This window comes from Bidens hawaiensis, unplaced genomic scaffold (assembly GCF_021521415.1).
Source record: "Bidens hawaiensis isolate Kalapana, Puna unplaced genomic scaffold, B.hawaiensis_p1.1 tig00054418_1, whole genome shotgun sequence".
NCBI classification, from domain to species: domain Eukaryota; kingdom Viridiplantae; phylum Streptophyta; class Magnoliopsida; order Asterales; family Asteraceae; genus Bidens; species Bidens hawaiensis.
Window position 1 is genome coordinate 1 of NW_027499818.1, and position 66,254 is coordinate 66,254.

General features: G+C 34.7%; 1 protein-coding gene and 1 pseudogene across 2 annotated transcripts; both read right to left on the reverse strand.

Moving 5' to 3' along the window:
- Window positions 1-2,553: 2,553 nt before the first annotated feature.
- LOC143600605 (alpha-copaene synthase-like) lies at window positions 2,554-8,235 on the reverse strand (annotated as a pseudogene). Its single transcript, XR_013147503.1, has 7 exons — window positions 8,098-8,235; window positions 4,666-4,939; window positions 4,212-4,587; window positions 3,898-4,116; window positions 3,311-3,449; window positions 2,958-3,206; window positions 2,554-2,869 (listed from the first exon to the last, which is right to left on the reverse strand). The product of XR_013147503.1 is annotated as an alpha-copaene synthase-like (transcript).
- An 18,743-nt stretch (window positions 8,236-26,978) lies between these two features.
- LOC143600604 (alpha-copaene synthase-like) lies at window positions 26,979-30,236 on the reverse strand. The gene is made up of 7 exons (XM_077078243.1): window positions 30,059-30,236; window positions 29,598-29,871; window positions 29,142-29,517; window positions 28,837-29,055; window positions 27,748-27,886; window positions 27,394-27,642; window positions 26,979-27,272 (listed from the first exon to the last, which is right to left on the reverse strand). Exons 1-7 carry the CDS (start codon window positions 30,203-30,205, stop codon window positions 26,979-26,981), a joined length of 1,698 nt encoding a protein of 565 aa, XP_076934358.1. The 5' UTR covers window positions 30,206-30,236.
- Window positions 30,237-66,254: the final 36,018 nt, after the last annotated feature.

A 66,254-nucleotide genomic window follows, 5' to 3' on the forward strand; every position in this document is an offset into this window, starting at 1 on the left:
TAGTCAAACTGTAAGGCTAGGCTCTAAATACCAACATAAATAAGTATGTGTTTTTCCACATCTCTTGACTGAATTAAAAAATTGAGATTATTGAATTGATAAAAAGCTGCAACATAATGAACCAGAAAAGATCCTACACTAAGCTGATAAAGATAGAAAATAAGGTGAGCACAAAACATCGTAACAGAAACCAAATGCTATTAATTAACTTTATATCAAAAATGTTTTACATCATTTTAAAGAACATGTATTAATAGCATAATTTCTACCAATGATGGTCTGGCCTTCGTACAGTCGACAATAATAATATAATTATTTGTCAAATTATGTAAACATATGAATGATAAAAAGATACAAATCACAATAATTATAATAGAATTATGTAAAGTAGTTACAAAATAGACAATTCACAATGACAAAAACACTTATTAACTTAACTATCATGGCCCTAGCTATAAAACTATTAAACATCTATACTAAAAATAAAAAACGTGTGACGTATACAATTAATAACATGAAAGCTAATTGCATCAACACAAACAGTGCACGAACACAAAACCATGAATGCTTCAATTGTTTTAGGCATAAATCTGATATTAGATGGTAAAAGCTTATACACACAATCATAATAAACTAACTTTTAATTGTCAACAGTCAACTTTGCATAAAAATCAATATTGGTTTTCAACTTAACGCAATATATGAATTATCAAAACTCACAAGGTCAGCCCATGCCTGGATTTGAAGCAACCTTCATTCCTTAGTCAGACTTTGCTGTTGAACTCTTCAAACAACACAATTGTGAATTCTAAAGAGTCTAAATAAGTAAAGAGAGAGCTAATTAAGTTTAAAAACAAAATAGATAGGAATTGTAATTACAGTGTGATAATGGTGGAAATAAGAAATAAAAATTCAACTCCTATGCCTATGGATTTGTGAAAACACATCAGATTTAGTCTTGAATACATATCGATTTAGGGTTTAAAAAAGCCCCAATAAAACAGATTTAGGGTTTTATATATTTCATACAAATAAACCCTAGACATTAGAGAGGTGATTACCTGATGAGAAAGAAGTGTTGGGTAACAGAGTGTTGGAAGTCAGGCCAGGTTGAAGAAGATTATCATCATGGTGAACTCTTAACGTATCAGGGTTTAGAATGAAAACAGTTGTGAATAAACGGGTTATTTGATATCCGGGTTAGGAGGATCCGGACGGAAAGACCCATAAGGCTAAATCAATGAGAGGTCTCTGTTTAGAAATCAAGCAATCTGGTGGCTTTAAAAAATGGGGGGAGTAACGTAAGAGTGACACCTAGTAGGCAATTATATAGAGTTTAGAATGAAAACAGTTGTGAATAAACGGGTTATTTGATATCCGGGTTAGGAGGATCTGAACGGAAAGACCCATGACCCGCGAATTTTATAAGGCTAAAGCAATGAGAGCTCTCCATTTAGAAATCAAGCAATCTGGTGGCTTTAGAAAATGAGGGGAGTAACGTAAGAGTGACACCTAGGATTTTATGGTAGACAATTATATAGATAGTTAGATTTGTTCATTTTTTAAAATCCTTCGCTTCCAAATTTTCATATATATTAATTACAAAATGAATAATACTTATTGCATTCACAACCACATTATAATATATTATAATATATTATATGGAATGAAAATTAAACCCTATATATGGGAGCTTGCTCTACTTTCCCATATAATTTGGGTTATTGGGTATGGGGAATTCAATATAGGAGTGGAAATGAACAAACTATATTTTTCTTACAATTTGATTATGGCAAAATGTAAGGGGATTCCATTGTGAATGTTATACTATCTATGGTGGGCGAGGAAAGGGCCGACAAGTGAGAGATTTGGGGCGCGAACACCGCCCCCTAGGCTAATTGTGGGGCGAAATGTGTGTGTGTGGGGGGGCGACATATTCTTGTCTGGCGAATTGTTGTGAAGAATATTATTAATTTAATATGTTGTGTGTGTGTTATATATATACATATATATATATATATATATATTATTATATTACTATTTGTAGCCCCTATACCATTACACCCCAAAAACAAAAACCTTTCCTTTGCTGACTGGGCGTCACATGACGCAAAACGTCCCATTTTGTAGCCCCTCCACTACACATAGTCTTATATGTCTTGGTTTCTAACTTTTGGTTGATAACATGCGTTAATTATTTCAGTTGTGGATTTGATATCTCCTCACTTTATTTTCCAGAAATATAGTCTTTTAATTCAAGCTTTATATATTATATGTATATATGCACACACAGTCACATAGACACACATATCCAGGGGTGCATTCGATACATTTTCAAGTAAAAATTACTAGAACCGTAACAACATTTATATGTAGCGTTGATCAAAGACAAAACATTTATTTTACAAATCCCTTTTATTCGTACGTTTTATTTTACACATAGTGAAATCATCATTAATAGAGGAAAGGGAAATACGTGACATTCATCATACGGATCGATATCCATAGTGGGTATCACTAGTCATTCTTACACAAAACAAGCCACACATATATGAGTAACCCCAACACACTCTTGTTACATTGGGACTGAAACACAAAACAATATTGTAATATATTCCTTAAGTGTCTTTTCTGGAAAAGTGAACCCGTCATTGTACCTGTACGCCACGTCTGTCATTCTTGCAAAATTAACAATTGGAGCAAGTAGATCCATTGGCACTTCTGTTGGCTTTAAACACCCCTCGTGTATGTCTTTCCATGCATTTTCAACCATATTTTTAACTGCATTGACGGCTACATTTTCTAACACCATAAAAGTCTTCATATATGCATCTACACTTGTGGCTGATGGACCTCTTTCACGCTCAAACTTCATATGAATGTCAAATGTTATTAAAGTGTGTAACAATATATGCTATTTTGTAGTCATGACCAAAGTAAGGTTACCGATTAGGTACCTGAACACTCACGACATCATCTTCGATCCTTCCAATTAACTCTGTAGCTATTAGCATCTTTGGATCACTTATGTACCAAGCTAAAGCCTCTTGCGTGACAATCTCGCCCATACCAATCAACGCAGACTTACATAGATAATCATGTGTAGAAGTAAATAACCCAATCTTCATACACTCTTCAAATGATGGCACCTCTCCGGTACGTCTCCATTCAGCCTCTTGAAGGTAGCCGCTTGCCAAATCTTGAAACTAGACTCGCAACATAAATAAAGGAAGAAAAATACAAATTTTTTTACATCGTTTGCAAGTAGGAATTGACGGTGAAGCATAATATATGAACAGGAGAACCATACAGCTTTTATTGAAGCCTTAATGATATTTGGTGTCCACTGATGAGGTTCTTGTTTGCTAAATCCAGCATACTCGTTGAGAAACATTTCATAGACTGGTTTCATATATTCTGGAAGTTGCGACACGGCACTGAAGTCCCACCTAAATAGATCGAAATAACAAGTAATATCACGATGGACATTTATACGTCAATTATTCAATCGTCCTCAATCCTTAGTAATACAAGCTATTTATGAAATTTTACTAGGCATTGTTGTTTTTTTATTAGTTCCGACGTCTTTTTCCTTTATTTTTAAATTATTTTTTTTCATGCTTTACAAGTGCATTGCGGTTGCGTTTACTTTCCTTTTTCTTTAATTTTATTTTATCTTCAAAATGGTGTGACTGATTTGGCCGGTTTGGGACCTTTTGTTAGTGAATGGCTGCTAATTCTAAAACAAATGCGACTATGGCCGCAATTCATAGTCAAATTTGCAACCTTTTGATGGCAGTCACTGATTTTGGAACCAATGTAACCGTGGCTGCTAAATTCACGGGTATATTTTTCAGTCGTAAATGCCCTACCTTACAGCTAATTAAGAACAAATACCTATTGATAGCACGAGTAAAAACCCGAGCCTCCCCAATAGTAGAATACGCGTCATATGTGTCATCTAACACCAACACAAACAATATGGTTTTTGTTGTTATTATTTGAGCTTGAGAGTAATGAGGCTCGACGTATATTGCCAATACCCATGCATAGAGCTCAGGCACTCTATCTCTTACATAGAGTATTTTTGCTTGTAAGTCCATGTCTTTCCATCACCTAAATCAAAAGTATATATTCGTTATTGATCTTTTGCTATGCATGTCACTGTTATCTACGCAGTTATAAATTATTTTCCATTAACAATAACTTACTTTGAAATAATTCGAAGCTCTTCCTTTTGTAGGAGTCGCAAGTAGTTGAAATGCACCTTTGCAAGCGTTAGTAGCGGGTCATATCTCGAAATTTCTTCTTTGAATTCAGACAGATACCACCTTGCTTCTACCATTTGATGCCCTCGATTATAAGGCCTCTCCAACACATGTTTCACTTGTCGTGCAAGTGTACCTTGGAGTGTTTTTTCTATGGTTTTCAGTTTAGTTTCTATGAAAATATTGGCTTCATCTAGTATAGATTCTCCTCCAATTCTTAACTGAGCACTCTCATAGAAACCCATCTTACCCCTCACATCTGTAGTAATGTCTTCTTTGAATTCGCCCAAACTACAGTCCTTGAACTTGTTGAACACGTCTACATATATAATCGCCATAAATTTAACAATACAATAAAAATAAATCCGTCTTTAAGCAACTTTTTTGAGTGACTTACCACAGGATAACCTGTAACCAAAGCTTCTAAAGACTTGAAAGTGAATAGATATTGTATAAAGATCTGCTTCTTGGCAACTTTGCAAATTAAGCTGCTGGTTGAAAAGTTGATCAAGTTGGCCATCAATATCATTCGAGAAAAGATATGTCAAACCAAGACGATACACAGAGTAAATCAAACTCAATTTCTCGTTTGAATCAATAGCGAGGTTTAGTATCAATCTTCTGAGTTGTTCTTTTGGGTGCTCCATAGCTCTACCATATGCTTCCAATTGCTAGAAAATGAAACAAAATACATATTTTTTGTTGGTCAATCCTGATCTCATTAAAGATCACGTTAGATTATAAAAGTTTAGTCTAAACATTTTTAAAAAACTTTGTTAGACCATGAGTAGTCATAAAGTCTTACCTCCAGGCATTATGCGACATGTGGCCTTCATAATGCCTAAACTAGAGCTTATTTAATAGTGTGTAGTCAACTAGTCATAAAGCCCCTATAATGCTTCAACTTTATTATTTTATTATTTTTTTTGCCTTCAACGCACTTTATATACAAAACGCACCAATAAAAAAGAAGCGATAATGCCGGGGGGGGGGGGGGGGGGGGGCGGTGTACCCCCGGCGTTATAGGCTATAATGCCTCCCATAACTTGCCACTACGGGTGGTCTTAGTGTGATAGGAGTCATCCCATATCACTTTTTACCATTTTTTTGTATTCTCTCTCATTCAAGTCAGCATCGTCACGTCAAAAAATCCCATAACCTTCTTAATCTTTCCCACAACCCAAGGAATCATCCCACAACCATCTCATTCCATCTTGTAACCATTTTTTGTCATTTAATTCAATTAACTAAATTATTTTTAATGTGACGCGTTGCGTCGTCCCCTCGGTCAACCTATAATTAGGATCAACAACCATCATTTGTAATCATCAGTTCAAAAGCAAATTTAATAATAATACAAGAATCATTCAAATCAATTGTTGTTTATACGTACGATTTACTTTCTGTTAATCGATCATTTGGGCCATCCTTCGTAATTTAAAGGACACGTACCAACACAACCATGAAGGGCCTAGTATATAGGGAGAAGGATTAACCGACCCTACCGTTTAATTTATATGTAATTAATACTAGACGGGTGCCAAGCGATGCAACGGGAACACAAACCGTTGATAAGGGTTCGGTTTCAATCTTTAATGGTTTTGTTTCGGTTTACGTGATAAAAAACCGCTACTAATTGTTTATTTAAAACCATCAAAACTAGATCGCAAATACCGCTACGTAAATATTAATTTTTTTAACTAAAAAAAACTAAGGCGATATCATATTCAAATCAAAGAGAAGAAAATTCTCATTCTTATGGTGTCGGTTATATAAAAAAGTATTAGTGTATGAAAAAGTTAAAACCATTTAAAAGTCATGGGTAGAAGTTGAGTTAAATGTGATTGGTTAAGTTAAAATAAGAAATATAATATTTGTATGAAGTATAAGAAATAATGTAGACCATTAATGTTGAGTTTGAAGAGTTGATATTAGTTTAAAAAATATTAAGTATAAAATAAGGGAAAGACAAAAAAGGAATAACACATAATCATTGATTTTCTCTATGCAATACACATGTTAATTAATCTACCGTTTTAAAACGTCCATAACTTTTTTATACATCATTTAAAAAAAATCATCTTAATCAGCGTGTTTTTATCTTTAATATGAGTACCATATTGTTATAAAAAATTAAAAAAAATTAATTGGCTTTTTTATATACATTGTGCTATATGTTATAAGCATTGCACTTTTTCTTTATTGTGTTTTATCCAACTATATTTTAGTATAGTTTTTTTCTATTGTGTTTTTTAAATTGTGTTATACAATTGTGTTTTTCATTATGTTTTTGTCATTGTATTTTTTATAGTACGTTTCATTGTGTTTTTATCTGTGGCTTTTTTCCGATAACCTTCTCCGGTGACTTTTCGGTGATTTTTTCAGCGATTTTGCGGACGAAATTTCTCAGAGATTATTTACCGGTGACTTTCCAACAACTTTTCCGGTGAAATTTCCAGTGACTTTTCCGGCGAGGTGGTGACGGTGGGTGACGATGGTGGTGGCAGTGGGCGATAGAGTGGTGGTGGTTATAGGAGATGAGTGAAGATGTAAGTGGATTTTTATGATTAAAGTAAGTGGGTTTTCAATATTAAAGAAGTAAACTATACGCTTCTTCCTAGTCTTTCTAGGAAAATCAAATTTTTATTTGAATCTAACCCTAAATGTGAAATTAAAAAGAATATATAGTTGTAACTATTACGTGAATTTACAAAAGTCAGTTAAACTTGAGGGGCTTGAGGGAGCAATATTATAACTATTTTTAAAGAATTGAAGTTTACTTTTTTACCCCTCTTCAATATGCTATATGCTATGTAAGTTATATCATTTGTTAATTAAATTGTAAATTACTTGAAAATTTAAGTGTCTTAATTTACCAATTAGTTATGTATTATATATAATATAAATATATTACACCTTTTTATTCAACTTTTTAACCTCGGACTTTGAACGTCAACCCTTCGAGTTTATTCAACTTTTTTCAAATAGCATATAACCTATTCCTAAAAACCACATATATTTGCACATTGCACGATTTTAATTACCGTCCACCTCTAGGATAGAGGAAATACACCTTACCAGTTACCATCACGCCATGTTGCTTGGATAGGATATTTTTGAACGTCAACTTTTGAGATTTTTTAACTTACATGAAAAAGATCGACCTATATAGGTTGTATATGAAAATCAAACTCACAACCATAAAAAATAAAAAAGAAGTAGCAAATTTAATTAAATGCATCGACTATTCTTTTAAAATGGATATTTAAGGGTATAATATCTTTTCATGGTAACGGTTAACTCATAACCCTCATTTTAGACCATGAGGTATATTTTAACTCATCTTAATTTCACATAAGCTCCATATCATTATTTTTTTCTCTTTCACTCTATGTCATCCAAAGGAAATTGTTTAACCCATTTAACACATAATTAATATACCAAATCAATTAGTAATTAATACATAATTAATACATATTATTCCTTTTAACCCGTTAAAAGCTTAACTCATGGGCCTTTTTAACACACTTAACACAAGTGAGGAGTGGTTTAATCCATCTTTAAAGTGCCATGTCACTTTAACCTATGTATGGGTTAGAGTATACCCCATGGCCTTAGCTCTCAGTTTTTACTGTTTTAACGGCAAATTATCATTATTTATGTGACTAGATCGACCACCAAAATTTTAGACACGAGTTGAGTGATATAATCATAGCACCGAAAATAAAAGTGATCCCGATAGAAAATTTCTTGTCTGTGCCAATGAACACACCAACATTAATTTTACAAGTGTGTGACTATATAATCAATACATATGAGCTGATCTTACAGAATGGTCAAGGGAGAATGATAGGAAGCGATCACCCCAAAGCGAGGGAGGAAAGGTGACTACAGGACGCACCGGCTCTATGGTGCTTTGTGCATTGGCTTGGAGGATAGTATTAGCTACAGTCGTGGCCATTTTGGAACGTAGAGAACTCTAGTTTGAATCAAACGGAAATATTATGGATGAGTATAACATATATTATCTTGGGCAATTTATAGAAGATATATATGTCCTCATGCAGAGAACTCTATTTTAGGGGAGTGAGATCAAAGTCAATACGGTAACACGGTTTTAAGTGTAAATAAATTATGTAATTGGACAAACACCACAAAATAAAATGATTGAAAGTGACCAAAATGTTTTCTAAGTAGCCAGAAAGTCAATTTTTTCCAGCTCTCCCAAAGGTAGCCGACAGATTTGATTTCCTCCACCAAATAAGTTAACCATGTTACGGGACCTCCACATACTCTAGAAAGTGATCAAAACAATAACATGCACCAAATAAGTTAACCATGTTACGGGAACTCCACATACTCTAGAAAGTGATCAAAACAATAACATGAAAAACATGTTGGAAGTTTTAAGTGTGTGAATGAAGGAAGTGGTGGAAGTGGTAAAGGTTTGTCTCATATCGGTTTGGGAACAAAATAATGAATGGTTTATAAGATAGTGACCTTACACCCATTTGAATTCTTTGACATGTTTTACCACAAGTCCTACGCGTGCGCACGGGGAGGGGGTGCAAATTTGGGTTTCTGGACTAGAAATTCATCGAGCTCGTGCGTGCCCACGAATGCTAATATTCTTTAATGGTCAACACACCACCTCAAAAACACACTTCATCTTCTTCCTACTGCAACTGCAATAGCGTTATTTCTGATTTCGTTTCAGGCAGAACACCAATTCTGTTTCGAATCGGAGTACCCAGGGAACAGACCGAGAATCTGTTTAAGGGAATTGTGTTAAACACAAGCCCGGTTTACTGTGTCCATTATTTCTTATTTCTTTATTTTCTGGTTTTTATTAATACAAGATTTCCAACAAACTTAAACAGATTACTTATTATTATTCTTGTATAAACAGAGTTCGTTAGATTGTTGCTACAATCTTAAAACCTTATTTATAAGGATTTTGGGTTCACGAAATAGTTTGAAATAAAAGTATTTAGATATTATAATCTTATAAATATTTTTTTGGGAAATTATGTGCGTAGTACAACTTGGTGTGTATGGATTTTAGAGATCATGATGCAATCTTAAATCCTATACAGTGTTACAAAATGTCATATTTGATCAACCGTTTGGTGTTACAAAACGTTTTGTGTAATCGTTTGTGTTCTAACTATAGTGTTAGAACTGATCTTAAAACCGTTGGGATTTTATTAGTTTTGTTTGACGATTTTTGCAATCGTTTGTGTCTAACAATTGTGTTAGAAATGGTTTTGAGTAAGCCATTCGTTTCTTGTAAACGTTAAATATCTAACATGCGTGTAAGATACGATTTATTTATAACGTTTTGTGTAAACGTTAATTTTCTAATAGATGTGTTAGAAAATTCAAGCTTTGCTACTTAAGTGTAGTAATTGTAACAAGTTGATGTTATTTGAACATATTTGTTCAAGAGTATGGTTTCAAAAGTGAAACGAGGATATGAGGATATGTGTGCATGGATTTCTATTTGAGGGAATATTGTATACATAATATAAAACGATATCACTGAGATGATTCATGTCGGATGACGAAAGTGTTGAAGATAATAACACTTGGAGATTTGATGTGTAAATGTCGTCAAAATAATTTCATATAATAAACAACTTGTGAGTTGTTGCGAAGATTAAAGTCTAAGACGACACATCAAATATATAATCACATCATGAGATGGTAATAGAATAACAAGGTGAATATACTAAGATGAGAAAGTGATGTGTAATTCCTTGGAAATTCATTGAGTGTGAACTATAACATATGATTTAATATATGTTAATGACAAATTCACTAAGTGTGAATTGTAACATATATGACGTATTAACTCTTTGAAAATTCACTAAATGTGAATTATAACATATGAATTAATATATGTTAATGACGTATTAACTCCTTGGAAATTCACTAAGTGTGGATTGTAACATATGAATTAATATATGTTAATGATGGATTAACTCCTTGGAAATTCACTAAGTGTGAATTGTAACATATGAATTAATATATGGTAATGAGATATTTAAATCCTTGGATATTCATCATTGATGTAACATCACGTTCCTAACCCTATTAATTTAAGCCTAAATATACTAACTTTGAAAGTACAGGGACCAAAAATGACAATTATAAACCGCGACAGGGTAACAAGCAACCCATCGCATAGCGCGATGGGGTTGCTGAGTCAGTGGACACGTGTTGAACACCGTGTCGACACGTGGCGCATTATGACAGGCGACGTGTCACCACCGCATAAGGCGGTGTATTTTTGCGGCGTCGCGGTACGCGACTAGTCCCAAATGACCGGGCGCGGTACGCGACGGGGTCCAGGATTGGCTATAAAAGGGGGGTGACGGGCATGAGCTCAAATCATCCCAAAAACACCTTCCTTTACACACACATAGCCTTGAATAACGTGCCCCGTTGCCGTAGTGAGCCGACGTACTGTTTTCTCGATATTCGTGCAAGAAACGAAGTTGGAATTAAGCTAGCAATCACCTAAGCGAGTAGATCAAGTCCTGCCTTATCGTGTTATCATTCTAAGCATCCAATCTAAGGTAGGAGTTATGTTTAAGTTATTTGAATTATAGCTTAGACTATCAGTCGAGGCTATGGCCTTTAACCTTGATCGTATTTTACAAACATTCATTCACAATCAAGCTTTCATAAACGTTACTTCATGATGAAGTAATGTTAAACGAAAGATATATTTTGACGGGCATGTAGTAACTGGAAGGGGGATATCATTAGTAGTAAGTTTCTTGCATAAGGAAAAGTAATTCGCATAAATCCCAATTAACTGAGGGACCCGTTTACTTACCTAGAGAAACTTACCAACGTGATAAAACCTATTAGGCCAAAGCAAGTTATATCAAACGTCACATAAAACAAGTGTTTTCATTCACAATCAAAGATAAACGATTTCAAGGTTAAGCTTACAATCATAGCTTAACATCATTCAAAACATTCATACAAACCTATTTATGTATAGGTTAATATCATTCACAGTCGATCAATCAATCAGTCAAGGTTTAAAACACCGACGGTACAGGTGAATACATTAACCTTTTTAATCAGTCAAAACATATTATACTCAATGAGACGAACGGGTGTTTGTCTTAGCGAGTCAATCAATGTCTACATGAGATCATGCAATCTCTAAAACTTTATAATACAAAGTAGAAAATAAAGTCAACTCAGACCGAATACACATGTGTCTGGATCCAAACATAACCATTCAGCCTAATCATTCTAAGGCTACGTGGCCGCGGGCTAATGGTCATAACTAGTCTCCCGGAAAGGGCTACGTGGCTCGGGAACAATTGTGTGTGTAGGGCAGTGGTACATAGACCAGAAGTAGAAATGCTTCTGCTGAGCTTGTAGAGAAAACTATATTTGTATTATATTGTCATTCAAATGTTTTATTGAGTCATACGTGTTCACCAGCATATAGCTGACGTATTTTTCCAATCCATTGCAGGTAATTAAGCATAAGTAGCATTAACAAGGATTGGAGTCTTAATGAAGATAGAAGCGCGTACAAGATGGCTCCGTTTTTGATATAAAATCCTTGTAATATGAAAACATATCTTTTGTAAACCAATACTCTGGTATATAATTCCCGAGTAAATTTTCAATGTAAATTAATAATATATTCAACCTAAAGTCTTCCGCTAAAATTAATCCATAAACTCTGATATATTTAAAAAACAAGTACCAACTTGTGGTCACACGCCTAGGCCCTAAGTCGGGGTGTGACAATTGAAGATTCACCAGACCCCTCGAGATGATTCACACCGATGTGTATAATTTAAAAGCAATTCCTCCTCGTGGTGGGAACAAGTACTTCATCACGTTTCATTGATGATAGTACAAGATATTGCTATGTTTACTTACTTAAAAGTAAGGACGAGGCTATTGATAAGTTTATCTTATTTAAAACCGAAGTTGAGAATCAACTAAATCAGAAAATTTAAAGAGTAAGGAGTGACCGAGGAGGTGAATATGTTTCACCTTTCATTGACTTTTGTGAAAAAGAAGGAATCATACATGAAGTCACGCCTCCTTACTCCCCTGAATCAAATGGCACAGCGGAACGTAAGAACCGAACCTTGAAGGAAATGATGAATGCCATGATGATAAGTTCTGGGGTAAGCCCGGAAATGTGGGGGGGAACAATCTTATCGGCTAATTATGTCTTAAACATGATACCAAATAAGAAGAAAGATCTAACTCCATATGAGTTATGGACGAGAATTAAACCACCATATAAATACTTGCGAGTGTGGGGGTGCCTAGCCAAGGTAGTGGTGACTCCACCAAAACGCCTACTAATAGGACCCAAAACTGTGGATTGTGTGTTTATAGGATATACCCTTCCCGGTGGTGCATATCGATTTCTTGTGCATGATTCCAAGAATCCCGGAATAAACAATGGCACTATAATAGAAGCAAAGGATGCATCCTGGTTTGAATATAAGTTCCCATGTTTGGATAAAGGAAAACCGAGCTATTCTAGACCGGTTGAGGAAAGTATTCAAAACGAGAGTACTGGGGATGAACCTCGGGAACAATCTGAGACAGAGGAGGTTGAAATCAGAAAAGTAAACGGCAAAGGATTGAAAAATCCTTCGGCCCTGATTTCCTTACCTACATGGTAGAAGAGGAACCTCAAACGTATCAACAAGCGGCGAATTCCGCTGAAGGACCTCAGTGGAGGGAGGCTATCAAATGTGAGATAGACTCCATCAAATGTGAGATAGACTCTATCTTACAAAATCATACGTGGGAACTAGTGGATCTTCCTCAAGGGTGTAAACCACTAGGATATCGATGGATCCATAAGAAGAAGATGAAACCTAATGGCACCATCGATAAGTATAAGGCAAGGTTGGTGATCAAAGGATATAAACAACAAGAAGGTTTAGATTACTTTGATACATATTCGCCGGTAACGCGAATAACATCTATACGGTTGGTGCTTGCCATTGCCGCCATTAGAAACTTGAAAGTTCACCAAATGGATGTAAAAACGGCTTTCTTGAATGGAAATCTAGAGGAAGAGATTTACATGGAACAACCCGAAGGCTTCATAGCCGTTGGGCAAGAAAAGAAAGTATGTAGACTTGTGAAATCCTTGTATGGATTGAAACAAGCTCCTAAACAATGGCACCAAAAGTTTGATCATGTCATTCTTGATGTTGGGTTTAAAATCAATGAATGTGACAAATGTGTATACGTGAAAGACACATCCGATGGATATGTCATTTTGTGTTTATACGTAGATGATATTCTCATTGCTGGAAGTGATGACAAAATCATAACGTCCACAAAGAACATGCTAAAAGCAAGATTTGACATGAAGGACACGGGTTTTGCGGATGTGATTTTGGGAGTTAAAATCACACGAACTCAAAATGGACTTGTTTTAACTCAATCCCATTACGTGAGCAAAATTCTTGAGAAGTTTAATGCGAATGACTCTAATGTAGCTAGAACTCCCATTGACACGAGTCAACATCTAGCTAAAAATAGAAGAGAACCCGTTAACCAGTTGGAATAATTATTGGGAGTTTGATGTATCTTATGAGTTGCACTAGACCCGACTTAGCATATGTTGTGAGCAAGCTAAGTAGATACACAAGCAACCCAAGTTCAAGTCATTGGAACTGTGTGATTCGGTTGCTTCGGTACCTAAGATACACTAGAGAATACGGGTTACAATATAACAGATATCCTGCAGTTGTCGAAGGACATTGTGATGCAAATTGGATATCTGACACGAATGATTCCAGAGCAACAAGTGAGTATGTATTCACACTTGGAGGTGCTGCTATATAGTGGAAATCGTCTAAACAAACGGTTATAGCTAGATCCACGATGGAATCCGAATTCATCGTCCTAGATAAAGCGGGCGAAGAGGCAGAATGGTTACGTTAATTTGTTGAGGATATACCAAGATGGCCTAAGCCGGCATCGGCCATCTGTATACATCGTGATAGCCAATCGGAAATTGGCAGAGCTCATAGCACAATGTATAATGGTAAGAATAGACATATTAGACGTAGATATAATACGGTACGACAAGTAATATCTACTGGAATTGTCACTGTTGACTACGTGAGGTCAAAGGATAATATTGCGGATTCGCTAACAAAAGGCCTAAGTAGAGAGTTAGTTCAGAAGTCGTCCATGGGAATGGGACTGAAGCCCTTGAAAAATTAAAGTTCATGCGAAGGAAACCTAACTCAACAGACTGGAGATCCCAAGAGTTGAGTTCAATAGGAAAACCTAATTGTATGAATTAGTGCAGTCATTGTGGGGGGGGGGGGGATAACCCTACAATTTTAAGAGGGAGTTTACCACGTGGCAAGGTAACCTTCCTAGTCCATTCCTAAAAGTGACAAGTGTGAGGCTAAGCATATGGCTTTTAATGATTCGACCAAGGTAGTCATACATGGTGAATCACCTATGTGAGAGAGAAGTGGGGTCGCTTCGAAGGGTGTTGTTGGGCACAATACTTAATAGCTCTTGCAGAACCAGGCGCATGTTCATGACCATAACGAACATAACTATGAGGACTTGACTTTGTCAGGGAGAGTCTTGTGTGAAGTGTATTGTCGTCTACACAAACAGCAGACGAGTTCAAAGACATCACCGTCTACTCAGAGCCAGTGGGCTAAGTCTGCTTCATAAGCAAAGGTTCAAAGGATAACACCTACCTATTGTATGCAAGATTCAACTATTGAAATCTAATCGGAATAATGTTGTTTCGACCTCCATTCATGTGGGGGATTGTTGGAAGTTTTAAGTGTGTGAATGAAGGAAGTGATGGAAGTGGTAAAAGTTTGTCCCACATCGGTTTGGGAATAAAATAATGAATGGTTTATAAGGTAGTGACCTTACACCCATTTGAATTCTTTTTGACATGTTTTACCACAAGTCCTATGCACGCGTAGGGAGGGTGCAAATTTGGGTTTCTGGACTAGAAATTCATCGAACTCGTGCGTGCCCGCACGTCACGCGGACACGAATGCAACTCCGAAAACCCGAGCCCGCGTGAGACAGTTTTTTGAATTCGTTTTTGAAATTCAAATTGGTTGTCTGGTCAATACAATTAATGATCATAATGATTATGATTATTATTATTATTCAGTTTCAATTCTACACTAAATGGTCATTAGATGAATATTATTATTATTTAATATTCTTTAATGGTCATAACTCTGAATTGAATATATGTTTATGACTCTTGGTTATAAATACAATGGCCATTCTTTAGTCAACACACCACCTCAAAAACACACTTCATCTTCTTCCTACTGCAATAGCGTTATTTCCAATTTCGTTTCAGGCAAGTGTCCGAGTCCGGCAGAGCACCGATTCTGTTTCGAACCGGAGTACCCTGGGAACAGACCGAAAATTTGTTTAAGGGAATTGTGTTAAACACAAGCCTGGTTTACTGTGTCAATTATTTCTTATTTCTTTATTTTCTGGTTTTTATTAATACAAGATTTCCAACAAAACTTTTGTCTGCTTTTTAGACTAAGCGTACTGGGCGATATGTGGGGGCGACTTTTGGACGAGAACACCGCCCCCCGGGCGAAATGTGGGGCGATAGGGGGGGGGGCGAAAACCTTTTGTCGCTGGTGAATGTATGTGTGATGTGTGTGTATTGTATGTATGTATATATATTTATATTATTATTATTATATATGTTTGTGTGTGGTATATATATACATATATGTATATATATTAGCCTACAACACCATTACACCTCAAAAACAAATTCCTACTATTTACTGACTGGGCGACACGTGTCACAATTCTCCCAATTTGTAGCTCCTCCAATACGCATAGCCTTAGCAGGAAGCATGAAATACTCATATAATTAACTCAGGCAAATCCCAAGTCCAAAAGGCATAAACCGCGGGTGCTTTGCATCATTGAGAAATGATATGCCGCAAAATCTTGAACTAGGCTACAAAAAACTAACCTATTTTTAGTCACCTAGTTGTTTCAAACAAATGGAAAATCTGACGTCACCACTCGCATCCCCTAGGTTGCACTATATGATATGGTTCTGATTTTTGACTATATGTTTTCAAAAGTTTAAAGTGATTTGAAAATAGAGTTAAGTGTCATTTTAGTATTCGTGGTTTAGCCAACTACGCAACTTTAGTACCTAAACTTTATTTTGTGCAACTGGCTACCTCAGTTTCAAAAACTTGCCATTTTAGTATTTTTGGCTAACCCCGTTAATTTTTTCACGTTAAGTCAAGGGTAAACTTGTAATTTCAGTTATTTTATTAATTCATTTAACTTAGGTACTAAAGTTGCGTAGTTGGCCAAACCACATGTACTAAAATGGCACTTAACTCTTCATTTAATAAAATTCCCCCTTTAGTAAAGGTTTTGTTTAGTTTTTAAACATTTGAAAACCCTATGGACCGATGGTGTCAAATCTTAAACTAAACAGCCCCCACCCCCTTTCTCTTTCGTTTTTCGGCTTCTGTCCCATCTCAATACCGGTGGGATTCCGGCCATCTCAGCTCTGGCCAACTGGTTAATTTTCATTTTGAATTCCAACCCAAAATATGCTATACAATATGTGCAGTGCATTGACCTGATTAAGCAGGGGATTAACAGCTCTGATTGACGAAATCGGAGGGCGGAATTGGGCCCAATTGTGGTGGTGTAACTAGTTGCATGATCCGTTAGGACCAATTTTGACATTTCTATGGTTTATGAGGATTTGGGGGTCTTTCAAACTTGACTATAAAAGTATTCAGAACCAGCTTATGAACAAGTCAGTCACTTGTCCTACTGGCTATTGCATCCCTCGTTAAAACTTTGTAAAAACCATAGGCGTGAGTTCGAGTCCCTGTCACCACATATTTTTTTTGAGTTTATGATAAAATAATTGAAATTACAAGTTTACCTCTGACTTAACGAGAAAAAATTTACGGGGTTAGCAAAAAGTACTATAATGGCAAGTTTTTTGAAGCTGGGGTAGCTAGTTGCACAAAAAAAAGGTTAGGTACTAAAGTTGCGTAATTTGCCAAACCACAGATACTAAAGTGGCACTTAACTCTTTTTGAGTTTATGATAAAATGATTGAAATTACAAGTTTACCCCTGACTTAACGAGAAAAAATTAACGGGGTTAGCAAAAAGTACTAAAATAGCAAGTTTTTTTGAAGCTGGGGTAGCTAGTTGCACAAAATAAAGTTTAGGTACTAAAGTTGCATAGTTGGCCAAACCATAGGTACTAAAGTGACACTTAACTCTTTGAAAATATTTTATAACCATTATCCAAGAAATGTTTCGTTAAATGTGTTATGAAGTACGTATTTAATTTGCTTGTTTGTGAGTTTGTCCGTCATCATGTGTGGTCCTTCACTCCTTTCGGATGAATGGGACGCTTGTGTTAACTGGTCTAAATTCACATGTGATTTGAATGTGATTGTTATATATTTGTAGTCTTGTACTAAGAGTTTGAAGAATGAAAATGTTTTTTTAAGGAAGACTTTTATATATTTATAAAAGTTTATAACAATAATATCATAAAAGTACATTTGATATAAGTTTATATATTTAATTATAAATTGTTGAATTTTGCATCCATGTGGTTAGGGAGGGAGCAAGTTGCGTCCCTTCCAAAATTTTTAATTGATTTGAGTCCATGAAGTTTTCTGGTGGGATCAAATGTGTCTCTCCGTCATCTCTCCAATCCGTTAGCACTTTCAAATGGAGAGGCAAACTCGACATTTCACCCCTATATCAAAAACCATATACTTATTATTTTCCCGACTTTCCCATTTCACCTATGTATCAAACACTATATACTTGTTATTACCTTCACCTTCCCATAGTCATTCAATCTGCGTCCATGAACTTCTCTCTCCATCATTGTAGCCCGACCCGCCTGCACCCATGCACCTTCATCTTTGGCAATCGTCTTGCTAACCACCACCACCTATCTCACCACCATCTATTGACCACCACGTCCTTCATTCTTTTCTTCGTCTCCCACTTCAAAAATTCCCAATCTTCACAATCACCTATTTCAACACCAATCGTTGTTGACCACCATTATCACATCTCAACCCGACCACTATCAGATATGCCAAATAGGACCATAAACACCCCTAGTTACGTGTATAATGATAGATTTGTCTAATTAGTTTACCTTTTTAGTTTATATATTTATATTTTTATTTTATGCTTTCGTCCACGTTTTTTTTTTCCTTTTTGTTATTTTGTATCTTCCAGTGTTTAAACGAATAAAATACATCAACCTCATATGAATAATTGTGAAAAAAAAAAAATCAATTTGGTGGTTTTTTGTTGACTTGATACATTGGTGTATGTATGGTGGACTTAACTTATATGATTAGTGTAAAATGGGGTTAACTTGACTAGTTAAAATGATATGTTAACAATAATAAATTTGAATTGTTTATAAAGTTTGCTATTTAAAAGAAATAACTAGTAAGTTTCACTCGTCTAGTTACATAATAACATCCTTTTCTAATGATAAATCTGAATTTGTCATGGAAAAACCGCCACATCTAAATAAATTATAAATTACTTAAAAAAAACATTACAACTAAATTTAAAAGAAAATAATAAAAAAATATGAAAACAAATAGAATACGATAATACTAAATTTAATTTTTGTCACAATTTGCTAAGATTTCGGCTTGTCTTTTTTACATAAAGTTCATGAACACGCCCCATTAAATGGAGATGTCTTTCGCAGTGTTAAGTCTCACATCCTTTTAAATTTGCTCCCTAAAGTAGTCGGTGGCTTTTGAAGTCCAAACTTTCAATTTCTTCATCACCTCTAGATTGAGTGTAAATTAAGAAGATGCTTTGGCTTTTACTTAACTTTTGTCTCTCCCGACCGAACGAGCCAAATCGTCCGAAAGATCAAACTCGTTGTCTGTGTCATTAAGATTTATACGAGAATGTGCGTCCGAAACAGCTTGCGACAACATATAATCATTGGACGTTGACGTTTTCGACAGTTTAGACGATCGACCTGATTTATTTAATCCTGATTCGTTAAAAGACAAAACCGAGGGGTGGCTAGTTCGATCTCAAGGGGAGAATAAAGAGGATATTATTATCTAAGTTTTATTTATTTAAAGTATAAGTTTAATATTTATTAGTATCCTACTTCTAATTAATTTGTGTTTGTTAGGTTTATAAATACCTTTGAGTTGTTGATGATGATGAGGAGGAGGAGGATATTCCTAAATATTAATTCAACAGAGCACATACTTCTTTATCCCTATTTTTGTTTTTCTTTTTTTTTTTTTTGCAACCAAAACCCATCGCCATATCTAAAATTTCCGTTTCTGTATTTACGATTCAAGATCACAACTGAGGTTCTCTCCAATTATTCACCAACACGACCCATTAACGGGACGAGATTCCACTTCGATCTTTGTTTCAAAAGTTACCAAGGCCTTTGCATATTAAACGTGGGGTTGTGCTCGTCTTTATAGTGTGCATGCGATTCAACTAAGACGCCTACACCACTTGCACTACTTGAACGACTACGTGAAGCCCGGTTGATAGTTAAAATATCCAAGTTTTCGACGCATTATGCCAAATACTAATCATGCATGTTTTAGTATAAAACATGTAGAAGTTTCGTTCGTGATAAAAAAAAAAGATAGTCGTAAACGGAGATCTTTAGGTGCAATTTATGCGCCGATCATAACTAAGATATATTATGTTGGAAGTTGGAACCAATTATCTTTTGGTGATTATATGTTTAAAATCGTACACCATTTTGCGTTCTTCATTATTAAGGATGACAATGAGTCGGGTTTCACTTTTCAGACATGCTTAGGTCATCACAGCCCATACCTGATAATAATAGCTTGTCTAATACCAGGCTCCAAACCCCGTATATATTTATAATACATTAGGTTAGCAGGAATAAGAAATATAATCGGGTATGTTATATACCATATATGCTTAAAGTAAATAGTTAAAAAAAAATCATGTCGGGAATATAATTGGGTAAACAGGTAAGAATGTGTTATCAAGTAATCGGGTTTGCTGGTCGGGTAAACAGGTTTTTCCTTCGGGCTTGTGTGATGAACAATCACGTTACACCATGATGTATATCCGCCATCGGTCGGGGTGTGACAAGTATATTATATTATATATACCGTATATACTTGATATAAATCAGGTTGGTAGGTACTAAGAATCTAATCGGATATATTATGAGTCACACATTAAACACCATGGCATACACAAGCCATAACATAACAATCTTTAAAACATCATCAATGGATAAGACACAACATTACCATCATTAACGATCATTTAATGGAACTGTTTTTAATTAAAGCTTTTCTGCAACTCTTGAATCTGCTCCAGTTCTGTAACTAACTCATCAGCATTGGGCCTCATTTCGGGTTTATCACTGATACATTTCTTTGCAAGTAAGGCGGCTCGTATCGCAGCAGCAGGAGAATATTGGCCTTCAATCCGTGGATCCATTATGACAAGGATGTTTTCTTTGCTCTTCAGAGTTAGCAAACATGAGTAGATTTCCTTGCATACCAAGATTTATATCAATACTTCGCCTCCCTGTTAACAATTCAAGAAGAACCACCCCAAAGCTGTATATCTCGCATCTTCTAGTCCAAACACCTTTCATAACAATATGAAAGAAAGAAAGACGAAACTAATAAAAATATTTTTTGTCATTTTAAATATACTTTGGGCGACTTTTAGGGCCGGCCGGCGAGCCACACCCTCAGCCTGATTTGTGATTTGTCTGTCATTTAGCAATCCCAAGGGTGCTTTTCATTACATCAAATAAACTAAGGAAAAAATAATCTTTTTTTTGCTCCGTAAATATTCTTTTCCGAGGGGCAATTTTTTTAATATATTTTCATATAACCTATCTTACTCTTCTAACAAAGTAAAATAATGAGGCTTAGGTGTCAAACGCGCATTCAGTTATAGCATGAAATCTCTCCTAATCTTCAAATATTGCATGTCCATCTTAACTATTCATTGGTCATAGGTCAAAACTTTATAGCGATTGAGCTATAAAATATTGTCAAGAAATTTAAAGTAAACTATTGATTGAAGATAACCAAGAACAACCTTTTTTTAAGGTTGGTTTGTTTCTTCGATGCCCCGTTTTTTCGTATGAACACTATATCTTGCATTATAGAGGATAGCTAGAAAAATAATTTCAGGATAACTAGAGAAAAGCTTTTCCCGTATTAAAACTAAAAATTAAAAATTAAAAAAGCTAGAATAAAAACCAAAAAGAGATAAAAGAAGAAAATTAAGCGGCCGATCAATTCATCCTTGCGAGTTGCGATTGCAACAAGCGTGGCCACCAGGGCCACCATTCCACCACTCAGTTCGTCAAGGCGTCACCGTTGACCATCATTAGACGCCACCATTGACCACCAATAGCCCACCTTTGATCACCAATGTATTCTTTATTTATCTTTTTATGTTTCAATTTCTTAATGCACTGTATTTTTGCTATGTCTTTTGTTATAATGTTAATTGATGATTAAATAAATTAACATATATATAATCCGTTACTCATTAGCGCCTACAAGCCTTTTTCTTTCGGATTCGGTCATGTCGACTTTCAATTCATATTAGACCTGTTTCGCCCAAAGTGTATTGTAACGATGCTGTTTTTAATTCGGTATTGGCGTTTAAGTGAAGGAGTTTTGAATAATTGTGTGTCAAATTTATGAGTTCTATTCACATTAATTTATATAACATTCTTCAATAAGATTACCTGTCATCGCATGTTCAGGAGCAAAAATGCGAATGGAAGCCCAATCTCTTGCGTTTAGCGTGTTTTCCAACTCAATTTTGTAAAGTTTTGGATTGTAATTCTGAAAGCATGAAAAGGTTAAATATGTAAAATACCTCAACAGAAGAACTAAAGAGTGAGAATATATAATTGTATAATCTCTTGAATTAACATACTCACAGAATCAATTAATATATTGCATGACTTGATATTATGATATCTCACATTTGTTGTAGTACTATGTAAGTATTCAAGCCCTTTTGCAACACCCGTAGCAATTTTTATGCGAAGATTCCATGAAAGGGGTTGAAAGTTAGAACTATCTGTCATGAGAATTATGATAATTAGTAGATAAAAATAAAGGTGTCTGTTTCGACTCAATTATTATGAATGGCTTGATTTTGTGACCTGTTTGGCACCAATAAAATATAGACAAGATCCAGTTGCAAGAACTCACTTGGGAAAAGGAGGTTTTCCAAGCTGCGTTGTTGCACAAACTCGTACACAAGAAATCGGTGCACACCCTCTATGCAAAAACCAATTAATTTAGCAAGATTTGGATGATTTAGTGAAACTACCTTTGGCACTAACCAATCATGCAGTGCCACATCATTTTTAACCTTAACTCCATAAACTACCCTAAAGATTATTTTTTTTATAACTTTAAATACAAATGAATAAAATCTTCCATTAAAAGTTACATAATTCATAATTCAAACTAAAATTTAAAATTACATAATTCAAACTAAAATCACATGATTACGCTTAAAGATTTATTCCTTTTATTAATTTTTAACTACAAATAAATCACAAAATGTACCATTAATTAAATAAAACCCACATTCAGTTCATTATGTGTTTTCTTTTTTTTTTCTTTAAGAAAAAATATTATATATTAAACAAATAAAAAGCTCAATGCAATGTATATATTAAACAAAAGAAATTTTCAACCACCAATAAGGCAATAATTATTTGTTCTTCTTTATCTCGTCATACCTGCAACCCAAACCCACAACTTGTTTATGACAAACAAAAAACTGGTAAACTATTCATTAAAACAAATCTGAATTATATAAGAAATTAACAAATAACATGACCGTACGTTTATGTGGAAAAAAAGCCTGGTGTTGTTTGTAAAATAAAAGTAAACACCTATATATCAAACTTGGATAATAAACTGTTGCAATCCATACATATGAATTTATTTTTTCGCTTACCAACCACTCTAGATCACTTTTTCCAGGACCAGAATAGTCCAACTTCTTGACAACATAGACCAGGTCTTTATCAATCCGGCCCTCATAAAACGAACCACGTTCACCTTTTACTAACACGCGATTCGGATGGAAATTTCTTGTAGCCTTTTTGAGTGATTTGAACTCAAAATATTTCAAACTCTTTGATGGCGAGTGTGAAGACTGTCTACCAGTTAATTTAACACCAGAAACCTTGGAATTAACCGGGCATACATCAACGTTTAATCATTAATGTCAAGTGTCAACAATGGCAATCAAAATTAGGAGTAGATCGATCTATGCTTACCTACACAGAGACGAGAACCCATTTGATGTTCTTGATCTTTTTTTTTTTCTGATTCAAAGCTAGAAAAAAATATAAACTTAACAATTTTCAAAGTAAAAGTAAATGATCAAAAGCATTCAAAGAAAAAAAGAGCCGTTTAGACCAATTTGATATCCTTTTAAGGTAACATCTTTTATTGTACACCTAACTTTCTAATATGTATGGAATACTTACAAGTTGCAAGCACTCATGAGCTTCATTATTACGTGTAGCTAAATACTTGTTCCGACTCATTTGGTACAATAACCATTCTTACTTTAAAAATTAAGCAACACACCTGCCGATCAAGCAATTCTTTTTAACAGGGGCGTCATTTTGGTACGCTATTATATATGTTGCAAAGGGTACATACACGTGTTTTAAATCGAAAACCATAAAAATAAATAACAATACACGTTTCGTTGGGCGTGTAATTGTATGCGTAGAAAATAAATATAGGGTTTATTAAAACTCAAACTAAATCGTGGGTGCTATATTATAATTTTACTAATACTTGGAGGGAAGAAAACTAAAAGGTATTAATAAGGTAAGGAAATGAAAACTGATTAAAGTCGAAGAAGAATATAAATTATAAGATGTGCAAATATAAAAAGACATGTTGTACAAAGTACAAACTAACAAAGTTCGGAGGTAAGGAACCGAAAGCTATTAAAGTGTAAATAATAAAGAAATAAATACAAAAGAGTGATGTACAAATTAAAAAAGCACAAACTAAATTGAATTAGGGATGAACATGGTACAGGACCGGTACCGACCGGTCCCGATCCCGAAAATCTCGATCCCAAAAATCCCTAATTATTGGTACCGGTACCGGTACCGAAATATTCGATTCGGTACCGGTACAGTACCGGGACGGTACCGGGATTATACCGGTACCGGAGGTAAAAAATCGGAAAATACCGATACCGTACCGTACCGGTACCGGTACCGTACCGATCCCAAAACTTAAAACTTTGTTACCGATTCGGTACCGACGGTACCAATTTCAGTACCCGTACCGGTACGGTACCGGTACTAATCGGTACCGATCCCGATTTTGCTTATCCCTAAATTGAATAGTGTAGATAGAATCATATTTGATAATTAGTATGTTAAAAACATGAAGATGTTTAAAGGAACTCATAAACTAATAATAAACTTATATCTATTGTTTCAAAGGGTAAGGCTAAAATACAAAGAGAAACAAAAATAAGAAGTGTGAGAATGAATTGTTGACCACACAAAAAACCCTTTAAAAATAAATTCAAAAAAAATAATAAAAAAAGCATAACTCAGAATATAAACAAAAAACAAAAAAAATTAAAAAACTAAAATGTTTCGGCCATCATTCCAGTTCAAAAAAATACAAAGAAAGGACGAAAAGACACAATGGTGAGATCAAAGACACAATTATGACTAAAAAAAGACACAATAGATCGTAAAATATAACACAATGCCGAACAAAATATATCATAATGTTTAGTAGTATAACACAATATGAAGAAAAAAAAAAGCAATCAATGACGAAAACAAACCCAAAACATAATGATAAAGACACAACGATTTTTTTCACTCACTATTGTTTTTGTTTTTTTTTTGAGAATGAGATAGGCGGTAGAAACATTTTTGTGTCTTCATATTTTTCGTTTTTTATTAAATTTTGAATTATGATTTTTTTATTTGTTTTTTTTTAATTTTTTAAGGGTTTTTTTTGTGTGGCTATAAATACTTCGCATCCTTCTTATTTTTGTTCCCCTTCGTAGAATAACTTGACACAGTTTCAAAATATATTATATAGTTTATTAATTAATACTTTTATATCATTTTTTTAGCTGTAAAATTGTTACAAAGTTTTAGTATTGTTGTTGTTATTGCAATACTTCCAAATCTAAATGTCTAATTGCTTAACCTTTTGTCCATTTGTGTCTCGTAACACCATATATACATTACACATAATATTAATGTGACATTTAGGGTCCATCACCCACCTTCTCTCGTTCTTCTAAATTTTAATAAGTGACGCTACTTCATTTGATAAAGATTTTAGTCAATTCACTACTTCACTTGGATAGATGGATGCATCATTAATTGGACCCATCCCCAGCCATTAACTCTTGTCATAAATATAATTTTAAACTTTCACTGTGAACAAATAAATGTTTTTATTTATAAAATTGAAATATGTACGACGCTAGTAGCATGTCACGTTAGTTATATAGTCAAACGCCCAAGATCTATTTTAATTTGGGAGGGGCCTTCATGGGCTGTTGCATGTTGGTCGCCAATTGAAAAGACGCAGCTAACCGCCATCGCAAACAATGTACGTAATTCGTTTATGCGTGTGTGGTGGTTCTCGATGAAAAAAAGGGACCTTCGTTTAAAATTACCTAAGTTATGACAAGGAAGTGTCAATCAGTTAACAATTTCAAAATTTAAGCGGAACTATTTTACAACTCCATGGTTTAAGTTCCATAAGCCTTAAAATTTGAGTTTCAACAAACACGACTATAGTTAATACGCTAATAGCTAAACCAACTAAATTTTCAAGTGTTACTAAAACTTTCAATCAACTAAAGTATCTAATTGAATTTAGTCTAAACACAAATATCATATAAACATATGTAAAAGTGTGATAAAGACTAGAAAAAAATAAAAATGAATAGCAATTTTATTCTCACATATTCATTCAACTTCAATGGATCCATGGTGTTTTCATTCATCTTTTTCGAAACTCTAATATAAAAGCGTGTTTTATTTGTGCTAATTTTATATATGATGTTCTTTTCTTTATGCCATCCAGAATCAAATATCTTATCATTTTTTGTTAGATTTACTATTCTATTAAAGAATATAATTCAAACTTATAAAATCACTATGTGTATTTTTTTTCGTAATTATGAATAAATGACGTGAGAATATACCACGTATTCATATGAATATTCCATCAGAATATATAATTTGAACTTGGAAAATCATTTACTTTGATAAATACATGGTATTTTTACATTAATTAATCATTTATTATATAGTTTAACTATATTTCTTTTAAGTATCTCATGCATCACAAGAGTTCTAAAACTAGTTTAGTTTATACACATAGATCACGTGGTACAGTTGATACATGAACATTTTCAAATAAATAATTAAAACTAGAATGATAACAATCATTTATATGTAGCGTGCTTGGGAAAGGAAGATACTGAACATATTGTACGCATACCCTGATACCCATAGTGAATATCACTAGCCATTCTTACACAAATTAAGCAAGATACACATAGCTGAGTAACCCTTAACTCAGTCATGTTACATGGGGACTGAAACAAAAAACAAGAGCGTAATATATTCCTTAAGTGTCTTTTCTGGAAAAGTGAGCCCGTCGTTGTACTTGTACGTCACGTCTGTCATTTGTGCAAGATTAACAATTGGAGCAAGTAGATCCTTTGGCACAGCTGTTGGCTTTAGACACCCCTCACGTATATCTTTCCATGCATTTTCAACCATATTTTTAACTGCATTGACGGCTACATTTTCTGACACCATAAAAGTCTTCATATATGCGTCTACACTTGTGGCTGATGGACCTCTTTCACGCTCAAACTTCATATGAATGTCAAGTGTTATTAGAGTGTATAACAATATATGCTATTTTGTATCTATTTTGTAGTCATAGATAATATACTGATCGTACAAAATCTTTTTCACGGAAAAGGTTTATTACCTGGACACTCACGACATCATTTTCAATCCTTCCGATTAACTCTGTAGCTATTAACATATTTGGATCACTTTCATACCAAACTATAACATCTTGCGTGACAATCTCGCCCATACCAATCAACGCAGACTTACTTAAAATATCATATGCAGAAGTAAAACGCCCAATCTTCATATACGCTTCAAATGATGGCACCTCTCCAACATGTCTCCATTCAGCCTCTTGATGGTAGCTTCTTGCCAAGTTTTGAAACTGACACATAACAGAAATAAAGGAAAAATATAGTTATTTACACGGTGATTGTAAGTAGAAATTGAGAGTGAAGCATAATGATATTTGGTAACAATAGAATCATACAGCTTTTATTGAAGCCTCAATGATATTTGGTGTCAACTGATGAGGTACTTGTTTGTTAAATTCGGCATACTCGTTGAGAATCATTTCATAGACCGGTTTCATATATTCTGGAAGTTGCGAAATAGCACTGATGTCCCACCTAAAAAGACCAAAACAACAAAGGATAGAATATGGATCAATCAATATGTTGTTTAACATTGTTAGTGAGATATACATAAATACATCAACTGATACAAGAGCATGACCATCCCAGAATCCTAGGACTATCCCAGAATCCCACATTATTCAAATATATACAAAATTCACCAAAAGTCAAATACAAGTCCAACAATTTGAACCAAAAATAAGTACCATAAGGAACCAACACAGATTATACTAATACTAATATACATTATAACCACATCAATTATTCCTTGAAATTTATTGCGTTTTCCATTTTTTTTGGATTGATTCCAACCACATTTTTTTCCTTATTTCTGATTGCTTTTTTCACGCTGACAACTGCTTTGTGACCGTGTTTCTTTTTCTTTTAACTCTAATCTTTAATATGTTGTGACCAAGTGATTTGGCCGTTTTGCGACCTTTTGGTGGGGAGGCTAATTCTAAAACCTGTGTAGCTATGGTTGCAATTTGGTTGGTAAATTTGCGACCATTTGGTGAATTATGGAATCAATGTAACAAAGGTCTTAGAGCATTCCCAACCCATTCCCTATATTATTATGAGAAGAGTTTGTAAATTATAGGGTGGGGTTTTGAGTGGTTATGAGTGTAAATTATAGGGTGGAGAGAGAAAATGTAGTGATTTTTTTGTAAATATGAGAAAACTTTGTTTGTTCCTATTTATTTTTTAATGTTTGTTGAATCGGTTGTGAGTATAGGAGAGAGAAAACTGTAATGATAAAGTTATAAAGTAATATTATTTAATTGAACAGAAAAGAGAAATATAGTGTTTTGTAGTATAATTATAAAGATGGAGATGAAGATCCGGATGAGAATGCTCTTAATCGGCAATTCGGTAGCAAAATTTGTGATTGTATTTTTCAGCCGTAAATGCCCAACGTTATAGCTAAGAAACAGTCAAACAAATACCTATTTATTGCGTGAGTTAGAAGTCGGGCCTCCTCAATAGTAGAATATGCATCATATGTGTCATCTAACACCGACACAAACACTACGATTTTTGTTGTTATTATTCGAGCTTGAGAATAATGAGGCTCCAAGAAAAAAGCCAATATCCACATATAGAGCTCAGGCACTCTCTCTCTAACATAAGGTATTTTTGCTTGTAAGTCTATGTCTTTCCACCACCTAAATCAAAAGGTATAGATTCATTATTGATCATTTTATGTTATATCCATGCAATTAGAAATTGTTTTTCTTCTTCAATCACTTACTTTGAAATAATTCGAAGCTCTTCCTTTTGTAGGAGTTGCAAGTAGTTGAAATGCACCTTTGCAAGCGTTAGTAGCGAGTCATATCTCGAAATTTCTTCTTCGAATTCAGACAGATACCACCTTGCTTCTACCATTTGATGCCCTCGATTATAAGGCCTCTCCAACACATGTTTCACTTGTCGTGAAAGAGTACCTTGGAGTGTTTTTTCTATGGTTTTTAGTTTAGTTTCTATGAAAATATTGGCTTCATCTAGTATAGATTCTCCTCCAATTCTTAATTGAGCACTCTCATAGAAACCTATCATACCCCTCACATCTTTACTGATGTCTTCTTTGAACTCACCCGAACTACAGTCCTTGAACTTGTTGAACACGTCTACATAACCGCCATAAATTTAACAATATACAATAAAAATATATAAATCCGTCTTTAAGCAACTTTTTTGAGTGACTTACCACAGGATAACCTGTAACCAAAGCTTCTAAAGACTTGAAAGTGAATAGATATTGTATAAAGATCTGCTTCTTGGCAACTTTGCAAATTAAGCTGCTGGTTGAAAAGTTGATCAAGTTGGCCATCAATATCATTCGAGAAAAGATATGTCAAACCAAGACGATACACAGAGTAAATCAAACTCAATTTCTCGTTTGAATCAATAGCGGGGTTTAGTATCAATCTTCTAAGTTGTTCTTTCGGTTGCTCCATAGCTTTACCATATGCTTCCAATTGCTAGAGAATGAAACCACGTAGTTATTCGTAACTTAAAGAAAGACATACCAACACAAGCATGACTCGAGTTAAGTGATATAATCGGAGCATTGCTAAAAAAACTATCTCGATAGAAAAGATTCTATGTCTGCCACCGAACACAACAATGTTAATTTTACAAGTGTGAGTAATCTATATGAGCTCTTACCGAATTGTCAAGGGAGAATGATAGGAAGCGATCACCCCAAATCGATGGAGGAAAGTTGACTACGGGACGCACCGACTCTATGGTGCTTTGTGCATTGGCTTGGAAGACAGTGTTAGCTACCGTTGTGGCCATTTTGGAATGCATCATCTAGTTTGAATCAAAGGGAAATATTATGGTTGAGTATAACATTATCTTGGGCATTCAATGTTGTTTATAGAAGATCATGAACATTAAAAATAAATAAAGAAACCTACTTAAATACTCCGTATGAGTTTACCTAATCAATATTGGTCCCCAAATTGGACTCCATGTCGGAGCTCAACAAAAATTCATGTCATGTTAGAGCATCTCTTTAATGTGATGTTTAGTACTGATGTGACATTTGTTAGAATACTAGCTGGATGAATGCACACTGAAGGTATGTTCAGTTTAGAGCATATCCAATAAACTGAATAAAAGTAAACATGATAAGTGGGTTCAGTGTAATTAATTTTTTAATTAAATTTTGAAAACAATTTCAACATCCTACTTTAATTATCTTTCTTTTTTTTATTTAAGAATGATTTTTTTTGTTTGTTTTTACCTTCAACGGTAAATTTTATAATAAAAAGTGTTATTGTTTATGTATTTTAATAAAAATAATAATTTTGTGTGTGTGAGGGCGTGTGATTGGTTTATTTATTGTTCATGTAATTTTTTAAATTTTTATTTATTTGACTTTTATTATTTTTATTTTAAAGCTATTTACTATAACTTATTTTATTTTTAAATAATATGAAATAAAAAATAAGATACCTATAAAAGTTTTTTAGTTTATAGAAATAAAATATAAAAGTAGGTGATTATGTGGAATACAAGGGTGTTTAAAAGTGGATGTAGTGTTGGTGGAAAAATAAAATTTTTTGATATTTGAAAGTAGATGAGTGAAAATCTTATGTGTCAGCTGATGTGATGCGTTTAGTTGTTGTTTACTCATCTACCATTGTAGATGCTCTTACACATGGATGATGGCCCTAATCAATATTTGGTCCCCAAATTGCACTACATATCGGAGTTCAGATAAAAGTTAGGTCATGTCACATGGCCTGTTGCTTCACTTATGTTTTTTGAATCTTACATATCTTTCAATAATCATATATTATATCAGTAATAATCTGATGTAAACATGTTAAAATTATTTCATGCACGTTTGTTTGGTTGGTGAAAGTAGTGTGTCACTTAGCTGATATAGATACTACAAAGGAAACTAATGTGTGATTATAAGTAAGAAATTATGCTTCTATGTTTTAATTTTTTTTTATCTTTTTTCGACCATAATTTTATGTAAAACTACCTATATAGGAAACAAGTTAGTATCCTTCACTGAATTCTTGTTTCAGACTTATCATACATCTCTCTAATTAATTCTATAAATTTCCTATGAACCCCTCTATCTTCAAGACTATCCCAAATCAGTAGGCGAGACACACTATTGTATGCCTTTTCAAGGTCAACGAATCTCATAATCTCCTTTGGATGTGAAATAGTATTGCATCCATAATAGCTCGTCCTTGCATAACAAATTTGTTTATCATGACATGAGTTTCTTGTCTAGTTCTAGCCTCAATTACTCTTTTCCATAATTTTATAGTATGACTTAGCAACTTAACACCTCTATAGTTCCCACATTGGGTTTCTATAATTAACTTTTAAGATAATGGCATTTAGCCCCCCCCTACTTTTCTAGTAGTCACCAATGAAATAATAATTGAGGACTTTTTATTTACTAACAAAATTTGGGTCGTTACACTTTTTGTACTAGTGCCAATTCTAGAATAGGAAAAACCAAAAACTAAAATCAAACGATTTTTAAAACTTAAAAACCGAAATCTATGTTTTTGATTCGAGTTGAGATCAAAGTTGATCAAAATCAAACTGTAACACCACATAAATAACCCTTATAAAATTAAGCCAAAAATGTCAAATCCAAAAGTCTAGGGACTTAAAATAGAAAATCTGAAAATCTGGACCCATCGCGATACGCGATGGGATAATTAAAGAAGACATCGCGATACGCGATGAGATAATTAAAGTAGACATCGCGATACGCGATGGATCTTCACTAAAATCGATGCCTGGGCGGCTTCGTGATACGCGATGGCCAAACCCATAGGATCATCGCGTTACGCGATGACCCTATTAAGCAACCGGGTGCACGTGTCAACACGTGGCATTCTCGCAGAAATTGCGGCGTCGCGATACGCAATAGCCAGTAATAGACTCCATCGTGTATCGCGATGGAGTGTAAAATCTGCCTATAAATAGGAGATTTCGAGATTGAACCTCATTCATCCCAAAATCACTTTCATAACATACACATAGCCTAAGAAAGCGTATATGATTGCTACGGCGAACCGACGTTCTATTTTATCAAAGTATGTGCAAGTAACGAAGTCCCAAACGAGTTATCAATCATTTGAGCGAGCTTATATCAAGATCCTACCATTCAAGATTCCACTATTTTCTTATTATTAGGATTCCAAGTACCCGTTTAAGATAGGGATTTTGTTTAACTTATTTAAGTTATAGCTTAGACATTTAACAAGGCTATGACCTTTAACCTTGAAAAGATTTTATAAGATTCACAAAGAGTTTTCATAAACGTTACTTCTTTACAAAGTAATGTTAACAAAGTTATATTTTGACGGGCATATAGTAACTGTAAGGGGGATATCACTAGTAGTGAGTTTTTGCCAAAGGAAAGTAATTCATATAAACCCTAATTAATTGCGAGACCGGTTTACTTGCCTGGAGAAACACACCAACGTGTTAGAACCTATTAAACCAAGACATGTTATATCAAACGTCACATTAAAACAAGTGTTTCCATTCAAAAGACAAAGTTGAAAACTTTATCAAGATTAAGCTCAAGGGCAATAGCTTAATCAAGAAACACCATTCAAATATTTATAAGAACCTATTTATGTATAGGTTAATATCATTCTCTTTCACAATCAAGAAGGTTTTCAAACACGCACTGACGGTACAGGTGAATACGTTAAACCTTTACAAACAGTCAAAACATATTTATACTCTATAAGATGAACGGGTTGTTTATCTTAAAAAGGTCAGTCAACGTTTACATGAGATTACGTGATCTCTAAAACGTTATAATACAAAATAGAAAATATAGGCAACTCAGACCGATTACACATGTGTCTGGATCCATACATAACTGTCTAGCCTAAACAGTGGAAAGCTACGTGGCCACGGGCTAACAATCATAATTAGTTCTCCATTAGGGGCTACGCGTCTCAAGGAACACTTTTGTGTGTGTAGGGTAGTGCTACAAATCCAAGGAATGAAATACTTTCTGCTGAGTTTGTACAGAAAACTATATTTGTATTATAACTGTACTTTAAATAGTATTAGAGTCATACGTGTTCACCAACACATAGCTTACGTATTTTCCCACCCATTGCAGGTAATTAAGTATTAGTAAGCAATAACAAGGATTGGAATTATCATGGAGATAGAGGTGGGTTACAAGATGGCTCAGTTTTTTATAATGATATCCTTATAATATAAGAAAGTGTTTTGTAAACGAATGCTTGGGTATTTAATTCCCAAGTAAATTTTCAATGCAAATTAATATTTTAATCAATCTAAAGTCTTCCGCTATAATTAACTCGTAAACTCTGATATATTTTCAAAACAAGTACCAAGTTGTGGTCACACTTTTAGGCCCTAAGTCGGGGTGTGACACAAACCACACCTACCATTTGGTCAAATATTAACAAGTCTTCCCGTTGTATGCCTCAAGCAGACCAAAGTCACCAAACTGTCCTTTAACGCTTTGGACGATGATTTTTTTTTTTCGTTTACTAGGTAGTCATTTTGTAGTAGCGGCGCCAAAGTAATATGTAAATGAGTAGTTCAAAATACTAAGCTTTTGCTATATGATACACAAGTTAACATAAACTTAGCTTCAGCTTTCATAAAATTGGAGTTCCATCAAAACACTCTCATGCACAATAATTTCAAAGCAACTTATCTCTCTACTAAATACCATTATATAATAGCGAAGCTTGGCCGAAAACACACCCAATTAGAGGACTCCATACGTATAAAAATGTTAGTACTATGTAAGTATTCAAGCCCCTTTGCAGGTTTTGAACTGAAAATTAAGAATTAACATACTCACGGAATCAATTAATATAGGGACTTTAGCTCATAATATTCCACATTTGTTGTAGTACTATGTAGGTATTTAAGCCCTTTTGCAACACCTATAGCAATTTTTATGTGAAGATTCCATGAAAGGTGTTAAAACTTAAAAGTTGGGTGTGAAACTTAATATTAAAAAAACTGAAGTTTTTTTCCCGTATTGCAATGGGATAAACAAAAAATAAAATAAAAAAAGTATGTTTATTTCCTAGCGGGATAGGGAGGCCGAAGTTGGGTGTGAAACTCTTTGGGGTGCGGTTAGCCGGTTTTATCAGTAACTTGGCCTTTAATAGAGCTTCAAACGCAGTGGACCTAATGAGATGTCTTACTCGTCTGCGTGACCCTTAATGTGAGCTCCTCTTGCTTCGCTCATGTATGAGGGTTGCGAAATTGTTATTCGGTCTCCGAACATACCTGAAGTGGTGAAAACAGTCAATTAAATATTAACTAAATTAAACAAGTAATAAAAACTAGACCTAAGACTCAACTACACAAAACACCGACAAGTGAATCGATCAATTGTACTAGAGCTAAGTACGTCCGGAATATCGAACCCACAAGACTATAAATTACGTAGATTAACTAATTAGACTCGACTTACGACACGACTATTTATTATTAATGTTTTAAGGGGGTTTTTAAACTAATATTAAACTAACAAAGTAAATAAACAAGTAAACTAGAAAACAAGCAATCAAACACAATATTGAAACCAATAAGAGATGGAATCTACCTAGGTAAGAATCCCATGTATCAACAATCATCAAGCAATGGACAACCAACATGATATGGTAACTGATTTCTAAATATATTCATCTAACAAACCCTAGAGGACCCTCGATTGCATCAAGTAAAATCCTAAAAAATGAATATTAGATTATTAAACAATCAGTTGGATTGATTTCCTCGCAGTCATCAATTAGGGTTAATTAATAGTATCTAAAGCAAACAATCTCACGAAACACTAAACCCTAGATAACTTGATAAACTAAACACGACATCATGAACAAGGATCAACACAATAACCAGGCAAGAATACTGTCACTAAACTAAACTAGAATGTGATTGACCAGGACACATGAACAACTCCTCACCTCACAGCTATTGAAATTTAGCAGTACATTCAAAATCCTAATCAATGATCAACAAGCTTCTATGATCTAATAGGCCTATTCAATCACAATAATCAAAACACCAAGTAATGATTAAACATAAACCCTAAATCTAAAGAACACAATCAAGAGATAAAAGATCTATGTGAAGCAATAGTTAATAATCAACCAAGATAATAAACACTCATATGCATCATGAAAGCAAAATCAAGTCTTTACTATTAATATAATGAACCCATAATTAAAACAATCGTCCAAATCAAGAATCAAGCGTCAAACATGTTCATCAAACCTAGGTAAACATTGTCACACCCCAACCTATGACGGAAATGCCGGGGCGGACTGATTGCTCACAGCTTTTCAAAGGTTACTATCATGCAATATTTATATGACAATATCTATTAATTGAATTCAATAATCAAATACAAATACAAACAAGTACATAATTCATACAACAATACAAATTTTATATTTCTTGATTAAAATATTCTTCTAGCTAAATTCTTCACTAAGTCTTCACCAACCTGCATATGCGTATAAAATAAAGTTTTGTCAACAATACATGTTGAGTGAGTAACACATCAGTTTAGTTGTACATATAGTATATATAACAAAATACGTAGCTGCAACAAGTCATATGAGAATAACAAATTAACCAAATAAGCAAGTATAACTGAGATGTCGAGAAGCACAAAGGCTAACGACTGGCGTATGATCATACTAGACTAAGATTATGTTGGACCTCTTCGAATGCGAAAGCATACAAAGCAAATAAGCACATAAACAAGTAAGGTATAAGTTGTTAACACATAAGACAAAGTTGCAGTTTTGTGTATAAGTATAAATGAGAAATATATTTACGCATATGTCCCCAAAACTTAGAAAAATGAGTAAAAAGGGGGAATGTGGTACTCACCTCGATAAACGAACAAAAGATGATTAAGATGATGAGAAGACAGGAAAAGTCACACGCGAACGTTAAAGCCTAAGAGAAACGAGAGTAATGGATACGCTTAAGTCAAGATTCATTATTAACACTAGTTAATAATATCAATATAATATAATATAATAATACATATTTAAAGATTTTCATTATATGAAACAAATATTTTAATTTATGAAAAAAAAACATAACTCAATAAATATTAGTTGTAATTTTATTAGTTTACTTGATTAAAACATAAATCTTTACATCTTAATATACAAATATATTATATAAGTAAAACGCACCTTTAACAATATTATAAGTTTATTAATCCATTTAAAAGTATATTATGATATTTAATATAATATATTAAGTAAAATACATTCGTATAAGTATGAAAATTTATGTCTTTTTATTAAATCGATAAATCTAAGATATTAAATGCGCGGTATTATTTATAAACATATATACATACATGTATATATATACACATATACATATACACATGAACATAATTTATATAAAGATGTGGGAAAACACAAGTTTCATAGTCGGTTTTTATATAAGGATAATTTATTTAGTTACTTTTACCTTTATTATTTGTTAAAATATGATTTAAAAACAAAGATACCAAAAATATATATATAAACGGTGTGGCAGGGACTCGAACCCGCGACCTGCCACTCCGTACACAACATATTAACCGGCTGGGCTACCAGGTACCATCGCTAAAAAATAGGAATCAAAGTTTATAACAGGTGTTGTCTGCACAGAAATCACAAACAAACCCTAACAAGATTAATCCGTTAATCCGTTAACTGGGGATTCGATTAACGTTGGGGTTATTGACGAAGAACAAACGGCGATCAAAACCATAGTATTAGTTACCTCAGTTGATGGTTAATTATGAAGACGGTGGCCGGCCAGATGAGGATTATGAACACCATACAAACGGCAATGATAATACAATTAGATAAAGGTATATTGCAGACGATGCATATAGGGTTGAGCAGACCAAATTAATTGAATTATACAGTTCGTTATATAGGGTATTGATCATCGAGTTAGGGCGGCCAAGTATTGTAGTCAATACGTATAATAACTGATATTGTTTCTTAATTATAATTGTCGGTAAGATCGATATTTTTATAAGATTAACAAAGATCACAAATAAATTTCAAGTTAAGCGCGGAAATTAAGGTTCAAGAAACGTAAATGTGTCATGGGTTGCAATATGAATACGGGTATAATTTTGGGTTATCCATTTGATAATATGGGTTACAACAGAACTTTCCTTTTAGTCTCTAATGTTTGAGGTTGAATACATAAAGGGTTAAACTTTTCATTTTGGGTTGTTTTTGCCAAAACAAGAAAGATATAATTATAAATTAATCAATACTAATATAATAATCAATTTAAAGTCGATAAATTCTGGAAAATTTCCCGAACATCTTAACGGGTCGGGTTTTAATAAAGATATAGTTTTCGAAAATTCCGAGTTGTTACAAACATGAAGTCTAGTCTAGAATCATTATTAAAAACAATCCCAAACAAGTATTAAAAACAAAGAAGAAAGACATGATAGAAACAATGAACAAGTAATCAAAGTTAGAGCTATAAAACCCTTGGTAATTGATCCTTTAACACCTCCTTGAAAAACTTCTTGATCCTCTTTGATTCCTAGCTTCAAAGCACCTTCAAACGCTAGGTTATTCTCTTAAAATCGGCTGGAACAACTTTTTCTCCCATCTAGGTTTAAAATATATATTTATATATGATGTGGTGAATACAGTCAATTAAATATTAACTAAATTAAACAAGTAACAAAAACTAGACCTAAGACTCAACTACACAAAACACCGGCAAGTGAACCGATCAATTGTACTAAATCTAAGTAAGTCTGGAATATCGAACCCACATGACTCTATAAATTACATTAATTAACTAATTAGACTCAACTTACGACACTACTATTTATTATTAATGTTTTAAGGGGTTTTTTTTAACTAATATTAAACTAAGAAAGTAAATAAACAAGTAAACTAGAAAACAAGTAATGAATTACAAGATCGAAACCAATAAGAGAAGGAATCTACCTAAGTAAGAATCCCATGTATCAACAATCATCAAGCAATGGACAACTAATATGATATGGAAACTGATTTCTAAATATATTCATCTAACAAACCCTAGAGGACCCTTGACCGAATCAAACGACATCCCAAAGAATAATTATTAAATTATTAAGCAATCAGTTATATTGATTTTCTCACAGTTATCAAATAGGATTAATTAATAGTATCTAAAGCAAGCAATCTCATGAAACACTAAACTCTAGATAACTTGATAAACTCATCATGGCATCATGAACAAGGATCAACACAATAACCAAGCAAGACTACTGTCACTAATCTAACCTAGAATGCGATTGACCAAGATACATGAACAACTCCTCACCTTACAGCTATTGGAATTTAGTAGAACATTCAAAACCCTAACCAATTATCAACAAGCTTCTATGATCTAGTAGGCCTATTCAATCACAATAATCAAAACACCATATAATGATTAAACGTAAACCCTAAATCTAAAGAACACAATCAAGAGATAAAAGATCTGTGTGAAGCAATAGTTAATAATCAATAAAGATAACAAACATTCATATGCATCATGAAAACAAAATCAAGTCTTTACTACTAAATCAACAAAATAATAATCAAAATAATAGTCCAAAGCAAGAATCAAGCATCAAACATGTTCATCAAACCTAGGTAGACCTGAAGTCTAGCCTAGCATAGTCATAATTAAAGACAAATAACTAAAACAAAGAAAACAAAAGAGAATCATGATAGATAGTGAACAAGGATAATGAAAAAGAATGAAAGAACCCTTCTTAATCGACCCTTGAACACTCGTATGAAAGCTCTATGATCTCTAACGTAATGAACCTCCGAAAACCCTTCAATCCCTTGGCTTCTTCTCTCAAAATCGGCTGCCAACAAGTTCTCTCTTCGCCTAGGTTTATAACCACGTATATATATATATATATATATATATATATATATATATATATATATATATATATATATATATAACGCGAGCCGGACCTTGTTTTCAAAATATGGCTGGTCAGAGGGAGTAGGCGCCGCGCGACGGGCTTGGCCTCCCCGGTCGCGCGGCGCGGCGCACACCAGGAGGAGAATCTGAATTTTCTTTTTATTTCCTTGATAAATCTTGTTAAATATCTTCCTTGAACTCCAAGCAACAATAGGGACCTTCTAGAACTTCTTTTCCTTACTTCTCCAAGTCATAAATCTATAAAGAACATAACAAAACATTAGTGAAGTAATCATCTAACCAATGACGAGCAAAAACGAACATAGACTTCTCATGAAATGATAGAAAGAATTATATTTAACATGCAAGACACCAAACGATTTAAAAAATGATAGATATAAAATACTTGACTCAAAACCTTAGATAATAAAATATCAACGAAACACGAACTAAACCTAACTCAAAACATTAAATATACACAAATTTACAAGGGATTCGAGTTGTATAAATAGATGTATATCAAATATCCCCACACTTATTCTTATTTCGTCCCTGAAAAAGTCCGATGCAGTTGGATCAGAATCGGAAAATACAGTCTTAAAAGCATATAGGTTAATTTTTAAAGCTAAGAGGAACGCATAAACCGCGATCACCGATATTGTTGTCCACTTAAACCCATGCCTTAATCTTTACCGGGACAAATAAGATCCGACAATAATATTACTCAGTGGTTTACACAATTAAGACCCGCTTATTTTCAGCTTTTACCAGACCAGACCACCCCAAATTGACTTAAACCTCAAAATTAGCAGAATTAAAACTTTTGTTGCTCTATTTTTTCATGAATAGTTAAGACGATAAAGGGTATTGTTTATCCACCTAAGCTTAAGCATCAAAGTCTACCAAGCAGCCATTAGATACGATTAAGGTTCGATTACTTAATAGCTAGTGTTCCCCACAACATGACATACCCCCGTTATCAAGCAATACCTCGAACCCATCACCATAGGTGAGCATGTAAAACTTCATCTGTAGGGTTTACATGTAGCGTGTCCCTTGTGGTCCGTTTCTTAATGGTAGTGAGACACGAGCAAGGGGACCCCACATGGCTAACAGCGTGGATGATCAAGTCTGTAGTGTATTTGTACTTTTGTACGTTTGTGATCATGTTTAAAGACTTATAAGGGTTTGCTCTTTTTAGCCTTATTTAAATATCCACAACCCCACTTAGGAATTATGAATACCCAGATGAATAGATTGCATACAGACTCATGGTCTCCGGACCCAAAGCATCCCATCAATACAAGATTTAAGGTTATAAAACCATACGCCAATGAGGTGTAAAACACTAAACTAAGCAGTTAAGATTTATATCACAGGCTACACGGCATACTCTAACGTTAAACCTACCCAAGCATCATATGATAACGTATTCAAATTTTTAAAAATTATAATATTTCCATTTTTTCATACCAATAATTGAGGCTTGAGTATGGCCCGACCTTTCATTACTTATCTTCCACAGACAAAGCGCTTTACCTACAAAAGATTTTCGGTTTAACCATTTTATCAAATTGCCCTTTCGTTTTCAAGGCTGAGCCTACCGACACATCCCAAGTTAAGTGCGTTTTCTTTTATTTATATCATATTATTAGTAGTTTGAAAAACCAATTTCCGATAAATATCATTATCTCTCACTTTAACGCAAAAAACTAAATTCAATGGACATTTTTTAAAACATTTTTTTTCAATTTTTTTTTAAATTTTATAAACTCGATTTAAACTACGACTCAAATATCCTATCCACACACTTAAATTTTGCATTGTCCTCAATGCAAGGATAAGGACGACTTAAAATAAAAATAAAAATAAAATAAAGTCAGACTACAAAAAAAACTAAAAACTTAAAAATAAAAATTAAAGCAAAATAAAAAGTTAATAAGCTAGATAATGGAAAAGACTTAGCTGGTAATATGCGTATGAAATATGATGCCAAAGTCTTCTTCCATGAATGCCCTCCAACTACGAACGTGCTCAACAATTGGTAACTCCTTCTCTCACACACGAACGTAAGCGGCAAAACAAAGCAAACATATCTAAAAATGTATCTTATCAAGCTGATAGATATTATGTAATTAAAGTACTTCAACAACCCACAAATATAAAACACGAATAATCAGGAGAAAATATATAAATATAAAGTATACGGCTCCACTGCTACTCCATCCCCACATTTGTCTTTTTCATTAAAGTCTTCCTTGGGGATCGTCTCTCTAGCTCAAACAATCTTCAAACTAGCAAAACTTAAAACGCAAAAACAAAGACGAACTACAAAAATTACGTTAGTGACTTGATTAAATATACAAACTCCGCGAAATCTCCCCACACTTGAACTTAATCAGGAGGTTTCTCCTTGATCTGGACCCTATCTAACCCGTTTAGTTCCACCCGGAATTTATCAAATATTAATATATCAATGATGGAACCGCAAATATTAAATTAGAATTAAAAATCAGTAACGGGTCAGACCACCTATATTTAAACTTACCTGGAAAGAGCCGAATGCATTGTAATTATCGAGAAGACTGGTCGTGTTTGACATTTAATGGCTTTTTCATTCCCGTAGACCATCTCCTAAAATATACGCAAATTCGGTTTCCAGGTAATTTCTCATCCTCGACCTCCTCCCGTGGTTTTAATTCCCGATAAGCATTCAAAAAAACATTCCACGGGCCGGCAATAGGGTTCTTCCCCTAACACCACATCCTCATCTACACTGTCCTCTACAAGTAGGGCCTCGAAAAACGCAACATCCTCATTAACGTCCAATGTGTCTCCCCCGTCATAATCCGACAATCCATCCAACTCCAGATTCAGGAATTCATCTTCCTCGTTAAGCTCATTATGAACCTTAACCATATCCTCAATGCCAAACATTATCTCGAGTGACTCTCCCAATTCTATCTCTTCCTCAAACACATGTTTCACCATAACTGATCTCGAATATGCAGCTCACTTCTCCTCTTCAGATTCATCATCGGAGTCACTACAAAACTCAGTACAATTAGCAACACATACCTGTGAAACCTGATGTGGGATTTCATCAGCCACTCGTGTCTCCGTATCTAGGATGAGCTCCTCTTCTTCATCTACATATTCCATGATTGGCTCTTTCCCTTCTTCTAGAAACATCGGGAACAACTCGCCCAACCGATTCATGTATCCCAAATAGTTGCCTTCCGCATCATACTTATAACAAGGTGTCAGTTGCTCCTCCAGCTGCACACTCTCATCTTTGGTTTCTCTAATAAATTCGCTATCTGACTCGTACACGCATGGGGAGATCTTCTTTGGCCCTTCTTCCATCTTTGTCAGTTTTCTAGAGATTTCTTTAACTGCATCTTGGAGACCTGCAAAAACAGATATTTGATTTCTTAGTATAGCATCATGTTCAGCTAATGTTTGTTGGTATTGGGCATCTTTCTCCAATGGTCGGGCCAACAACTCCTTTCTCCAATGGTCGGACCAACAACTTCTCGATGTTATTCAAATACGCCTCGTCACCCCTGTTGGGGTTGCTCTCGGAATGTTGACCATAATCTTGCCTTTGGTTGTATTGATATCCCCGATTCGATTTATTATAAAAATATGACAGGGCCTGTGAAAGATAAGACTGTTGCTGCACATAGGGGTTAGTACGATTATATGGACATGCACGAGTCATATGACAACCATCGCATCTATAAAAAATATAGCGAGAACCCTTGTAAGGACAATCATAGTGTAATTGAGGATCACCACACGTATCACAATTAAGGTCACTGTAGTATGGACATTTAATGGTAAAGTGCGGTCCATTACAAATTTCACACATAATTACAAGAATCTAAACTAGCAAAAGACACGGACAATTAGACACCTACGACTCAAAGCAAAAAAATAAAAAATAAAAAAATAAACACGTAATTAACTAATTAACTAAAACCCTAAAAACTCAAAAGCAAAAACACAGTAGCACGTATATAGAAAGTAAGTCCAATCAGTGTTAGTAACGCAATCGCCAAGAGTCCCCGGCAACGGCGACAAAAACTTCATGTGGTGAAAACAGTCAATTAAATATTAACTAAATTAAACAAGTAATAAAACTAGACCTAAGACTCAACTACACAAAACACCGGCAAGTGAACTGATCAATTGTACTAAATCTAAGTAAGTCTGGAATATCGAACCGACAGGACTCTATAAATTACGTTAATTAACTAATTAGACTCAACTTACGGCACTACTATTTATTATTAATGCTTTAAGGGGTTTTTTTTAACTAATATTAAACTAAGAAAGTAAATAAACAAGTAAACTAGAAAACAAGTAATGAATTACAAGATCGAAACCAATAAGAGAAGGAATCTACCTAGGTAAGAATCCCATGTATCAACAATCATCAAGCAATGGACAACTAATATGATATGGAAACTGATTTCTAGATATATTCATCTAACAAACCCTAGAGGGCCCTTGACCGAATCAAACGACATCCCAAAGAATAATTATTAGATTATTAAGCAATCAGTTATATTGATTTTCTCACGGTTATCAAATAGGGTTAATTAATAGTATCTAAAGCAAGCAATCTCACGAAACACTAAGCTCTAGATAACTTGATAAACTCATCATGACATCATGAACAAGGATCAACACAATAACCAGGCAAGACTACTGTCACTAATCTAACCTAGAATGCGATTGACCAAGATACATGAACAACTCCTCAACTTACAGCTATTGGAATTTAGCAGAACATTCAAAACCCTAACCAATTATCAACAAGCTTCTATGATCTAGTAGGCCTATTCAATCACAATAATCAAAACACCAAGTAATTATTAAACATAAACCCTAGATCTAAAGAACACAATCAAGATATAAAAGATCTATGTGAAGCAATAGTTAATAATCAATCAAGATAAAAAACATTCATATGCATCATGAAAACAAAATCAAGTCTTTACTATTAAATCAACAAAACCATAATCAAAACAATAGTCCAAAGCAAGAATCAAGCATCAAACATGTTCATCAAACCTAGGTAGACCTGAAGTCTAGCCTAGCATAGTCATAATTAAAGACAAATAACTAAAACAAAGAAAACAAAAGAGAATCATGATAGATAGTGAACAAGGATAATGAAAAAGAATGAAAGAACCCTTCTTAATCGACCCTTGAACACTCGTATGAAAGCTCTATGATCTCTAATGTAATGAATCTCCAAAAACCCTTCAATCCCTTGGTTTCTTCTCTCAAAATCGGCTGCCAACAAGTTCTCTCTTCGCCTATGTTTATAACCATGTATATATAAAACGCGAGCCGGGCCTTGTTTTCAAAATATGGCTTGTCAGAGGGAGTAGGCGCCGCGCGACGGGCTTGGCCTCCCCGGTCGCGTGGCGCGGCGCACATCAGGAGGAGAATCCGAATTTTCTTTTTATTTCTTTGATAAATCTTGTTAAATATCTTCCTTGAACTCCAAGCAATAATAGGGACCTTCTAGAACTTCTTTTCCTTACTTCTCTAAGTCATAAATCTATAAAGAACATAACAAAACATTAGCGAAGTAATCATGTAACCAATGACGAACAAAAACGAACATAGACTTCTCATGAAATTTTAGAATGAATTAGATTTAACATGCAAGACACCAAACGATTATGAACATTAGATATAAAATACTTGACTCAAAACCTTAAATAATAAAAGATCAACAAAACACGAACTAAACCGAACTCAAAACATTAAATATACACAACTTTACAAGGGATTCGAGATGTATAAATAGATGTATATCAATATAACACAAAATGGGCCTTAACTTGCGAAAAATAGCTGATCAGGGGCCCTAGGCGTCGCGCGACCGGGCTAGGCCTCCCTGGTCGCGCGGCGCGTCGTGTACCATGAGGGAGCTCGAATTTTCTTTTTATTTTATTGCTAAATCATGCTAGATCTCTTCCTTGAACTCTAAGCAACGATAGGAACCTTCTAGGCCTTCTTTTCCTTGAATCTCAAGCCATGAATCTATAAAGAAAACAAATCAAACACTAAGTGATCTAAACCATATAATCATTGACGAGCAAACACAAACTTAAACTTCACATGAATGATAGAAAGAATTAGGTTTTAACATGCAAGACACCAAAAGATTTAAAACATGATAAACATCAAATAAACTTGACTCAAAACCAAAATTAATAAAAGATCAACAAAACACGAACTAAACCGAACTCAATGCTTTAAATAAACTTAACATTACAAGGGATTCGAGATGTTTAATATATAGTAAGAAAAAGCCACAAAACTAGTATACGAAACAATAAATAAAAGCAATAATTTGGATAAAATCGCTAATAGATTTACGTTAGCGACACCTAACTATAAGGGAAGCCAAATAGTCTAGGATTTAATAGTTATCGTTAATTGCATTACGTTAATGACACCTTGCTACAAGGGGATGCCAAGTAGTCTAGGATTTATAGATCAACTAACCAAAAGCAATAAACACATAGGCATATAATCATAGAACACCAAATCGGGCAAGTATTTAAGTAACTATACAATAACGTTTGTGGTTTAAGACCCAAGTATAAAATATTTAGTTTAGATAAGATGAAATGTCACCCCCAAAATAAAAGATAGAAAACAGGGTATGAAAGTACTCACGTTCAAGAATAAAACTTGATAGGCAAAAGATGAATAACCGGATGGATGGAGTTTTACGAGCAAGGCCTAAATAAAAGTAAAATCCTTGTATTAGAAAGGTTGCTTTGGAAATTCTTTAAATTAAAAGACAAGAAGTGTAAATAATTAAAGTACGGGTTTAAAATGTAACTATTAAATAATTTATAATAATAACCATTTAAAAATGTAAGTGTGCTCGAAACCGGGTTAAAGTATCTAACCTTATTATTTACTCAACCTATGTTAAGTAATAAGGTGGGTAAAATGCAAAAATACAAGTCCCTTGGGAATAAAGATACTAAAACGGGTTTTAACGAGTGTTCGGGTTGTTAGCTCGGGTCTTGATAATTGGTCAAACCCAAAGTCAACTTTCCAAAATATTAAATGTTACGAGATAACTCATAAAAATACATTAATACTTAACCAAGTATGTTGATTTATTGTTTTAAAACTAACAACGTACGTTAAGCGAGTGTTCGGTTTTGTCGGTCCAAACTTTGTTATGAGATCAAGTTGAATCTAACATTTCCAAGTACTTAAGAAAATAATTAAAATCAGTTTGCAAACTATTTTTAAAGAAATATACAAGTCTTGGTAGCTAAAAACACATTTGTGTGTCTTAAGCGAGTAAAAGTCGGTTTGGTTCGGTTTCCGTCTCACAAATAGTTCATTGATGGTTTCCACATGCCCAAATGTCCAAGAACTTGTATAATAATTTATTATTGAAGAAACTTAAGTTTTACAACCAAAAAGTTAACAATAAAGTCTTTAAACAAAAGTTCGGTTTTGGTTCGGTTTCCATCTCCCAATAAGTTCATAGATGGTTTCCACATGCCCAATATCAAAGAACTTGTGAAAATGATTTTAGAAACATAAATCTAACATTAAACATGTTTAAACAACTATTTTAACAAAACTAGTAAGCACAAGTTCGGTTTATAGTTTTGAGCTATTTACGGTTAAACCGGAGCATAGACCCTCAACTCATAACCATGGAAGTTGTAAATAAACTAAAATGAGAAGAAGTTAAGCATGGTTAGTAAGCAATAATAAAGTTAGATTGTTAGGTGCGGAAAATATATAATCAAGGACCACGAAAGTCCTCCATGAAGCCTTGCCTTACGAGGTCCGAAACTTAACCAACCAGAGTCGGATAAACAACTACCAAAGGTAATAAGGGGTGTATATTATATATATGTTGTACCACCATAATCAAGTGTTAGTAAGGTTAGATGAACAAGTTAGAATGAAAGATTATCGTTAGTTTGACTTGAGAAGTCAACTACTAATAATATGAAGAACAACCTTTGAATCTATGGAGTTTGAGAGAGAATTTGAAGATGTAGCCAGAGTAAAATGAATAAGATGGGTGTGTAAATATAGGGTAAGGGTCAAAGCTTCTTTGCAAGGTTCTCTTTTATGTTTGTATGAAAATAGATTGGTTAAACAAACAAGCAAAGCACAAAACAACAACAAAAATCCAGAATGTGTGCAGACACCAGGAGGCGCCGCGCGACCTCCCCCTTGCCTCTGGCCGCACGGCGCGGCGTGCCCGGGGTGTGGGGGGGGGGGGTTGGCCCAGCTCGTCTTTTGTTGTTCGTTACGCGTCCGGAAGTTCGTTTTTGATGTATTTTAGTCGTTTTAAAGCCTTTTTCGAATCCGTAAAAGTGGTTTTTCAAATTGAACAAATGGGAATGATTTGGTAACATAAAAATCCAATATTTTTTATATAATGAGTTTCGGTTTACAAAACGGGTCGGTTCACAACATAAAACAATACAAATACGAATACAATCGAGACCCGAATTTGACAAATGTCATAGAGGCTACCCTCTCTCCCAATCCGTTTTGGGGGCTTGGGTTTATATTCAGCTGAGGATGTTTCCACATATGCTTTCATAGCATCGAGAACACAATCTTAGAAGTTACAGGACCACATTTTTCGGGATTATGGTATTGATGGTTTGGATTCGGATTATGGGAGTGCATTGGATTGTTTGCACAATTCCATTCCCGATGCTTTGGCGAGTGTCCTTTATAGTAAAATCATCCAAAGTTTGGGAGAAGAGTTTAACTTATCAACTCGCAAGAGATATGTGTTCGAATGCCTTTAGGCTCCACATGCACAAGATCTCTTGAACGTCATCCCCATCAAAGGGTTAGGGCAACACATGTCGGCAGTAGAGTACCAGACCCTTATTAAATATCGTTTAATGATCCCACTGTTCCCAGTTGATTAGCCATGCCCTGTGTGCCGTAAAGTTTGTTTGGATAATTTTGGTGAACATGACGTTCATTGTAAGGAGCTTTCGGGTTTTAAATATATACATGATTTGGTCAGAGATGCCCTTTGTGATGTGTTAAAACGAGAGGGGATCTCGGCAAAAACAAAAAAAAAAAGCTCCTATGAGTTTTCTTTCGGATCCCCTTGAAGGGAGGTCTACTTTTCGGCAAGCAAACGTTCTTGTGTTTGGATAGGCATGGGGAAGCACGCTTGTATTGACCTTACTGGAGTACCCCCCCCCCCTATTTGGCTTAGGGATAACGGGTTTCTTGTTAGGCAGACTGTGTTGAAGGATATCAAGAAAAATTGCTAAACATGAGAAAACATGTGTCGAGAATCAACACGTCTTCATTCCTTTTGCTTTTGATACATTTGAGTCTCTTGCTCCTGAAGCTGTTACGTTTCTTAAAAGAGTTCAACGTGCCGTGCACGGTAACTTATCGACGCCAAAGAACTATAACTTTGTTTTCAGTAGGATCGGGTTTGCCATTTAAAATGAGGTAGCGGCGTAGTTTGTTGTCTGCTTACGCGCCTCAATTGAATCTTTTTATTTAATATATAAGTTATAGGGTATACTTAATCTAAAATATTAAAATATTAAAACTTAGAACTATCTGTCATGAGAATTATGATTAGCTAGTAGATAAAAATAAGGGTGGCAGTTTCAACTCAATAATTATGAATGAGTTGACTTTGTGACCTGTTTGCCACCAATAAAATAAAGACAAGATCCAGTTATGAAAGTTGCAAGAACTCACTTGGGAAAAGGAGGTTTTCCAAGCTGCCTTGTTGCACAAATTCGTACACAATAAAACGGTGTACCAATTTTTTTGCTTAGGAGTTTGTATACTATTTCTAAAAGTCACACAATCGTTTATATCATAATTTAAATGATTGTTAGTAAAAAAGAAAACTCTATTGGCATTGCTCTACTTCCTAAAAACCGGTTCCAAAATGTAAATCCAAACACTCACTTAACCAAATTTATTTTTTTCAAAAAAATCCATTGTTCCTTGCTTACCAGCCAGTACTCTAGATCACTATTTCCAGGACCAGTATAGTCTAACTTCTTGACAACATAGACCAGGTGTTTATCAATCCGGCCCTCATAAAACGAACCACGTTCACCTTTTACTAACACGCGATTTGGATGGAAATTTCTTGTAGCCTTTTTGAGTGCTTTGAAAATTAAGCAACACACCTGCCGATCAAGCAATTCTTTTTAATGGGGGCGTCATTTTGGCTATTATTTCTTGGGTAAAAATATGTTTTAGAGTATTTTCAGTAGAATATTTAAGTCTATTATATATGCAAACTTATTATTATTACTAGAAGAGTGCTCGCGCAAGGCAGCGGGAAACACATACTTTGATAATCATTTAACAAATTATGGGTGTTCATTATTCCGTTTGAAACTGTGACATCGTTCACAAGTTTGGTTTCACGTTTGAAACCGGACTTGGCCGTACTTATTGAAATGTTAATTATTACTTATTTAGTATTACATATGTTTTATAATATATATTAGACATAGTTAAAATATAGTTAAACAAAGTTTTTATTTAATACAAGTAAACTCGTCTATTACAACTTTAATTTATCTCAATTTGCAGTATGGTTTTTTTATAATATTTGTTCTTGTTATGATTTCGCATTCTATTTATTCTAATAAGGTTTATTATTTATTTGAACAAAATTATCTTTGTTCATGGTATGATTCTCTTAATAACGTATTAGTTGGTGCTTAGTTTGAAGTGAAGGTATATGCAGATTGATAATTCTTATTTTAACTTATAAACTCAATTTTTTTATCGAAGTACAAACTATATCATAACCTAATCGTTGCTAATGGTTCAGCTTAGTTGGGTTTTAATTTTGAACAATTCAGTTTTGGTTTCCAACAACAAAAGAAAATGTGTAAAGTTGGCTCATGGTTTAATTTAAAACAATCAGAAACAAACCGCAAACACTTTTGCATAAATTTTACTTCGAAAACTATAACAATATCATACTCAAATTAAAGATAATAAAATGCTCATTTTTATGATGTCACTTATTTTAAAAAATATTATCGTATGAAAAAGTTATGACTGTTTAAAACTCGAGGGGGTAGTTGGGTTAAAAGTGAAAATAAAATAATATATAAGTAATAGATTAATGACTAATGTTATAATTTTAAGGAATTAAAATTGTAATTATTTTGAAGAAATGTAAAATGCACATGAGATTATAAAAATGTAAAATTGTAATTATAGATTATAAACGGTTTTGTTTTCATTGTCACATGAGTAATAAAATCTAGACGCACATATTCACGTGTAAATAACCGTATATTTTTATTATCTAATCTAACTATATAATTGTCTACCATAAAATCTTATGTGTCGCTCTCACATTGCTCCCCACCCATTCTAGAGCCACCAAATTGCTTGATTTTTAAACGGTGAGCTCTCATTAATTTAACCTTATAAAATTCGCGGGTCATGGATTTCACCTTCGGATCCTCCTAATCCGGATATCAAATAACCCGTTTTGGTTTTCATTCCAAACCCTAAAATTCACCTCCAGCCTCTTCTGAACTTCAACGATGGCATGGCTACCACTTAAATCACCAGTAACCATTGGAATCATCTTTTATCTCCGCCGCGAATCAAGTTAGGGTATCATTCTCTCATCCTCCACCGGAATCCCGATGAATCACTACTATCATCATTATTCGAGTCCTCGCCGGCTGTCTATTAAACTATTTGACTGCAAAATCGATTAAGGTAATATGTCCTTCTACATGTTAATTCAAAACTAAAGCCATTGAACTGATAATCGAAAATCATAGACATGTCAGTTTGAATTAGGCTATGGGTTGCTACAGTTGCTAAAAATCCTTATGTTGTTCTATTGAAAAACCCATAAACACATGTATCCAATATTACAAAACTGATTTTAATGTTTGATTTGAGAAAATAATCACTTTTCAACAAGTAATCGAAAACTATTTAATTTAAATCTTATATATATTAAGAATTATTTGAACCAGTGTGATTTTGAAATTAGTTACATCGATGTATTCACATAAAGCTACTTGTAAATATTTTGAAATATGTTTTAATGGCACCAAAAGTCGGCCCGCAAGCATATGTGAAAAATACTACACATATTGATGTTGATGATCCTGATATATGTATTCTGGAATATTTGAGTGTACACGCACCTAGAAAACAGTCTCATGTAGATGGAAAATCACCGAATAGTGTTCCTTTAAGGTCTCCACTTGTTGTTCCTCTGGTTCACACTGTATATAACAATAACGTGAGGGCCAAGGCAAATGATGAACATATGATCTATTGAGCAGCATTGTAGGCGAGTCTAATAATTAGGGATCATTAGCTGTAGGTTTTTGTTGTTTAAGCATTCTAAATTTGATGAATTTGGATGTTGGTCAACTGCAGGACGTTTCCCAACCAAAGTCGAGGTTCAACTTATAAGACATCAGGTTTTAAACTGAGAACAAATTTTTTTTTTGAATATAATAGTTTAATTTTTTTCTTTTGGAATTGGAATTCTAAAATGAAGAAGCTATTTTTTATTATTATTCAGTGTTTCTGTTAGTAGTTTGTCTCAGTCTGCAGCTGTTTCTTCAGGTTATGGGCCGTTTGCTAATTCTACAGCACCTCCTGGAAACTATCAAGTTAATCAACCTGCGGCCCTGCTTCGTCTAATTTAACTTACGATGATGTGTTGAATGCTCATTATAAAGAGATCAGTTAGCTGCTCTCTCTTCAATAGGTATTATTTTCTTTTACATTTTGTTTAACACTAATTTATGATTTTGGGTTGCAAGTCACCAAAAAGTATGTGAAGAATACTATAAAACATAAATCATTTCGCTATTGCATTAATAGAATTTTTGTAATCGTTTTTTCCCCATATTTTTTGGACAAACAAGTAGTTTCTAGCATCTCTCCCTGAAATAACACTGACATTACCCTTCATCTGATTTTGTTTACCAATATTAACACAACACATTTACATATTTTATAAGGCGTGCATGTATATTGAATTCATTGGATTATTAATTGTCTAATGGTAAATAGATGCTATAACGCTTGGATTCTGTCTTTTGGGACTCTAAACACATGGCAAACGCATTAGGTTGTTGCTTCGACTTTCTTCCTATGGGTCAAATGAACTGATTATTAAATTCAAAGAAACTTTGTTTATCTTATATATGATTACAAAAACCTTTATTATTTTAATTGTAATCCAACTTCTATAAATAAAGTGATTTTGGAGGATTATACATTTTGATACATTTGGATGACTTTTAATGCGCTTGAATCGTATCCTTTCCGGTGATATCTTTTTGCTTACTATTTTTGACCAATTAAAGATATTACCTAACCCTGTTTAGTTTTATTAAGTGATGTCTGGGAAAATATATTGTTTACGTTTGTTCATCTATGTTCAGTTATATTAATTTGTTTTTGGTTCATAAATCGCTCTTTTAAACTATTAACGAAAAAACATAACGAACATGAACACGTTCATTTTTTCAAAACAAACAAACAAGAACTAGAAAATCATGTTCATACAAGTGTTCGTGTCCAATCGTTTGTTCATTTAAAATTAAGTGAACAATCACGAACATGTCGTGTTCGTGTTCGTTCAGTTCGTGGACAAGCGTACATATTTATTTGGGTTCGTAAGATATTGTTACTATTGTATTTATTATTTCAATACATTGAGCTTAATTGTTTTCCATGGTTTATGTTTTCAGGTCATTATTAACTTGAAAAGAAAGTAGATGCTTCAAAATCACCGTATGTTTCTCACATGGAGGAGATAGATACGATGGAATAATAAAAAACAATTTGCTCATTTTGTTTTTCACATAAACACCATGATCATAATTGAGAAGAATAGTTTTCAGTTTTCGTTTAATTAAAGTGTAAAAATAGAATTGTTTAGTATGTGAAAGATGTTTACAGTGATTTGTTTCGTAATAAACGATGTAATGATTTAGGTGGTAGATGAATGACAACTTTTTATGCTCGTTAAGGTTTTTTCTGTTAGTTAACATGATGAATTAGCATCTGGAAACATTGCTGCAATGCGGATGGAAACATATAACTCAAAGAACTGGTTCTCTTATGTTAGAAAGAAATAATGGAATGATGGAAATTGATATGAACAGATTGGGTCATGTGATTGCGTCTGTTATTAAAGAAATAACGTATAAGGAAATTGATGGTATGGCTAATTTGTCAAGGAGTTTAGGGGATGAACCGGACGGGTGGCTGGACCTCATGTTGAATACAAGCAACAATAATTAAATGATGTCCTAACTGTCAAACCTCGACCAAAGGCGGCGGAACATGCCGAGGTGTAACGATTGCCCATAAGCACATAACACTATTTAAAGCGACAATATTTAATAAACTCATTTCATTTCACAATATCGAAAATGTCACATAACAATATTCATATGACAAATACAACAAAACATAGCAAATCATATATTGTTCATTTTGCTAATAATCTAAAGGTATTTGTGACGTTTTCTCCACAAGCTCGACTCAACCAAGATACAAACCTGTAACATTTCGTAAAATAAAGTTTATCAACACAAAGGTTGGTGAGCAATTCATACGTTTGAGCATACAAATATATAGTAAGAAAGATCCACAAAACTCGTATACGAACAATAAATAAAAGCAATAATTTGGATAAAATCGCAAATAGATTTACGTTAGCGACACCTAACTATAAGGGGATGCCAAATAGTCTAGGATTTAATAGTTATCGTTAATTGCATTACGTTAACGACACCTTGCTACAAGGGGATGCCAAGTAGTCTAGGATTTATAGATCAACCAACCAAAAGCGATAAATACATAGGCATATAATCATAGAACACCAAATCGAGCAAGTATTTAAGTAAAGTATACAATAACGTTTGTGGTTTAAGACCCAAGTATAAAACATTTAGTTTAGATAAGATGAAATGTCACCCCCAAAATAAAAGATAGAAAACGAGGTATGAAAGTACTCACGTTCAAGTATAAAACTTGATCGGCAAAAGATGAATAACCGGGTAGATGGAGTTTAACGAGCAAGGCCTAAATAAAAGTATAATCCTTGAATTAGAAAGGTTGTTTTGGAAATTCTTTAAAATAAAAGACAAGGAGTGTAAATAATTAAAGTAAGGGTTTAAAATATAACTATTAAAGAATGTATAATAATAACCCTTTAAAAATGTAAGTTTGCTCGAAACCGGGTTAAAGTATTTAACCTTATTATTTACTTAACATATGTTAAGTAATAAGGTGGGTAAAATGCAAGAATTCAAGTTACTTTGGAACAAAGATGCTAAAATGGGTTTTAACGAGTGTTCGGGTTGTTGGTTCGGGTCTTGACAATTCGTCAGACACAAAGTCAACTTTCCAAAATATTAAATGTTATGAGGTAATTCATAAAAATTAAGTAAGACTTAACAAAGTATGTAGATCTATTGTTTTAGAACTAACAACGTATGTTAAGCGAGTGTTCGGCTTTGTCGGTCCAAACTTTGTTATGAGATCAAGTTGGATCCAAGATTTCCAAGTACTTAAGAAAATAAATAAAATCAGTTTGTAAACTATTTTTAAAGAAATATACAAGTCTTGATAGCTAAAAACACACTTGTGTGTCTTAAGCAAGTAAGAATCGGTTTAGTTTGGTTTGGTTCGGTTTCCATCTCTCAAAGAGTTCATTGATGGTCTCCACATGCCCAAATATCCAAGAACTTGTAATAATTTATAAATGAAGAAACTTAAGTTTTACAACCAAAAGTTAACAATAAAGTCTTTAAACAAAAGTTCGGTTTTGGTTCGGTTTCCATCTCACAATAAGTTCATAGATGAATTCCACATGCCCAATATCAAAGAACTTGTAAAAATGATTTTAGAAACTTAAATCTAACATAAATCATGTTTAAAACAATTATTTAACAAAACTAGTAAGCAAGTTCGGTTTACGGTTTGGACGATTTACGGTTAAACCGATGTTAGTCTCTGCAAACCCACACCATGGAACTTCATAAATATGACAAACAAACTAAAAAGAGTAGAAGTTAGTCATGGTTTGTATGTGCAACAAGTTATATAAGTGTATATATATCAAGGACCACGAAAATCCTACATGAAGCCTTGCCTTACGAAGTCCGAAACTTAACCAACCGGAGTCGGAGAAGTAACTACCAAAGGTAACAAGGGGCGTGTATTATATATATATATATATATATATATATATATATATATATGTTTTACCACCATAATAAAGTGTTAGTAATGTTAGATGAACAAGTTAGAATGAAAGATTAAACTCGGTTTGACATTTGGAAGTCAAAGGTTCAAGAACATAAAGAAAATAACAACCTTGAATATATGGAGTTTTGAGAGAGAATTTAGAGATGAGCAAGTGTAAAATGAAGAAGATGGGTGTGTATATATAGGGTAAGTGTCAAAGTTCCTTTGCAAGGTTCTCTTTCATGTTTGCATGTAAATGGGTATGTTTAAATGGTCAAACAATGCATACTAAAACAAATATAAAATCCAATATTTTATATATTTTATATATTTTAAATGACCAAAAAAATCCAATATTTTATATATTTGAAATGTTCGGGTTACAAACGGGTCGGGTTTACATGATAAATGAATACAAAAACTAATACAAATAGGACCCGAAATTGGTGAATGTCACAGTATCCCCTACTTTAAGAAATTTCGTCCCGAAATTAAGATGACGATGATGATGCAAACAAGTGTGGATACTTCTCCTTCATTGTCTCTTCTCATTCCCAAGTGAACTCTGCACCACGCCGTGATTCCCATCGAACTTTAACTAACCGAATACGACTACGCTTGGTTTTCTTCTCGCTGCGATCCATGATCTCAACGGGTCGTTCAACCATAATCATCGACTCATCGACATGTACTTTATCGAGAGGTATATGGATATTACCCTCGGCTAAGCACTTATTAAGATTTGAAAAATGAAATGTCGAATGAACACCAGCAAGTTCTTGTTGTAGTTGAAGTCGATAAGCTACTTTCCCAACACGTTCAATAATTTTAAAAGGGCCAACAAAACGAGGAGCTAGCTTAACCTTCTTTCCGAAACGGACTACCCCCTTCTAAGGAGATACTTTTGGAAGGACAAGATCGTCAACATTAAATTCGATCGGTTTTCGCCGTTTGTCGGCGTAGCTCTTTTGACGAATTCTAGCGGCTAGGAGGTTCTTACGGTTTTGATCGATCACATCGGTAGCTTCTTGGACCATTTCGGGTCCCGTGATTTGAGCTTCACCGATTTCGTTCCAACTAATCGGAGATCGACATTTACGACCGTAAAGAGCTTGAAATGGAGCCATATAAATGCTACAATGGTAGCTATTGTTATAAGAGAACTCGATGAACGGAATGTGAGAATCCCAATTCCCACCGAAATCAAGAACACACGCTCGTAGCATATCCTCGAGTGTTTGAATCGTGTGTTCGGATTGACCGTCCGTTTGAGGATGATAAGCGGTGCTAAGATCGAGACGAGTTCCCAAGGCTTCTTGAAGAGATCGCCAAAAATGAGAGGTAAAACGAGCATCGCGATCAGAAATGATAGTCAATGGTAAACCGTGCCGGCACACAATTTCCCGAACATAGATTTGAGCAAGCAGCTCGACAGAATACTTTTCGCGGATCAGAATGAAATGAGCAGATTTGGTCAAACGATCAATGATCACCCAAATGCTATCGTTTCCTTTTTGGGTGTTGGGTAGTTTAGTGATAAGTCCATAGCAATGTCTTCCCATTTCCAAACGGGAATCGGTGGTTGCTCGAGTAGACCAAAAGGTCTTTGGTGTTCGGCTTTGACTTTTAAGCAAGTAAGACATTTAGATACAAACAACGCTACGTCCTTTTTCATACCCGGCCACCAAAAGGTAGCATGAAGATCGATATACATCTTATCCGCGCCGGGATGAACGAAATATTGCGAATTGTGAGCTTCGTCGAGTATACAAGTACGAAGTTCATCGCGATTAGGAACCCACAAACGATTGAGAAAGTATAAACGACCATCGGGTTTGGTTTCGAGTTGAAGTTCGGAACCAGATGACATTTCGTCGTACATGTTACCTTCTTCAACGGAGGTACGTTGAGCTTGGAAGATACGAATTTGAATATCGGTTTGAACAACAACGCTTAAGAGTAGAACGAATTTAACATTAACCTTTCGACTTAGGGCGTCAGCGACAACATTCGTTTTACCGGGATGGTAGCGAATATCGCAATCGTAATCACTAAGTAATTCGGCTCATCGTCTTTGTCTCTTGTTGAGATCTTTTTGGTCAAAAATATGTTGAAGTCTTTTATGATCGGTAAAAACCACACATTTCGTACCATAAAGGTAATGTATCCAGATTTTGAGAGCAAAAACGACGGCACCGAGTTCGAGATCGTGAGTCGTATAGTTCTTCTTGTTGACCTTTAGTTGCCTTGATGCGTAAGCGATGACTTGACCTCGTTGCATGAGAACACAACCGAGCCCTTGATGAGAGGCATCGCAAAATACAACAAAATCGTCGTTTCCATCGGGAAGGGTTAGGATAGGAGCATTGCAAAGCATGTCCTTGAGTGTACAAAAGGCTTCCTCTTGCTTCGAACCCCATTCGAATGGTTTCCCTTTATGGGTAACGGAGGTAAGAGGCAAAGAGATCTTTGAAAAGTTTCGAATGAAACGCCGATAATATCCGGCCAAACCAAGAAGATCGAATTTCCGTGGGAGTTGTTGGAGTTTTCCAATCCTTAATGGCCTCAGTTTTAGTGGGATCAACATGAATACCTTTGTCGTTTACGATATGTCCTAAAAATTGAAATTCATCTAGCCAAAATTCGCATTTGGAGAATTTGGCGTAGAGTTGTTCGTTTCTAAGGAGTTAGAGGATGGAACGCAAATGATGTTCATGTTCGGCTCTGGATTTAGAGAAGATAAGAATGACATCAATAAAGACAATAACGAATTTATCAAGGAATGGTTTGCAAACGTGGTTCATGAGGTCCATAAATATCGCGGGTGCATTTGTTAACCCAAAGGGCATGAACAAAAATTCGAAATGTCCATATCGAGTACGGAAAGCGGTTTCAGGAATGTCTTCTTTGCGAACACGCAATTAATGATAACCCGATCGAAGATCGATTTTGGAGAAACAAGTTGCGCCTTGAAGTTGGTCGAATAGGTCGTCGATTCGAGGCAAGGGGTAACGATTCTTGATGGTGAGTTTGTTAAGCTCTCGGTAATCGATGCACATACGAAACGAACCATCCTTCTTTTTCGCAAATAAGTCGGGAGCGCCCCAAGGAGAAGAGCTTGGACGAATGAAACCTTTATCGAAAAGTTCTTCGAGTTGGTTCGATAGTTCTTGCATTTCCGACGAGGCTAGACGATAAGGAGCCTTGGCCACGGGCATCGCGCCGGGCACAAGATCGATACGAAACTCAATCGGACGAACTGGAGGAAGAACGGTGACATCATCGGGAAAGACGTCGAGTAAATCACGAACGATGGAAATATCTTGGATTTTACTTTCCATTTTGTCTTTTGTCACGGAGAGAGCTAGAAACGGAACGTACTTCGTACTTTTGCGATTGGGAGCACGACATGAGATTAATTCTTCTAGAAGTAGCGTTTCCAAAGACCTTAAGTAATTTTCCGTTTACTAGCGGAATACGAATGAATTTATCAAAAAAAGCGACCTCGGCACGGTGCAAAGATAACAAATCCATGCCTACTATGACATCGAAACTTCCCATTTGCATCGGGATGAGATCGATGGGAATTTATGATTAGCAAGGATAAGAGTACAATCGTGGACAACGGAGTTGATGGTAATAGAATTGCCATTGGCGACTTCTACAGAAAACGGTCTGGAGAGCTTAGTTCGAGGCATAGCAAGTTTCGACTCAAATTTCAAAGATATAAACTTCCATCGGAACCGGTATCAAATAAAATAGAAGCCAAATGATGGTTTACCAAAAACATACCGTTCATGACATCTTTGCCACTTGAGCTTGATTCGCATTCATCATGAAAGCTCGCCCTTGGTTGCCATGGTTGAATTGAGGTGCTTGTTGTGGAGGTGGAGGTGGTGCTTGGATTGCTTGGATGGGTTGGATGAGTGGTGCATTGAGTTGGGGAATTTGGGGTTGGTAAGTTTGAACTTGGTAAGCTTGGGTTTGGTAGTAGGGAACGGTCACGGTTTGAGCTTGGTTGGCAAAGGTTAATAGAGGACAATTGTTGCGGAAATAGTTAGGATCTCCACAATTGAAACAAGCTCGGGGTTGTTGGGGTTGGTTTGGTGGGTATGGTGCATATATGTTTTGGGAGTTTTGGGGAAAGGTTCTTGGTTGGTTTGGTTGGTTAGGTTGGGTTCGTTGGGTGGATCGACAAGTGGTGCTAAGATGGCTAAGTCGGTTACAAATGGTGCAATAGCGACAAGGCATGTTTGGTGGGTGGTGGAGTTGGAAAGTGTTGCATAGCGAGGCGGTACCGGTATAGGGTCTTCGGTTTTGTGGTGGAGCTTGGGTTTGTTGTTGTGGTTGAGGTTGGGTGACAGCGTAGTTTCAGTAGTTGGTTTTGGGTTTCTTGTTGTTGTTGTTGTTGTTGTTGTTGTGACGGGATGAGTTGGAGTAGTTGATGGCTTGTGGTGCGAGTTCAACCTTGGCTTGTGCGGGCTCAGGCTTGGCTTTCTCACTCGGTTTCTTAAGGGTTAGGGTACCCGGCTACACGTGATTTTCCGATAGCGCACCGGCTAAAGTGACGGTGTCCTCAAGGTTCACGGGCTTGCTACTCATAACAGAGTCCCGAATTTGCATCGGTATACCCCAATGTATTTGTCAAGCTCGCGCACGGTCGGGGTAACCAAGTGAGGGACAAGAATGCTCAACTCGTGAAATCGGAGTGAATAAGCGGCGTTATCACCACTTTCTTGCTTGAGGTTCCAAAATTCCTCCTCGAGCTTTTGGAGCTCGTGTTTAGGACAGAATTTCTACATCATGAGTGCCTTCAGATCGGACCATGGAAGAGCCATAGCCGTTTCCGAACCTTGGAGGTGCATAACACTACCCCACCATGTTAGAGCGGTCTTTCTAAACATGCTTGAAGCGAAATTCTTCTTTTTCTCTTCGGGGCATTCGCTATGTAGAAACACACTCTCGGTCGATTCGAACCATTGAAACCAGGTAGTCTCACAGTTGGTTCCTTGGAATTCGGACGGGCTGGCACCAGTAAATTGCTTGTATAAGTAGGATGCGGGTTTGGGTTCAACGGGTGCAACAACGGGTGCGGGTTCGGTAGCTTGGATTTGGGTTATAAGTTCGGGAATCACAGCGGCCATTTGTTTGGCGACGAAAGCATCCATACGTCGGGTGGAGTTCTTGCGCGGTCTTAGTGGAGGCATGTTAAAAGATTATAAAGAAAATGGAATAAGTTTTGGGTAAAAAGAAATGAATATGAAGGTGTATAACAATAAAATAAGATGAAGTTTAAATTATTGATTGTGGATCCTAGAGTTAGTAAAGAGGAGATGTTAGTGTTAGATAAAAATGTATATAAACTAAAATACCGAAAACAATCGTAAATGGTTTTTGAGAGGTTAAAGCTTGAAAAATTAAGATTTTGATATTTATAGAGTCGGAAAATCGTGCATGAACCACCATGACTTGATATTCCAAAAAAAAAAATATTTTATAAAACACCATATTGGAGTCTAAACATGTGCACGAACCACCGCGACTTTTTCATGTTTTCGACTCAAATAACGATAATAACACAATAAATCGTGATACAACGCCATGTCAAAACACTAGTCCACGAACCACCGTAGTTCTATTGTTTTGACACCAAAAGTAAGGATGGTGACAGGAACGCTCGCATTCGACTAATTAAAGTATTGACATGTATAACACGATTTGTGGCCTAGTAAACGAGCACTATAATCCAACCATCCTAGGTAAGTAAATCACCTTCGATTCTTGGAAACTTTTTGTCAAATGGTCATTTTATAATGTCACGTTTACTATGATGGCTACAAACCCGATATAAACGCAACCTTTAAGGGATTTGAAACAACAGGATCCAAGTTAATCTTGTAATCCATAAAACACAATAAAGATCTACTTTTGCGTTTTAAGGTAAGGATACCTTGGAAATACTATGAAAGTGTGTGTATGTGAACATTTAGGATATTGGTGAAATTTAAACAAGTTTATAAATAACATTCTATATGAACAATTTAAAATAGAGTAGACACGTATAAACACACACATAGGACCCTAAGCATAACAATTCTAGGTCGTTACGTCTAACCACCTATCTTATTGTCATGGCTTTGATACCAATCTGTCACACCCCGACTAAAGGCGGCGGAATATGCCGAGGTGTATCGATTGCCTATAAGCACATGATACTATTTAAAGCGACAATATTTAATAACTCATTTCATTTAACAACATCGAAAATGTCACATAACAATATTCATATGACAAATACAACAAAACATAGCAAATCATATATTGCTCGTTTTGCTAATAACCTAAAGGTATTTGTGACGTTTTCTCCACAAGCTCGACTCAAACAAGATGCAAACCTGTAACATTTCATAAAATAAAGTTTATCAACACAAAGGTTGGTGAACAATTCATAAGTTTGAGCATATAAATATATAGTAAGAAAGATACACAAAACTCGTATACGAAACAATAAATAAAAGCAATAATTTGGATTAAATCGCTAATTGATTTACGTTAGCGACACCTAACTATAAGGGGATGCCAAATAGTCTAGGATTTAATAGTTATCGTTAATTGCATTACGTTAACGACACCTTGCTACAAGGGGATGCCAAGTAGTCTAGGATTTATAGATCAACCAACCAAAAGCGATAAACACATAGGCATATAATCATAGAACACCAAATCGAGCAAGTATTTAAGTAAAGTATACAATAACGTTTGTGCTTTAAGACCCAAGTATAAAACATTTAGTTTAGATAAGATGAAATGTCACCCCCAAAATAAAAGATAGAAAACGGGGTATGAAAGTACTCACGTTCAAGTATAAAACTTGATCGGCAAAAGATGAATAACCGGGTAGATGGAGTTTAACGAGCAAGGCCTAAATAAAAGTAAAAGCCTTGAATTAGAAAGGTTTTTTTTGGAAATTCTTTAAAATAAAAGACAAAGAGTGTAAATAATTAAAGTAAGGGTTTAAAATGTAACTATTAAAGAATTTATAATAATAACCCTTTAAAAATGTAAGTTTACTCGAAACTGGGTTAAAGTATCTAACCTTATTATTTACTTAACCTATGTTAAGTAATAAGGTGGGTAAAATGCAAGAATGCAAGTTACTTTGGGACAAAGATACTAAAATGGGTTTTAACGAGTGTTCGGGTTGTTGGTTCGGGTCTTGACAATTGGTCAAACCCAAAGTCAAATTTCCAAAATATTAAATGTTATGAGTAACTCATAAAATTAAGTAAGACTTAACCAAGTATGTAGATCTATTGTAACATTGAGAAAATTTCGAGTTCAAATTATAAACTTTCCAAAGTTAAGGGACCAAATTTGCCAAATTTCCAAACCTTAGGGTTTAAAACAAAAATTATGTTTTCTTGTTCTATCGCGATACGCGACGGGACAAAGGACAAGCCCATCGCGTATCGCGATGAGGCTTGGACAAAGATTCTAGATGGAGTCAACAGCGATACGCGATCGCTGTTGAGCCAACGTCATCGCGTATCGCGATGACGTGGCCTGACACCTCTGGCACATGAGCTGCCACGTGTCCACACGTGGCACACTGTCTACCACGTGTCCGGACACGTGGCCACACGTGGCACGTCGTCCGCCACGTGTCAACACGTGGCACACCGTCTGCCACGTGGCGACACGTGGTAGACCTACGAGTGCCCAGGAGGCCGTCGCGTACCGCGATGGGACTCCAGGTTTTGACTATAAATAGCGGGTCCGGGATCTCATTCCAAACACACCAAAATCAGTCATCCTCTCTCTCTATCCATATTATCATACCTCGAAGTTCGTGCCTTATTTCCTCGATAAACGTGCTCAAATTCCTTGTTTTGTGTACCAACAATTCCTCGAAGTTTGTGCCACCCTCCACCCACATACCAAGAAGGCGTTTGTTATTATGGCAATGAGTCTCGAGAAGCGTGCCAACAAGTGTTAAAGATTGGCATTCATTAATTTGCGTGTCAATAAAGGAGTGTCGAGAAAAAGAGTTGATCGAGAAGTGAAGCAGCGTTGGAGTGTTGCTCGAATCACTAGGCTTTTCATAAGCCTTTAAGGTAAGGCTTAAAACGCCAATGAATATAATAATCAAATATTATAAGGCTTAAACCTTAAGTCGAGGTTATACTCGATACCTTGAAAAAAGAAAAGAAAACATAACAAAGAAAAGAAGAAAGATAGAATATGAATATTATATATGTGTGAAGTATATATTCTTTGTTATGAAAATATTATTTACTTAATTATGAGTATTCTTAAATAATAAAATAAAAGAATACGTTTCTTTGAGAAGAAGAAACGCCGGGTTTCATAAATAAACTAAAGGTTTATAATTACTTTTAAACTAAAGGTTTTCAAGTAAAAGAGATCTATGAACTAAAGGTTCATAGAGGTAAAGGATACAAAATAAGACTAAAGGTCTTAAGCCGAATTGTATATCTGACTAAAAAATGGTTATACTCGTACTATAGGTGCGAGATAGCAAGGGAAAGACCCTCGGACGGTGTTGAAGCCGATCCCAAAGTGATAAGGTGAATACACCCCAAACTTTTAAACTTGTTTTCAAATGAGTCAAACATGTTATATGAAAATGATTACAAGGGACTACGTGTCCCTAAAACCATTATAAATGAAAGTATAAACCTAGACCTCAGGCTGTGGTATACGTGTGTCTAGATCCTTACATATGTGGTAATACGCGATAGGCACATCGCACCACCCTGATTGTAGGACGCTTTCCCGCGGGAAGTATGATCATTGTGTATACTTACGGGTACTTAACTAAGTCGAACGCTGCAGTGTTTGCTGAGGTGACCTAGAGTAGAGACTTGAATTTATAAATGTGATATTTAACTTTGTTATTCCCAAGCCACGATGGGCCGAGGCAGGCGTAGTCTCGAGGGGTAATAAAGTAAAAGAAAATGTTTTAGCTTCAGCGTGTTCACCAGCATTCGTTGCTGACGTATTTTATTTACATTTCGCAGGCGAACAAGGATAGCGCTTGGAGTATTGAAGTGCTAAAAATATCCGATGGTTCGGATGTTGTTTTGTATAAATTCAAGTATATAAATGGTGGTTTTGTAATGTAAACAAGTAATACTTTTATAACTTAAACGAGAATTCTATAATCCCCTCTTTTGTAATCTTTACAACTTTAATCCACAAGTTTTACAAGTCTTCCGCTAATATAACGTAAATCTGATTTATTTACACTTGCGATACCAATTGTTGGGTCGCACTCCTAGGCCTAAGATGGGGGTGTGACATATATTGTTTTAGAACTAACAATGTATGTTAAGCGAGTGTTCGGCTTTGTCGGTCCAAACTTTATTATGAGATCAAGTTGGATCCAACATTTCCAAGTACTTAAGAAAATAATTAAAATCAGTTTGTAAACTATTTTTAAAGAAATATACAAGTCTTGAAAGCTAAAAACACACTTGTGTGTCTTAAGCAAGTAAGAATCGGTTTAGTTCGGTTTGGCTTGGTTTCCATCTCTCAAATAGTTCATTAATGGTCTCCACATGCCCAAATATCCAAGAACTTGTATAATAATTTATTAATGAAGAAACTTAAGTTTTACAACCAAAAGTTAACAATAATGTCTTTAAACAAAAGTTCGGTTTTGGTTCGGTTTCCATCTCACAATAAGTTCATAGATGAATTCCACATGCCCAATATCAAAGAACTTTTAAAAATGGTTTTAGAAACTTAAATCTAACACAAAGCATGTTTAAAACAATTATTTAACAAACCTAGTAAGCAAGTTCGGTTTACGGTTTGGACAATTTATGGTTAAATCGAGGTTAGTCTCTACAAACCCACACCATGGAACTTCATAAATATGACAAACAAAATAAAAAGAGTAGAAGTTAGTCATGGTTAGTATGTGCAACAAGTTATATAAGTGTATATATATCAAGGACCACGAAAATCCTACATGAAGCCTTGCTTTACGAAGTCCGAAACTTAACCTACCGGAGTCGGAGAAGTAACTACCAAAGGTAACAAGGAGTGTGTATTATATATATATTTTGTACCACCATTATCAAGTGTTAGTAAGGTTAGATGAACAAGTTAGAATGAAAGATTAAACTCGGTTTGACATTTGGAAGTTAAACCTTCAAGAACATAAAGAAAATAACAACCTTGAATATATGGAGTTTTGAGAGAGAATTTAGAGATGAGCAAGTGTAAAATGAAGAAGATGGGTGTGTATATATAGGGTAAGTGTCAAAGTTCCTTTGCAAGTTTCTCTTTCATGTTTGCATGTAAATGAGTGTTTAAATGGCCAAACAATGCATACTAAAACAATATAAAATTTAATATTTTATATATTTTATATATTTTAGTTGACCAAAAAAATCCAAAATTTTATATATTTTAAATGTTCGGGTTATAAACGGGTCGGGTTTACATGATAAACTGATGCAGCGTACAATGAGAATCCGGAGGCTAACACGTTGATTCTTGGAATACCCGTGAATTCCTTCCCAAACCCCCAAATTTGACCCAAAAGTCAAGAACTTGAAAAGTCCAAAGTTTT

Bases quoted from the DNA above. Each gene is read 5' to 3' on its own strand.
- LOC143600604 (XM_077078243.1), bottom strand. From the start codon at position 30,205: ATGATGCATTCCAAAATGGCCACAACGGTAGCTAACACTGTCTTCCAA. The intron at 29,518-29,597 runs GTAAGTCACTCA...GCGGTTATGTAG, and splicing joins TGGTTACAGGTTATCCTGTG to ACGTGTTCAACAAGTTCAAG. The intron at 27,273-27,393 runs GTAATAAACCTT...ATTCATATGAAG, and splicing joins ATGATGTCGTGAGTGTCCAG to TTTGAGCGTGAAAGAGGTCC.